The 72,089-nt window shown below is 39.2% G+C and overlaps 1 protein-coding gene across 1 annotated transcript; it reads left to right on the top strand.

The window, feature by feature from the left end:
• Nucleotides 1-14,959: 14,959 nt before the first annotated feature.
• Nucleotides 14,960-70,473, top strand: PIAS4 (protein inhibitor of activated STAT 4). The gene is made up of 11 exons (XM_031947853.1): nucleotides 14,960-15,064; nucleotides 19,750-20,173; nucleotides 35,256-35,340; nucleotides 38,618-38,659; nucleotides 39,000-39,090; nucleotides 39,333-39,461; nucleotides 39,543-39,648; nucleotides 47,627-47,700; nucleotides 48,253-48,413; nucleotides 66,037-66,167; nucleotides 67,268-70,473. The coding sequence occupies exons 1-11, from the start codon at nucleotides 15,038-15,040 to the stop codon at nucleotides 67,480-67,482; spliced, it is 1,485 nt and encodes a 494-aa protein (XP_031803713.1). The 5' UTR covers nucleotides 14,960-15,037; the 3' UTR covers nucleotides 67,483-70,473.
• Nucleotides 70,474-72,089: the final 1,616 nt, after the last annotated feature.

Here is a 72,089-nt window from a genome sequence, read left to right as displayed (position 1 = left end):
TAAACACAAGACTCCAGCTTCTGTAAGAACTCATTATCTGACAAAAATTGTTGGGAAAACTAGAAAATAGCATGGCAGAAACTAGGCATAGACCAACATCTCAAACCTTATACTAAGAGGGTTGAAATGGGTTCGTGATTTGTACAAAAAAGGTGATAATCATGAGATTAGATTCAGGCAACCAAAATGATGAGGTTAGGGTTCCTGGTGGTCACAGAGTTAAATGATGAGGTTAGTGGCAGGTTTGGGTTCAGGGAACCAAATAAAGAGGTTTGGGTCCCCTAAATCCCTTTCAGACTTGACACAGAGTAGGGAGTTGTGGGAACCCCCTTTTGGCGGTGCAGAGGTCCTTCATAAAGGAATCTACAAACCTGGAAAGCTAGACTGGTAAAAAGAAGTTTATTATTGGCATTGGGAAGTCAGCCTTTGCTATGCATGAAGAGAAAGACTGAATTCCTTAGTGGTAAGGTCCTGACAGGGGAGTAAAGTTTCTAGTAGAGAAATCTCAACCGAGAGGCATAAAGTCTTCTTAGGGAAATAAGTGAGAAAGAGATAAAAGAGGGTAAAGCTGAAAGAGAATATCATTTCAGTGGGCAGAGGGTTCCTTGGCATAGCATGGCATGGTGTGTTAGGTCCTCTGCAAGGATGAGCTCCAACTTGGCTCATTTTATAAGCCTTGGCTAAAAGCTGAGGATTGCTCTTGATGGGGGCTGGTCAGTGCAGCTTGAGCTGCAATTCTTGGAACTGAATTATTCTTTGGGCTAATCTTTTAAATCAATAGGGTTGGAATTCTCCAGCTTCGGGCTCAAATAGACCCACCTAGAATAACAGAATTAAGCTGTTTATCTTGTTTCCCTCCATTGGGATCTTTTACAAGGCAGGATTCAAGGAGACTCTCTTCTTGAAGGAGTTTTAGAGAGTTTTGGGGTCCTTCCTAGTCATTACTATAGGCAAATTGGAAGAGCAATTTGCTGTCTTGTCAGATCTTTGGAGAAGGGAGGAATTTGTAATAAAAGAAAAACTAGATATTTTAAGATATTTTAAAAGGCAAAATGGATAATTTTGATTACATTAGATTTAAATGTTTTTGCACAAACAAAACCAACATGGCCAAGATTAGCAGAAAAGCAGGAAGTTGGGAAACATTTACATCCAAGGGTTCTGATAAAGGCCTCATTTCTAAAATTATATATAGAGAATGACTCAAATTTAAAAGAATACAAATTTATATATGGTCAAAGTGTTGAGGGGTGAGATATTCTAACAGTGATAGGGATCTCCAGGGTGGTATCACAGGTTTTGCGAAAGAATTCGAAGTCCCAGTCTGTATACATTTTGGCAAAATGGGTTTATTTTCACTGAGCAGCTCTCTCAATGGGCTGCTTCCTGATTAGGAAGATAGCAAAGTCTGGGATACAAAGTCTTGATTTTTATTTAACTTTCTATGGTTTGGGGCTAAGTAGCAATTAAGGGCTAATTTCCAAATCAATAAAGGTGGTGATTGTTTTCCAGACTAAAGTGATTCCCTGATTCCCTGATCAATTGAAGGTGGGAGGGTGGGGAAGGATTGAGATTCAGGTGGGGATCATTTTTAGGAATTTCTCTAGGCCAGGTGGCCCTCCCTCTACAAAGAGCCCTATTATATCAAAAGGATATGAACAAATAATTTTCAGATAAAAGAATTAAGGCCATTTATAGTCATGAAAAAATGTTCTAAGTAACTATTGATTAAAGAAATGCAAATTAAAACAACTCTGAGGTTCCAATTCATACTTATTACATTGATGATAGGAAAAGATAATGATAAATGCTGAGGGGAAATGTGCGAAAACTGGGACACTACTACATTGTTGGTAGAACTATGAACTGATCCAACTATTCTCAAGAGCAAGTTGGAAGCATGCCCAAAGAGCTATAAAACTGTGCATATTCTCTGATCCAGCAGAACCACTGCTAAGTCTGTATCCCAGAGAGATCATAAGAAGGAAAAGAACCATATATGCAAAAATGTTTGTAGTAGCTTTTTTTTTGTAGTGGCAAGGAATTTGACAAGATTGCTTGCCATCTTGGGGAAGAGGAAAGAAAGGGAGGGAAAAAAATTCTGGAACTCAAAATCTTACAAAATAATGAATGTTGAAAATTATCTTTACATCTAAGTGAAAAATAACAAAGCCACAGAGACTGCACTCCAGAACATCTGAGAACCCAGTGATCTGCTCCTGAGTTACCACCAAACCTCGATTCTCTGTTAAGCTACCTAAGCCTGCTTCTTACTTCTCTCAGGAGGGAGGCCTATTTCTTAGTATTTGTCTCATTTCAGCTGAAAAACGAAAGTGACTAAATTAGACCTTACAGATTCTTCCCACTTGCCTATTTCTATACTTACCCTTCCAGGTCATGGGACTTCTCCACTGAACTCGGCCTATCTCTTTACTGGAGCTGATTTATATAGGACCCCATCTAGAGCCCCACGTTTGGGCACCAAATGTTGTGTCCTGCTTTCTAGAACCCCCAAGCTGGGGTGACAAAACTTACTATTGCTTTCTAGAGCTCCCACACCCGGGTGATTAAAATATACCTTCCTAGTGGTCACATAAACAACTTGTTATTGTATGTACTTCGCCACTTGGTATCACTCTTCCACCTGCTATCACTCTCAACACAGGTAGTCATTGCCCCCTGACTTCTCAGGAAGGCTGAGAGTCCTTAGGGGAGCTGAACCAGACACTGTCAGCAGGTTCCCTCTGGACTGAAGGGTCTTATACCTCACCCAGTTTCCCCACTGACTGTGACCCTCGACACCAAATTATATTAGATATGATTTATCTTTCTTACATTAAGCTCTATAGTTTACTTTTTTAAAAAATCCCTTAGGTTTTCTGTGGGTCTGTATAGAAATTTGAGGCTATAGGTATCATTATTTCTTCCTGAATATTCAATTCAGTTCTCCTTGAGGGCAGGAGTTATTTTTGTTTTTAAGGTTAGTGCAGCAAACACTTCTCTGGTTTTTGGCTCCTAGACTTTTTTCATTTGACGTTATCTGCCCTAGACATACTCTCTGCTCTGGTCCAGTAATTTACCCTAAACCTTTTCATGGAATCTCCTATTCTAGAACTTTCTTAGCTAACCTTGCTACTTAGTGCAGCACAGTCTGGTTGTTGAGATAGAAAAATCAATCAGATACATCTGAGCAAGACCCTAGCCTGAAGCCCTATTTTGTAGGAAAAGAACTTAGCATTATTTGGAGGCCAGCTCTTGTTAGAGTTCCTTCTTCCTCTTATTGCATCCTGAAGATCATGATTCCGGTAGTTTAGGTTCCCACACTTCCCACCCCAGATTACCCTTCTACTTTCAAATATCCTTTCCCTTCTAAAGACAGATTGTTTCTCTGTCTCTCTTGGACTATGAACCAGATATATGCTTTGCCTCTACTCCATGCTCCTGGGTTTAACCACAATCCTTTCTTTATGAATTGAAATGCCACAAATAAAAGTTCTTTTATTTTCTAACCTAGTTTACATCTTCTGTGAGAGACCTCTTGGCTGAAGAGGCAGTTGCAAAACATTGGCATATACCCTATTTCCTAACATCTAGCATGGTGCTTCACATTATAGTGTATGTTTAGTAAAAATCGGTACTAATATGTTCAGAGGTCTGTGATGAGAACTGGAAGAGATACAAAATCTAGATAAAATAAGGTCTTTGCCCTCTAATCAGGGGAAATGACCCACCCACCAAAAACTAGAAATAAATATAAAATAATTAACTCTGGTTACATTAAATTATTACAGAGGGGCAAAAGAGCTTCTCTTTTCCAATGCCACTGTTTTTACTTCTTGAACTCCATTGCTTTATTTTTTTAAAAAATCTTAATATTAATTTTTTTGTATTACTATCATTTCCCACTTATCATCCTACTCCCAACACTCCCTTGTTACAAAGTACAGTTGAGCAAAACAAATCAATATAGTATAACCATGTCTGAAAGCGTGTAACTCAAGTTTGTAATGTCCAATCCTTTATAACTCTTTTTTTTTTTTTTTTAAGATATTAGTGTTTTGTTATTTCCTTCTCCAGTTCATTTTACAGGTGAGAAAACTGAGGCAAACAGGATTAAAGACTTACGGTCACCCAGCTAGTAAGTATCTGAGGCTAGGTTTGAACTCAGTAAGTCTTCTTAATTCCAGCTGCCAGATCTGGTGCTCTGTCCACTGCACCCCCTAGCGATCTACCAATATAACGTCTCTCTATTGAGAGAAGAGAGATTTTTTTTCAATCACTCCTTTGCTAGCAAGATTGGTCATTGCATTTACCTACGTTTGGATATTTTTAGTGGTTTTTATTTTTTCCTTTACTTTACTGAAGTCACTGTCTCCATTTTTTCCTCTTGGCTTTGATGTTGTCTCATTTTATTGGCTCATAAAAATCTCAAATTTCTGTGGGTTTTTTATATTCATTCTTTCTTACAAATAATATTCCAGTACATCATGTACAATGTTAAGCCATTCCCTAATCAATAGTTACCATTTCTGTTTTCATTTTTTTGCTATCACAAAAAATCCACCCATAAACATTTTGTCATATTTTGAATTTTTCCTCTGTCTTTGATCTCATAGGCATATTGGCCCAATATCACTATTGCTGGGTCAAAAAGTATGAACTGTTTAGTCACTGCTCCAAATTGCTTGGAACATTTTTTTTCATATTGTTTTCTGGAACAGTTGGATAAGTTCACAGCTCCATTACCTGAATATTAACATGATTCTCTTTCCACAGCCTCTCTAGCATTGTAGCTAGCACATAATTAACACTAAATAAATGTTTGCTTCCTTCCTTTCACCATGTTTCATGTCTCTCCCACCCTGAATTTTGTCATCCTTTTAAATCTAAATTGTTTGATCTTATTAACTTGTTTTTACAGCACCTTAATTTCCAAATATATTCTTTCTACTTTTTCTACCTAGTGAGCCATCCCTTGTAACAAAGATTTAAATAGAAAGGAAAGGGAAAAAGCAATCCATCAAAAGCCAACAAACAACACATAGGCAGGAGCATGTATATTGTCTATATCCCTAGTCCCTCACATCTTCCAAAAGGAAAGGAAGATTCATGTTTTGTTTTGTTTTTTAAGCCTTCTCAAGAGCCAAAATTCTTAGTCATTATAAGTATGTAGTGTTCAGTTTCCTTTTTTTTGTTAGTTCTTTCTATTTATATTGTTGTAGTCATGCATATTTTTTCACTTTTATCAGTTTATGTAAGCCTTCTCATACTTCTCTGAATCCATTATTTGTTACTACTTTTGATGAAATAATATTGTCACATTTATGTATTACAATTTGCTTAATCATTTCCCAATTAATAAGCATCTACTTTGTTTTCAATTCTTTATTACTATAAAAGTGCTGTTATGAATATTTGGGACTATATAGGATCTGTCTTCCTGTCTTTAGTCACACTGGGTACTATATAACTATTAATGGGACTTTTTTTTTTTTTTTTGCTGAGGCAATTGGGATTAAATGACTTGCCCAGGATCACACAGCTAGGAAATTTTAAGTGTCTGAGGCCAAATTTTCACTCTGGTCCTTTTGACTTCAGGGCCAGTGCTCTATCCACTGCCACACCTAGCTGCCCTGTCACTTCTTTTTAGTATTATTCCAAATTGGTCAAAACAATTTTTTCACAGTATGTTAGAATGCTTTTTTACTCCCACAGCTCTTCCAACATACACATTTTCCATCGTTTGTCATTGTTATTAATTTTGGGAGTGTCATTTTCATTCTCAATACTCTTATTAGTGATTTGAAATAATCTTTCACATTGTTGTTAATCATTATTCTTCTCAGAATTGTTTGTTTTTATTCTTTAACTACTATGCTATTAAATTTTTAAACATTTCTATTATATACCTACTGACCACTGATAGAAAAATAAGGAATCAAATCTATATAAAACTGGCATTTAACAAAGTAGAACTAAACAAATTAACATACAACCATTCATTGTATCCTCCTCCAAATGCATTGGAAGTTCTCTCTTCTTTATTTGTATTTTTAGAACTTAGTTGTAGTCAATGTGTATATATTCAGAATGATAACAAGCTATTTTTTTTACCTAGGGCAAATAGCATTAAAGAGAAAGTCCCCTCAAAGAACAAAAATAACTGACATATATATAGCACTTTAAATTTTATAATGCACTTCATTACTTTTGAATTTCATAACAACCTTTTGAACATTATAGGTATTAACTTTGTTTTACAGATGAAAAAACAGACTAAGAAAAGTTAAGTAATTTATTCATAGCATGCAGGTAGTTGGTGCAGTAGATAAGAGCACTGAACCTAGAGTTAGCAAGACCAGAGCTCAAATCTGAATTCAGACACTATTAACAGTGTAAATCTGGGCAAGTTACTAAATGTTATATGTCTCAGTTTCCCCATCTGTAAAATGGGGTTAATAAGAGCACCTACCTTCCCCAAAGGATTGTTGTGACGATCAAATTTGTAAAGTAAAAAGTCAGGATAAAAATATAGAGCATCCTAACTCCCCTAAAGTATGTTAACATGCTAAAATAAATTCATTTGGAAGGAAGAAGAATGAGACAACTAAAGGCTGCTTGTGGTATGGCTATTGCCTACAGGAGGACCAGATTCTAAATATCCACCTGGAATGTGGCTGTAGTGAGGAAGCAAAGGAAGCTGGTCTCCATTAACCCTACTTTGTCTAATTATTCTTGCTAAGCTTAAATCATTTAGCACAAATGAATGAGAATGAAGCATTAAAAAATCCTTGCTCTCAGAGTTGATGTTCTAATGAGGAGGAGGAGGGAGAGAATACATTCAGGTTTTTGTTTTGGTCAGAAACCTTGAGGGTCTTGCCTCCCATATTTAATTGTTTTGCCTAGGTGAAAGAGGATTTTTGCTTCAATTGCTACCTACCCTAAATCACTCAGTAAAACTGGGACCTCTTGAAGACCTTAGCATAAAAAGGCCAAGATCTCCCATTGCATCCAGGGCCATTTCCAGTTATCCTCATCTATATCTGGTCAATGAACCCAGATGGCTGTGGAGGGGAAATGAGGCAGGTGACCTTGCACAGTCCCCCTACTCCCCACTTAAATCCAATTCACTTCCTTGATGTCATGGTCTTCTTTGAGAATGAATGACAAACATCATAGATTTCAGCCATGTCAGATGATTAAATCCTGTAGTCCTTAGGGTGCAAAGCCAATTGTAATGCTTCTTTTTTTTTTTTTTTTTTTTTTTATAGCTTTTTATTGACAGAACATATGCATGGATAATTTTTACAACACTGTCCCTTGCACTCACTTCTGTTCCAACTTTTCCCTTCCCTCCCTCCACCCCCTCCCCTAGATGGCAGGCAGTCTCATACATGTTAAACATGTTAAAGTATATCTTAGATACAATATATGTGTGCAGATTCATACAGTTCTCTTGTTGCACAGGAAAAATTGGATTCAGAAGGTTAAAATAACCTGAGAAGAAAAACAAAAATGCAAGTAGTCCACATTCATTTCCCAGTGTTCCTTCTCTGGGTGTAGCTGATTCTATCATTGATCAGTTGGAACTGAATTGGATCTTTGTCCAAGATATCCACTTCCATCAGAATACATCCTCATACAGTATTATTGTTGAAGTGTATAATGATCTCCTGGTTCTGCTCATTTCATTTAGCATCAGTTCCTGTAAGTCTTTCCAAGACTCTCTGTATTCATCCTGCTGTTCATTTCTTACAGAACAATAATATTCCATAACATTTATATACCACAATTTACCCAATCATTCTCCAATTGATGGGCATCCATTCAATTTCCAGTTTCTAGCCACTACAAAGAGGGCTGCCACCAACATTTTTGTACACATGGGTCCCTTTCCCTTCTTTAATATCTCTTTGGGATGTAAGCCCAGTAATAACACTGCTGGATCAAAGGGTATGCACAGTTTGATAACTTTTTGAGCATAGTTCAAATTGTACTCCAGAATGGCTGGATCTGTTCACAGCTCCATCAACAATGGTAATGCTTCTTCTTTAGTATCTTTTCCATAGATGAACATCACATGTGTTTCTGATGTTGAACCACAGTACAGTCTAAAGGACTTTGATGAAGAAAATTTTCTTTTCCCAGTCTTCTTTAACTGGAGCTGTAGCTAATATCTACAAGAGTAGTTGCCAGGTTGCATCCCCGTAGGAACTGATTCCAAGGATGGTGGCTGAGGGTACTGAGCTGAAAGCATTGGTATTCCCTAGGGTTGTAATGTTTTTTGCTTTTGTTTTTTTAAGACAAAAGGAATTTATAGTTACCCCAAGCATCAAACAGTTGGAGTAGAGCTGGCCCTATTCCCTAGGTGCTTAGCAGGGCCCTGGGTCTTCTCCACAGGATCCAAGAGAATAATGGTTAAGGTATCTGGAACATGTGGCTGCTTCCTTTTTCTCCCTCAGGTAGCCTTGTCACAGTTGGGTTAATTTGCCTGCCCTTCATGTTGTCTTATTACATCTCCTTTCATAGTCCTGTTTCTACAGACAATTGCTTTGCATTATTTCAAAGAGATGGGTTTTTTTTTTTTTGTATTTTTTTAATGTCATTAAAGTGTTGAACTTATTTATCTCTTTCATCTTGTTTGATTTAATCCATTCTTTTCCTCAATGCTTTCTTCATTCCAATTGTTATCCAATGTCTTACATAATGTATGACATAATACATTATAACAAATTTGTTAAATACATCATAACATTACTATATGTATTATTTAATATAGTAAAAAATATTAACTCTTGTAGACCTACATATTTGAAAAGCAGACTATTTCATCATGCCTATTCTGTTGCTGGTCAACATTCAATTAATAGATAGAATAATGTTTGTCAGCCTCATATGGTACCATTCTGATGACCCATTGGCCTTTCAAGGACAGCAGCAGCCTTTGCATGATGATAGAATGAGAAAAGCCTTGGCCTGGGATTCAGGAGACCTAAGTTTTAGTTAAAAATCTGTTATAATTGTGTGATCTGCAATGCATTATTTTCCCTCTATGTGCTTCAGTTTCTTCAGCTGTAAAACAAGGGAGTTAGATTTGATTTCATATGTTCCTTTTGGCTGCTATACTATATGGTATTTTTTCCAGCATTGTTTATACCTGTGCTAGATGTTGCAGCAGTTTATAGATTGAAAGGAACTGTCCCTATCCTCAACAAACTTATTTAGTTGGGGAAATAAATTTAAAAAACAAAACAAAACAAACAACAAAAACCAGGTAGTGTGGCAACACTGGATAAAGCAATGGACCTCAAGACAAGAATTGCTGAATTCAAATTCTGCTTTCAGATAGCAGCTGCATGCTCTGGAGTCAGGAGGACCAGAGTTCAAATTTGGCCTCTGACACAAAATTTCTTAGCTGAGTGGCAGTCACTTAACCCCAAATACTCAACAAAAACAAAACAAAACAAAAACAGATACCAGCAGCATGACCCTGGGAAAATCATCTAACTTATTTCCCTCAGTTTCCTCATCTATAAAATGAGAGTAATAAAAACACCCACTTTCCAGGGTTATAATGAGGATCGAATGAGTCAATAAAGCAAAACTTCAAGATGACATCTAAATTCTAGCTGTTATTATTGGACATATATGTGTGTTAAATGATAGCATTATAAGGGGATCATTCGAATTCTGATAGTGTGACTTTGGGCTTGCACCTTTCCTTCTCTTGCCTATAATGGGTCAGAACTCTGAAACAAGTTCTTGTTTAAGGTGTTAACTCAGTGGAATTGATAAAACAATGGTTATCTAGTTTAGCCTGGTGACTAATAGTTCTCTAGTTCAGTATGACTGAATTAATCTTACAACAAATAATGGTTCTCTAGTGACATAACGATTGGCTTATATTCAGTAAGATGAATGGATTTAATTGTAATAGAGTATTTAAGAGACCAGAGTCAGACCTGGAGGGGGACTGGAATAGACTCTGGGACGACAGAGGACTGGAGGCTGGAGTATAAGCTCCTGGACTCAGGGAGACTTCAATACTGAGACCATCGTGGTGGTCCTCTTGCCTTCTCCACAGAAACCAAGTCACATTCCGGGGGACCTCCAGAAAGCTAGCCCAGGCCCCAGAGGAAGGAAACAGACTGTGAAGGAGATAATAAAGAATTTGGACTTCATCCCTGGTTATTCTCATGGTGATTATTCTGTTGAAATGAAGGCTGGTCCAAAGACCTCCAGAAAACCAACTAGAATGCTACATTTTGGTACCCAATGTAGGGCTAGGGATTTACACTCAGAAGTCCAGACTGACACGATCCTGAGTCCAATTAAAAAGTTTCAGTGACCCAGAAATTAGGGTGAGTGCAAAAATAGACAAGAAAGAAACTTTGTAAAGGACTAAACTAGTGTTTCAGCTGAAATGGGACAAATGTTTAGAAAACAGCCTTCTCCACTGCAAGGAAAATGTGTAGAAAACATAGTTAGACTAACAAAAAAAAAAAAAAAAAAAAAAAAACAAGGTTTGATTGTAATTTGGGAGCAGATCATTGGACTTTTAGAAAGAAACATTACAGTACTCATCTCCTTGGTTCTCTAAGAAAGAAGAATTAGAGCTACACAAGTGGAAACTAGTAGAAGAGCAATTAATTGAATATTACAATGATCATGGTCCTGATTCAATTCCTAAAGAAACATTCAATACATATAACTTAATACAATTGGTTTTAGGGAATTACATAAATTATAGAATAAGGAAAAACAACAAAGTGCAGCAGGGAGAGGGTACTAATATAGCAGCTGAAAAGCATGAAGAATTAGACAAGGAGTTAAGTACAATGGTGATGAAATTAAGGAATGTGGTGCTTCACAGCAGAAGCATTAGGGCATTACCCATCCCCTGACCTAACCCCCCCCCCCCCTCCAATTAACCCTTCATGGGTGGAGGGAGGAGGAAGAGGAGGGGCAGTGACACCATCAGCACTACTCATGAAGCAGTTTGTTCATCCCCTATGACAAGATTACAAAAGGCACTAGTTAAAGCTAAAAAAGGACAGGATATATCTGATTTAATAGAAGCATACCCTGTTATTCAAGAGTTTGACTCTTCAGATCAACAAAGGAGAAGATACATTCCTTTTGATCTGTAAAAAAATCAAAGATCTAAAAAAGGGTGCACTTTTTAGGGGGCTATATCATCTTATATTAAGATGGTATTAGAGAATTTGGCTTGGAAATTTTAACCCCTAGTGATTGGAAATCTATAGCAAGGACATGTTTAGAACCTAGACAAAACTTGTGGATTTCAGAGTATAGTGAACTCTATAGCCCAACAAAGGTGAACTGGAGTTAATATACAAATCACCTTTGATTAACTAGCAGGTAAAGGTCAGTATGCAAACCTTTAGCACAGATTAATTATCCTTTGATAGCATATGAGCAAATTGCTGCTGCTGCTGCTGCTATCAAAGCATGGGGCACCCTCCCAGGAAAACAAGATAGGTGAAGCCTTCACAAAAATAGATCAAGGTCCAAATAAACCCTTTGCTGATTTTGTGGGACATATGCAGACATCTGTCATATGAACAATTGGTGAAAATGCAGCAACAGCAATAATGATAAAAACAACTTGCTAGAGAAAATGCTAATGAAGTTTGTAGAAGAATAATATTGGGACTACACAAAGATACCTCCTTTAGAGGAGATTATATGATGCTGTGTCACAGTGAACACAAATGCCTTTTATACCCAGACTATGATGCAGAACCAGAAGACAGGGTACTTCTTGGCAAGGGACTTCCAGAGAGACTCGTCAATGCTTTCAGTGTGGTAAAGTAGGGCATCTGAAAGCTCAATGTTGGCATAGAGATAGAGTGAGAAGACAGGGTGAGAGAACAAGACCCAAAACCCCATGTCCAAAATGCAACAAAGACTTTCCACTGGGCCTCAGAATGTAAATTGCCCCAGGGAAATGAGAGACAGGGCCCAGCTCCAGGACCCCAGGCCAAAAACAGGTGGGGCATGATGGCAGTTGAGGTTACACCCAGAGAGACTTTAGAACTTCAATACTCTGATATAATCAGCCCAAAAGTAATCTGATGGGAGAAAAGGGATTATAATTGGGGAGAATACAGGTTTTATAACCCAATAGAAGGGCAGTGTCCATTGCAAGCAACTTCAATATAATCACCAGGTGATGTGGAGAGATCCAGAAAGTGGTGAATGGAAATAACCAGACAGATTAACTGCTTGGGGGACAGGGTTTGCTTGTATCTCTACAGATGGGTGTCGATGAAATGCATTCATTCGCCTTGTCCATTGGAGAGACAGAAAAAGAGAAAAACCTTGAAACAAAGGAGAAGACCTAAGAAACCATTGACATTGAAAGAGCATGGCTGATAATGAGGCTGTTACAGAACTTCAAAATCTGCAGGAATCATTGGATTCCCTGAGACATGATGAAACTATTGCAGGACTTTAAAACTTGCAGGAATCTTTGGATTCCCTGACACATGAAGTAATGGACAATAGATTGATTTTGGACTATTTCTAGGTCTTATGGACATGTATAATTCCTCATGTTGATTCATGTTGTTACATCACTACTAGCCTGTGTTACTATATGCTTGTGTAATACCTTCCATATTGATGGATTTATGTATACCTGACAAGTGAGACCTTTCAGAAACCCACTAATTTGGTTTGATTCCCCATTTCCCTTTGGTGCTTTCATCTCCCTGAGATGGCAGAAAGAGCATGATCACCTCCTTTGTTGGTGTTTTCATCCCCTTTTCTGAGAAGTCAGGGAGGGCATGATCATCTTTTTAGGGTTCTCACCTCCCTGAGAAGTCGGGAAACAGATTTGAAACAAGGATTCTTATAAGGTGTTAACTCAGTGAAATTCATAAGACAATAGTTATCTAGTTTAGCATGGTGATTAATAGTTCTCTAGTTCAGTATATCTGAATTAATCTTAGAACAAATAATGGTTCCCTAGTGACATAATGATTGGCTTATACTCAGTATGATGAATGGTTTTAATTGTAATCAGAGTCAGACCTAGAGGGGGACTGAAACAGACACCAGGAAGACAGAGGACTGGAGGCTGGAGTATAAGCTCCTCGACTCAGGGAGACTTCAAGACAGAGACCATCGTAGTGGTCCTCCTGCCTCCCCCACAGAAACCAAGACACATTCTGGGGGACCTCCAGAAAGCTAGCCCTGGCCCCAGAAGAAGGAAACAAGATTGTCAAGGAGATAATAAAGAATTTGGACTTTATCCCCTGGCTATTCTCGTGGTGATTATTCTGCTCAAACAAAGGCTGGTCCAAAGACCTTTAGAAAACCAATCAGAACACGACACTTGCCCATTGCTAGTCCTCTCATAACACTTCAAAAGTTTTCACTGACTCTCCCTCCATTAAAATTGCCTTCTATTTTGTCCCATATATAGCTTGTTTGTACGTTGTTTCCCGTACAGGCAGTGAGGACTTTTCTATTTGCATCTCACATAGCAGGCACTTAAGACTGAGTCTAGGGCTTAGATTTGCAGTTTTACTAGCTGTCCTTCATCCCTAGAAATCTCCCCATCTTGGTTTCCCTAGTTTCCTTCAACTAAAATCTTACTTTCCATAGGAAGCCTTTCCGGATGCCCCTTAACGTTAGTGCCTTCTGAAATTTCCCTCAATTTATACCGTCTATACTTATTTGTAAATTGTCTGCTCCAATAGAGGGTAAATTCTTTTTTAATAAAAGACAATTTTTTTTCTTTGGTGATCGTTGTATCCCTACCACTCTGCCCATTCGGGGCAGTAGTTCTGAATAAATGCTTATCCCCTAGCGTTAGTTTCCCCATTTGTAAGAGGAGGATAGTTGAGCCGGAAGGGCCAACCCCTTATTAGATCTACTTTTACAACGTCTCTTCTTTCCAACAGCCCTTGGGGGTAGAACGTGGAAAGAGGACTGCCGCCCTCGACTAACGAGGAGAGCAGACAGGCTCGTCCGGACCGGATGCACTCGTCGCTCCGCAGGCTCCGGGCGGGCTGGAAGGGGCCCGGGAAGATGGGACTGCGTGGGAGCGAGATGGAAGGAGAGCAGGCTCGCCCGCCCCGCACTCAGCGTCCCCAGTGAGGCCGGCGGAACAAAAGGCTCCCCCGGCCCGTGGCCCCGCCCCTTCGCCACCGGGTTTCCTCCTCCTCCAGCTCCTCCTCCAGCTTCCTAGGACTTAGTTAAAGGGTGAGTCTCCAAGGAAGCGCTCCCTCCCCCGCGCTGCGCGCTCCCTCCCCTCGGCCTTCTCTCCGATCTTCCCCCGCCCCTTCCTCTGCTCCCTCCCTCCTCCCCCATTCCCTCGTGGGTTTACGCGGAGCCAAACAACCTCCGGGCACTCAGAGGCTTCTCCTACTAAGTGACAACAAAGGCCACAAACGGCCCCGACGGCTCGGGCTGCAGTCTCCGGGACTTCCTTCTCGCGTTCCCCGGCTTCTTGCCTAGCAGTATTAACCACCACCAGGGTCTACAAGTTGGGGCGCTGCTCGCGTTAGGTTACCGCGGCGCCCCGCCTCGGGAGTCGCTCTCCTCGCCGAGCAACACGCCCCCGCCCATTCCCAGTGATTGCCCAGGGTTCGGCTGCAGTTCGATAGCGCGTGCCCTGAGCCAAGTCCTGGTACCTTCTCGGCCTCGCTGGCTCAGGACAGCCCGAACTACATTGTTTCTTTGCGGTGCCCCAGCCACCCGTCCCCTCCCTCAGCAGGCTCAAGCTCGACTCCCCACCTCGCAGGCTCTGGTGCTCCTTTAAGAAAAACCTCCGAGAATCGGAGGAGGGCGAGTGGGCGGAGCACAGAGATAGCTCCGGTTGAGGTGATTGGCTGGGGGGAGGGGCGGAGTTCCGGACGCCAGCGCGGCCCAAGGAAGAAAGAGCTAAGGCTGGCGTAGGGGGGCCGGGGCGGCGGGTACTGATTGGTTACCGCGACCGCGAGCGGCGGGCAGTCACGTGACGCGACGGCTGGGGCTCCCGGCGCGGGGGACGCTGGTGGCCAAGATGGCGGCGGAGCTGGTGGAGGCCAAAGTAAGTGAGCGAGCGGCTCGGGGGGGGGGGGCGGGGGCGGGACGCGGGGCTGCTCAGAGGCAGGCTCGAAAGAGAGGCTGGTCGGGGGGAAGTGGGGGCGGACGGACCTCGTCTCTATACTCTTCCTGAGCCTCCTTCGCTCTCCGGCTCTGGGCGCCGGGGCGGTGGCCTGCCTAGGCCGTCCTGCCGTCCTGGGGCCCGGGACGCCGCGACCGCTGCCGCCCCCTCCCTCCCTGCGGCCAGTTCCTTGCTTTCCCGAGCTAGCTTTTTCTTCTCCTAGGGATTGGGGCCATCTCCTATCCCCGCAGTCGCCGGCCCCTACCCCCGCCCTGACCCCAGGTCGCCCCTCCCCCGTTTTCAACAGGAACCCCTCCCCCTCCAGGACTGGTAGCTCCGCCCCTCCCCCACTCACCCCCCCTCAACTGTTGCCCCCCACCCCCATCCCAGGCAGGCCAGGCCGGTTCAACCTCGGACACGACACCTGCTCCTTCTCCCCCAATCACCCTGACACCCCTAACAGCCCTCTTGGGACAGGTGTTTCCCCTTTTCCTGGATTTGATACCCCTCACTGTTTTCCGACACCCTGCCTCCCTTTTTCTTGGGAGATTGCCTTCCATTTGGTGGGTGGGGAGGTCATACAACTCTTATTCTCTGCCCCCTACTCTCCTGGGACTGGTAGCATCCCATCTTCTAGTCTTCTCCCTCCAATTCCTGGAACAGGTTGCATTTCATTTAGACGGCTTGCTTTTCTCTCCTGAACAGGTTCCCCTGTTTCATGGGCTGACTTATTAGTCAGATTAGTTTTTGTTTTGTTTTTTTTTTTTCTTGGACGGGATGCTTACTATATCTTAGATTATTTCTTGGGAGCAATTCCTAAGGAGGGGATCGAGGGGAGAGGTTACTTCCTTCTGTCTCTAGGACATCATTACTCCTGATGTCCTTCTTGACTGCCATCAGTTTTTATGGGAGAGAGTTGGATGGGGAAGATCTGGACTCTAAATGCCCAGGAATTATTTGATTTTTAATGTTCATTGTGAAGTTTGGGAAGCTTTATTATGCTTCTGACTTCTTCCACTCCCTCCCCCATCCCATTTCGTTTCATTCTATATACAAGGCTTCCCTCACTTTCTACTAAATTATAAACTCTTTTGGAGGGTGGGATGAGGCAGGAACTTTCTTATGTTTATAATTCCCTTAATTTTGAGTGATGGTCGACTACCCAGCTATCATTGTATTTCTTTCTTTTGAATCCTGGGGACCTTAAGTATAAATTTGTGAAACAAAGCAAAAATGCTGTGTCTGTAATTTAGCAGGTGTCAAACAAGTGCAAAACTAAAAAGTGAGTTTCTTACCAGATTAAAATGTAGTTGTAAAATTAATAACAAATATTGTAAAACATAGATAATCCCTCCTGGGATACATTCTATTTGAATTTAATTCTGCTGATTTAAATCCTTAGAAATGCCTGAGGCACTTAGTTGGATCCAGTTCTTCCTATTTCAAAGTTCCCCATCCACTAAACTGTTACTTTCCTATCTCATAGTTATTTAATATTTATTGAATTGAATATTTTTTACAGATCAAGATAAGACTGCTAAATATTTTCTATATGAAGCAGAAAGAAATGGTCATCATCTCAAAAGACAATTTTTAGGGGTACATTAAACTCCTGCCTTCCTTAAAGAAAAAAAGTATAGTAAAGCCTAGGTGGGAATGATTTTAAAATTCTGTTGGCCAGTGTGAGATTTGACTTGTCAGACCAATCAAAGCTGAAATTCAGACTGGGGAGAGTACAGTATAACAAGAAAGATAAATTTCTGACAACATAAGGATTGAATTTTAAGATTAGACTACTTACCTGTAGTGCAGTGACACTGTGCAGTTTTCTGATACTTTTGATGTGGACTAGCCCGACCCAGTAGTGATTTATAATGGGGGTGAGCATGAGTCCTGCCTTTAAAGGTATTTTTTTGATAATTTTTCTTTCCTTACTTTCTTCCTCCATTTCCCTTTAGTTGTGAGAAGACTGAGTTGCAGTATTAGCTGTTGAGCAAAAAGCATGTAATAAGTCGACAATTCATTCCAAGAAATATTCATTTAGTACTTTCTATGATTTTCCTGCACCTGTCTCCATGTCTGGAATATACTCCTTCCTCAGCAACTGCTTTCTTTAAGACAGCTCAAACATTAGAATATTTTCTTTCTCTTCCCAGATACCTTGTAGGCACTTCTATGTGTCCATGTTGTTTTCCCAGTAGAATTTAAGCTCCCTGAGAGCAGGAACTCTTTTGTATCCCCAGTGTCTAGTTCATTGCCTAGCACATTGTTAGGCAATGGGGATTCAAAAATTTACAGTTTGTGAAAAATAAGCACAGTAATAAGTAAATAGATACCAAATTATTTGGAGAAATCAGAAAATTCCTTCCATGGGCTTTTAGCAGAACTAGAAATTTTAGGAGAAAAGATGAGGAAGAAGATATTCTAGGCATGGAGGATGGGCATTAATGGGAGAGACAATGCTGTTTAGAAAACAGCAAAAAGGCCAGTTTGTCTGGAGTGTGTGGTGCATAAAGGGGAGTAATTTGAAATGTCTAGAAAGGTAAATTGGAGTGAGGTGGTGCAGGCCTTTAAATGTCAAACAGTTGATATTTTATCCTGGAGATAATGGAGAGCCACTGAAGCTTCTTGAAAAAAGGAGATTTAAGGTGTTCCAAGTTCTTTATTGGGAGCTCTTTTACCTTGGTCTAGATTGATAAACAAGCCTTTTTGAGAGTACCCTGGATGATATCTCTAATAAGTTATATTTATATTATTCTTTAAGGCTTGCAGTTCATATAATTTCATTTGGAATCCTTTTTCATACTCAGAAAAGCAAAGGCCCACTCCACATTTGTTACTACTCTATCTTAAACATGACATAGCCCTTTTCCTTTAAAATCTTGGGTCTGTTGTAGGAGGCCTGTTCTTGTCTGCAAGAGTTTGAGGAGGGCAAACCCTTCTGTTACTTTATCCCTCTACCTAGTATTATCAGTGTAGGGTTCTTCATACTCGGATATAAGTTAGCCACATACTTGAGTGGGCCTTTTCTGTGTAGCAACCTCCACAGATAACTGTGGTCAGTACTACTTCGTAAGTGATTACCTATTTAAGGGTTACAGAATTTCAAGTAATTGAACCAGAGTTGAAGTTTTAGAGTAGAGTATGTATGCACAAAATGTATGCACGATGTATGCACATGTATGCACAAATTTTTTTTTGTGTGTGTGTGTGTGTGTGTGTGTTAGATCACTGGTTAATCCCCCTCCCCCTTAGAGAGAACAAGAATACAAAACATTTTAAATTGCTCCTTTTTAATTTCACACACCAAGAAACTTCATTTACCTAATGCTTTCAAGATTTACAAAATATTTTTCTCTTTATAACTCTTGGAAACTGAAGAACTCTAGACAATATCTTGAGCAAATGTTTTTGCATTGATATTGATAGAATAGCACCATCTAGGCCTTGGATGTCCATCCATATATAGGGACTTCTAACCTAATCCTGCATTTCATAAATGAAGAAACCAAAGTTCATGGACTGATTTTACCTGGAGTCTCAATAGCTAGTTGTGGCAGAGCCTAGACTGTGATTCTAGTCTCTGACTGCTGGTACAGTTTTCTATTACTCTACCATACTATTTATTAAACTAGAAATGTATTAATGCAGGCTTGTACTTGTTTATTTAAGTAATAGACATTGGAAATCAATATTCTGGTAAAGTTGATTTTATATAAGCATCATTGCCTCATTCCCAGCAAACCAAAATTGAGTCAGAATAGCAAAATACTAGTAAAATGACATTTCTCTTGAGTTTTTGTGCTCATCTAGCTGAATCTAGCTGCCATTTTTTGGTTTTTAATTCTCCAAATTACTATAACATTTCATTTCCCTTAGCTAACTCTGAACAATATAGAATTTGATTGTCAGTGTTTTAACACATCTACTTGACCATTTTACCAAAAACTGGAAGATACTTCTATGACAACATAAATTGTTAAAATCTACTGATCTGATTTTGTATCCTTTTTTTCTTTGATGATGCCACATAAGTACATTGTGCATGCATTGTTCATAGCTGTAGTTTTCTTTACAAGGAAACTACTGTGATCTAATGAACAATATACATTTATTATCTGCTATACTTTTTGTATGATGGAGACTACAAAAATGTAAGATGTATCTGGGATATAAGACAGTTAAGCATAAAAACAACGAATATTCACAAGCATAGAGAATAAGTCCTATATATTCAGAGTTGGGGGAGATCACTGGGTGAGGAGAGAGTCGGGGACAATTTAGTGGAAGATAAGGTTCTTAAGCTAGAACATGAAAGATAGAAGTGGGGAATATACTCAGGATAGAGAGGATGTCCTGGGCAAAGATATGGATGTGAGTTAGTGACTGGGAATAATAGGACAAAAATTGAAAAGATGCTTGCCTGCTAAGTAACCTGTCACAAGTGGAGGGTGAAGATAGGGCTAGATGAGGGTGTCTGATAAATTCAGAAGAGTAGGTGTTGCACCGAGAATGTTTTTCACTTCAACACTTTGAATCCTAGCCTACCTAGATTACAGGAATGCTTTTAGATTTCACTGGTTGTTCCTAATTTTAAGACTTTTTCCCCCCCATGATTGCTCCTTTAGAACATGGTGATGAGTTTTAGAGTCTCTGATCTCCAGATGCTTCTTGGTTTTGTTGGCCGAAGTAAGAGTGGACTTAAACATGAACTTGTCACCAGGGCGCTACAGCTTGTCCAGTTTGACTGCAGCCCTGAAGTCTTCAAGAAAATTAAGGAACTCTATGAGACTCGATATGCCAAGAAGAGCTCTGACCCTGTACAACCCCACCGGCCTTTGGACCCACTCTCCATACATTCTTCCTATGACCGGGGAAGTACTGTCCCCAGGACTTCTATTTCTACTCCTAACATTGACTATCCTGTGCTATATGGGAAATATCTAAATGGACTTGGACGATTACCCTCTAAAGTTGTCAAGCCAGAAGTCCGCCTGGTGAAACTGCCCTTCTTTAACATCTTGGATGAATTGCTGAAGCCAACAGAGTTAGGTGAGTCTTTTGAGTGAGACAGGCTTTGAACCTCTGATATACATTGAATATGTGTCTGTGTGTGTTTCAAAACAAACATTTTAAGAACTAAACTTCAAAGTCCTTTGTGTTCAAGTTACCTGTGGGCTTACCTTGACCATGTCCTTTCTGCACACAGTAAGGGTCTTTGCCCTACAATGAGGTGAGATAAGAATAATGGCCTTTGTTTATATGTAGGCCTCAGACCTTCTTTTTCCAACTTTGGTCCAGGGATTGACAACTTTTGGCCTCACAGAATCATTTTCAGTAGTATGTGGGTTGGTACATTTGAACTACCATCTTCTTCCAGAGTGGGCACAGGCAATTCTGCCATTTCCTTGAGGAAAAAAAGGGGTGGGGATGGGGGAATTAAGTGCCAGAATTTTGCCACATTACTTTTTAAAGAATTTGAAACTGATCACCTAATAATATAGTCTCTTCAAAGTTAAATCTTCCTTTTTGTTCATTTCTTCAGTCTTGTCTGACTTCTTTTTGATATTATTTATTTATCTTGTTATCTTTACCACGTATATGATATCCTATTAAGCAACCAGAAATCTAAAGGTAAAGAAATAGCTTCTAACAATTTTCTTTGCATGTAGGCTTCCAAGTCTTAGTTATCCAGCTACCTAGTAGCTACCTGGTATTTAGAGGCTAGTTAGTATGTTAGAAATAAAAGGATAAATCATGACTTTTTCTCACAAGCTTTTAAGTGAAGAATGAAGACTATTAAACAGTCTAAGATATGAGATCATTGGTCATTAAGGGAGGGGGGTTGTATGTGTATTTTGTCTGTCCTTCCATCTGTATCCCTTAATTCTCTAAACTGAGTATTTTGCCATCATAATAATTTTTAAGATATGGTATTGGTATGGAGTGATCATGGAAGAAGTAAATAATTGGATTGACAATGGGAGAAAAGTAGAATCAGTATGTGAACATAGTGTTTGCTCTCATATTTTTTTTGTTTTGGTATGGTATGACCCAGCTGGCATAAAGCAGATTGGTTCAAAATGCTAGTTTGTTACTATAATTTAAACTTGAAAGAACTCTCTGAACCTTTTTTTTTAAAGCCTTTTACTCTGCTTTCCATAATTTCTCTCATACCTAATTTTCAAACACTGTTGTTGTATTGTAGAAACCTTTTTTTTTTTTTTTTTTTTTTTTTTTTTTTTTTTTTTTATAAGACCTTCCTAGTCTCCACACTTTATGCAAGGGACAACATTTTGTTTAGTTCACTTCTTTAAGGATGATTTGATTCAGAATTTGAGCTTTTTCAAATTATAGGGGAAGAGGGATTTGGTGAAAAACCAAGATAACATTGAAGGTGGTCTTACATTAAAGAGAAACTTGTAGATTGAATTAAACATATTGGTGATAAATTTGAATATAGCACAGGCAAGGCTATATAGTACTTGGAAAAATGTTTGTTCATCTCCCTACTACCACAATTTACAAACTTGTGGCATTATCTTAACTACAAGTGCATTCCTTCTTACCTCACCCCCACTTTATAATATTTTTTTTTCCAATTACATATATAGTTTTCAATATTCATTTTTTTTCTTATTCTTTTTTTATTGAGGCAATTGGGGTTAAGTGATTTGCCCAGGGTCACACTGGTAGGAAGTGTTGTGTCTGAGGCCAGATTTGAACTTGGGTCCTCCTGACTTCAGGGCTGGTGCTTTATCCACTTGTGCCACCTAGCTGCCCCCAGCATTCATTTTTGTAAGATTTTGAGTTCCAGATTTTTTTTTTCCCTTCCCAGTACAGCAAACAATCTGATATAGGTTATGCTTGTATAATCATTTTGAACATATTTTCATATTAGTCATGTTATGGGAGAAAAGTAAGAACAAAAGGGAAAGACACACGCAAAAAAAGTGAAATTAATATTCTTTGATCTGCATTCAGCACCATAGATCTTTCTCTGGATGTGAACAGTATTTTCCATCACAAGTGTATTGAAATTGCCTTAGATCACTGTATTGCTGAGAATAGCTAGGTCTAGGTCTATCATAATTGATCATCCATCTTGTTTCTCTATAGTACTCTTCTGGTTCTGCTCACTTCAGCATTAGTTCATGTAATTCTTCCCAGGTTTTTCTAAAATCTGCCTGGTCATCAAATTTTTTTTTTTTCATTTAATAGTATTTTGTTTTTTTCAATTACACATAAAATATTTACTTTTTGTAAGACTTAGAGTTTCAAATTTCTTTTTCTCCTCTCTTCCTTTCCTCTCCCCTCCTCAAGACGGCAAGCATTCTGATATATATATATATTTATACATACACACACATACATACACACACACACACACACACACACACACAGTCATTTTAAACCTATTTCCATATTAGTCATGTTATAAAAAAAATTTAAAGAAACATGAAAAAGAAAAAAAACAAAAAAGGTGAAAATGGTATGCTTCGCTCTGCATTCAGTCTTCATAGTCCTTCTTTATTTGGATATGGATGGCATTTTCCATCCCAAGTCTATTGGAATTGGTGGTTCTCTTTCTCTCAGCATCAGTTCATTAAGTCTACAGACTTTTCTGAAATCAGCCTGCTCATTGTAGAAATTACTCAACCATTCCCCATTTGAAGGACATTCCCTCAATTTTCAAATTCTTGCCACCACAAAAAAGATGTTTTTGCACATGTATGTTCTTTTCCCTTCTTTAAGATTTTTAAATCTTAAATCTTTTAAAGATTTCCTTGGGATACAGACCCAGTAGTGGCATTGTTGGGTCAAAGGGTATGCACAGTCTTGATAGCCTATGGAGCATAGTTCCAAATTAATGTCTCCTTTTTGCTACCTCTCAGGGGATCCCTATCCCATTCCTAGGCATTCTCTTCTCATTTCTGGGAAGATATATTCTCAAGTCTACTAAGAGCTATATTTCTTGTTACCAAAAAAAAAGAAATTATTCTCTTCCTAAAACTCACATAATTTTGTAACAGCAGTCAACAGCAAGCATTAAGTGCCTCATATGTGCCAGGCATAGTGCTGTGCGCTGAGGATATAAGTATGAAAAAAATGAAACTTAAATTATAATGGAGGGGGAAAACATTTCATTTATTTTTTTTAATTATAGCTTTTTATTGACAGAACATATTTTTGGATAATTTTTCAACATTGACCCTTGCAAACACTTCTGTTCCAACCGGGGGAAAACATTTTAAATGGAGGAGACAAGTATATAGAGAAGTATATGGAGCACATATGAAAAATAAATGAAAACATAAATAAAAGAATTAATTACAAGGTAGTTGGAGTGAGCAGTTGGGAGGATCAGGGAAGGCTTCATGCAGAAAACAATATTTGAGCTGTGTGTTAAGGGAAGAGGACTTTGAGTCACAGGTAAGGAAGGAGTGAATTCCAGACATGGTCATGGATCATCAGTGCAGTGGAGATAGTGACAGGTCATGAGAGCACACCAAGAAGACTAGATGACAACATGCAGGAGGGAGAATCATAGTGCAGTGAGACATAGATTATTATAGGATATTAAAGTAGCAGGGAACTAGGTTAAAAAGGCTTTGAATGGCAAACAGTATTTTGTGTTTGATATTGAAGTCAATAAAGAGCCAATGGAATTTATTGAGTAGTGGAGTATCATAATCAGATCTGAACTTTAGAGGATGGATTGCAGGGGGCGCAGGAGTTGAGACAGGAAGACCCCACCTCGGACTATTTATTGCAGTAATCCATGAATGAGGTGATGAACGCATTCAGTGTCAGGAGAGAAGAGGATTTGTTTGAAAGTTATTTCAAAGGTGAAATAGAAGCCATGGTAATAGATTGGATATATGAGGGGGTGAGTGATAGTAAGGATTCCAGAACGACTCTTGGGTTAGAAACTTGAGGGATTGGGAGGATGGGGTAATACTCTACAAAAATAGGGGAAAAGTGGGATTTAGGAGAAAAGATAATGAATTCCATTTTGGACATAATTGAGTTTGTTGTCCACTGTATGCCCAGTTTAAGATATTTAAAAGGCAGTTGAGAGATTCAGGATTAGAATTTGGGGCAGAATAGATAAAGATTTGAGAATCATCATCATAGAGATGGGAGGTGATAAGATCACTATATAGGTGAAGTAGGATAGAGAAGAGATATAGGATAGGACCCTCTGGTATGTCCCAGGGTATACTTGCTAGCAAAAGAGACAAAGAAGGAGCACTCAGATAGGGAGGAGAAAAATCAAGAAAAAGTGGTGTCCTGAAAACTCAGGGAGGGGAGTGTGATCAAAAGTGTCAAAGGCTGCCAGATAAGTCAAGGAGAATGAGAAAAGGCCATTGGGGTTAGCAATTCAGAGATCCTCTGTAATTTTGGAGAGAGCAGCTTTGGTAGAATAAGGTTGAAAGCCAGATTGTAAGAAGTTAAGCAAGAGGAAAGACTTGAGTTGAGGCATCTACTGAAAAGATAGAGTTAGCAGAGTGGAAGGATCAAGTAAGGGTTGAAGATTGAATAGGGTAGGGGATAATTATTGAGGTTCTCTTTTGCCTGTGAAGATGGGAGGAGTGATGACATCAAATATAGAGGTAGAGGGATTGACAGAGAAAGACTGCATCTTGATTAATAACTGAAGGATAGGAAAGAAGGACAGCTATTAGGTGTTCTCTTCAAAGATTAAATGAAGTGAACCTGCCCTTCCAGCTGAGGCATTAGAGAAGGAAATGAGCTGAGGATTTTACTTCATAGAATTGGGCTTGAGATGGGTCTTGAGTAGATAAAACCAATGGAAATTTCCCAGGGAAATTAAAATGAGTGAGGAATTCAGCATGGTATAGTAAGGGGAGCGAGGTCCATTTGGAGTCAGTGTTTGAATCATGTTCCTTCCATGTTGCTCTCTGTATAGTTTTAATTTGTAGAATAAGGAAGTTGGACTAAAATGAAATTGAATCCTGTGCATTGTTGTGTTCTTAAAGTTACTGCTATCTTTTATTTTTGTTATCTCAATGTCATATATATCCTTCATTTCATTCTCTACAGAAATGTATCAAAAAATAAAATCTTAAACTGGACATACAGTGGATAACAAACTAAAAAAATTAGTGTGCCATAATTTAAATAAAAAACAAAGTACACCAACTGAATGACATTATGCATGGTCCTTTACCCTCAGTTCTGTTCTCCCCCCCCCAAAAAAAAAAAAAAAAAGATGCATATATCTCATTTCTCCTACGAGGTTAAGCTTGGTCATTATACCTGCTCAAAAAAGCTAAATGTTATGATTATCCATGGAGAAGGGAAGAAAGGTTCCTTTCCTCTTTTCCTGATGAGGACTATCACTGTGGAATGTTACATGTGCTTTCAGCAATGGTTACTGAGGTTGATTTTGCTTAATAATTTTTCTTTGTTACAAGGAAAGGCTCACTAAGTCGTACCTGGGGGATTATATGTGAAAAGGACTGAGATTTTTATAGAGACATCAAAACTTTTAAAAAGGTAGGAGGAAATTCAACTTGATCTCTAAGACCTCTTCCAGCTTTAAACCATAGGGTCATGTTGACACTTAGGATACCTGTTTTTCTAAAACTTTTAAAAAGCCATTTTTATCAGAGATCTGAATAAGAAGTAGTGTTCCTGAGTGTCTCCCAACATCATCCTTGCCATTAGGTGTTGGAACCACCATCCTGCATTGTTGGCACCTTCTTTTGGAATAATGGATGAAAGAAGAGGCTTTGCCTTCCATTTGTCTCCTCTACACTTGCCTACTGCTAGCAATCTGGTGAAACATCCAGTATTCCTGAGTGGTCGTGTTCTTCTGAAGGGCAGGCCGCCATAGATAGATCCCCGATGGAGAATGTCCTGGCAGAGAGGAAACATAAATCAAATAGAATGCAGTGCTTGCTGCTGGGGGATGGGGAGAGGCCACAAGAGAGAATGATTTCACTAAACATCTGAGCTGAAAGGGAACTTTGCTCCTCTAGTTCAACATCCTCCTGTAAATCATTAGAATACTAAGTCTTAAAGATATAAAGGGACTTAACCAAGGTGATCCAACCTGTCAGTAACAAGAGCTTTGACTACAACCTGAATTACACAGTTCAGTGTGTTTTCAGCAATATCATACTGCCTGTCATACTTAGTGGCTCATTCTCTCCCACGCTCTTCCTCCCCTTCCAATTGCTAATCAGACTGGACATTTTACTTTTCAATATGTGATGAGTATCACTATTGAAGAGAATAAATTTAATTTATGGATTAATTACTACCACCGTATAGCATTTGACCTGCTGGTTGATCCCTTTAAATTAGTGCTCCTGTCTTCAGCCCTCATCAGATACCCCGGAAAAGCTTGTGCATTTCTCATTCCCACCTAAAATAGGTTCAGCCAGCTGGGTGGGGCTACCGAGCAAAGGGTATTTTCTTCTTGAGCTTAGCATGTACTTGGGGAGCATGGAATATGATACGGTATCATCATTCTCACTTTATAGCTCCATCTTCTGGAGGCTTCAATCTCTTGCTTTAAAATTTAAATATATCCAGTCATTCTCTCTTTTTCTTAGTGCACCAGTCCCACATCAGAGTTTATGTTCGAGTGTTCAGTACCCCTAGGGGCCCTGACATGAAAAAGAGATGCTAAGGGAATGGAAAATCTGCAAGTGAGGTTAAGCCTTCCCTAAAAGACATTTAGTTTTGATTGGAGTGGGAACTCCCTCTCCCAACACACATTATGTAATTAAACAATCTTTGAGTAGCCTAAGACAGCATTCACCTAGCGCTTTTACCCACCCCGTATTTTCCTAACTTCTAGTCTTCTGTGCCCCATTAGCTCTTAGAGTAATAGGAAGTATATTAACAGACATTTAGTAAAAATCTGTTAAAAGTTATTATTAGGTGGGATCTTAAGTCTGTGAAGATAAAGAAATCTAAGATAAGTTGACTGTTTTCAGGAAGCGCCCTAGTTTAAAGAGAAGATATTTAAGGTATGTATGTGTTCATTTGTTTTTTAGTCATATATGACCCTCTGTGACCCCATTTGGGGTTTTGTCAGCCGAGATCCTAGAGCCATTTGCCATTTTCTTCACCAACTCATTTTACAGATGAGGAAACCGAATCAAATAGGCTTAAGTGACTTGCCCAGGGTCATACAACTAGTACATTTCTGTACTTTGAATTTGAATTCAGGAAGACTCATCTTTCTAACTTCAGTCCCAGTACTCTATCCACTGTGCCACCTAGCTGCCCATATGTTAAAATAGCAATTTAAAGCTGAAATGTACCATAAGGACTTTCTCATTTTATAAAAGGAACAAGCTCAATGAGGCTGTGTAAACTTAGCCAGGGTCACTGAGTTGATTAGGAACAGAACTAGAATTTGAGCCCTCTATTCCTCTCTCTAAATGAAGTGTCTATTCTACTTTACCATACATGCTGCCTTCATAGGCTGTCCCCAAAGAGCAATGGCAACAGCTGGACAGGAGTGTGTTCAGAGAAAACTTCTGCAAGTCCGTGGAACTTGATGGGCTTCATAAGGTTTAGAGAAGTGAAGAAGATTGGGAAGACCTTTTAGCAGGAAAGGGGATGGGATTAAAGCCCTTTTCTTTAAGGTCGTCCACTTTGCAGTTTCATGAAGGCTTCCCCATTGTGTTCTGTCACAACTTTAATACCTCTTCCCTTCAGGTTGCCAGTATCTTCTCACTTTTTTGACATCCAAGAGCTCTTTATTTTTGTCTTTCTAACACATTTTGAAATTCTACTTCTGCAATATAGTTATTATATTTTTTTATAAGTTCTTGAACCCAAGAACCATATATTATCATAAAATCGTTCAAACAGTTGGTTTCATTTAGAAATGTGATTTTGTACATTCTTTCCAAAATAGTGTAGTTTGTTTAAAAAAAAATAATAATCCTGGATTTTTAAACCATTTTATTAAAGGATCAGAATCTGAATATGAGTTCCAAGATGGGAAATTAGACTTTGATATTTGCAGACAAGTAAAAGTTTTATTTCATCTCATTAGTGAGTTTGGGTTTGGGGGAAAAAGAGGAGCAGGTCAAATAAAACCTTGATTTCAGGTGTCAAGGGAATTTGTCCAACAGTAGGGAAATCATAAGTAGTTTGAGAAGGCAATTGAAAAGACTGAAAGAAATATCCCAGCAGAAATCTGATTAAATCATATGAAAATAATTTATAGGGAGAGAAGCTGGTGGAGAAATTGGGAAGAAAATTACTACATAAGCAAGAGGTGAGCAGGGCTTAGCCAAGGATCTTAGCAGTGGCAAAGCAGACAGAATTTAAAAGACAATACCAAAAGAAAACAAAAAATCATAAGTAGCAGTCCAGCATAGTAGAAAGGGAAATTATTAGGGCTCAGATCAAATGTGCTAGTGGCTGGAAAATTGAGTTGGCAAAGATTCTAGAGGGCATCTAGCTTGACTTGTACCTGAGCAGGAATCCCTCTACAATATGCTCAACAAAGCATCAGCCAGCTTCCATAAAAGACTTTCAAGTTTGGATAATTTAATACTTCTGAAGAAGCCTGTTCCATTTTTAGATAGTTCTGGTTGTCAAGAATTGTTATTTAATTGTTACTCCCCCTAAGAACAGAGACTGTTTGCTGTTTTCATTTTTGTCGCCCTGATACCTAATTCTGTGTTTTGCCCATAGATAAATGCGTTAATAAATGTGTTTTTTAAGAAGGTAATGCCCAAATCTTTTTCTCTATGACTTCAACTTATTGCTCCTATTTCTAAGTAGCTTATCCTAGAATGTAAATGAAAGGAAACTGAATAATTCTGGCTTTTTTATTTTGAATTTTAAGGTGATAATGAGGTCCAGTTAAAAATATTACCCAATGTTGTCAATGTTGGAGGGATTGTAGAAAGATAGTCACACTAAATATTTTGTTGGTGAAGCTATGAATTATCATTTTGGAAAAATTTGGGATTATGCAAAGCGAATGATTAAAGTGTCTGTGCTCTTTGACTCAGAGTTTTCACTACATATTTCCCAGAGAAATTAATGACAAAAAGAAACACTACATGTACCAAAATATTGATAATGCTCTTTTTGTAACAACAAAAAGCAAAAATAACCCCCCCAAACCCTAGAAAAATAGGGAGTAGCTTTTTTTTTTTCCAATTATGGTATCTGACTAATGTATTAGTATGCTATCAACAACCATATGAAAAAATACTTCAAATATGCAAACTAAAATATCTCTGAGATTCTATCTCATATTCAGAATCTGATTGGCAAATATAGAGGAGCTCTGGAATGGTGAGCATGTTAGTAACTTGTTAAAGAAGCTGAAAATTGATTGTTTTGTAAAGCCCATTGGAACTATTTCCCAAAAAGTCATTTAAGTGTGCATATCCTTTGACCCAGAGGTACTACTATAAAAGCCCATACTGCTTCTCTTCCTCTCCAAGAGATAAAAAAGAAAAAATACTTGTATCAAAAATCTTTCAATCTTTTTTTATTATAGCAAAAATGGGAAGTTGAGGAATAGCTGAACAAATTATGGCATGTTGAGGTACTGCAATATTATTATTGTAGTGTAAGAAATGATCAGAAAATTTAAAGAAACCTAGCAGAACTTAAATTTATGCAATGACTGCAAGAATGTAAATCAAAGAACAACAATAGAGTAAGAGAAATTTAATGCTTTGAAATATTAACAACCAAGATTGGCGTCAGAGCCATCTCTCTCATGCAGTATGGAATACTGTATATAATGCCAAAAGTTTTCAATACATTAGTTAAATTTGTTGGACTTTTTTTCTCCTGAAAAGGGATGCCCTCTGGGAAAGGATTAGGGGAAGGAAAGAGTAAAATTTGTATGCTATGCAAAAACTTGGATGAATTAAAATAGTTCCAGTTTACATTTCTTGTAATCCACTTGATTCTTGTACTGATTTCTGACTCTTAAGACCCTCAGTCCTACCTACCATTTCTCCTGACCTGGTATGTGCCACCTCCTTTCCTTTTTTCCTCCATGCGATGCCTTCCTGAAACAAATACTTTTCCTTTTAGCACTATGGACTGACAAAGCCTGCTAAACAGTGTAATCTAGCTCATCAGGATTTGACTTTCATAGTTTGGCTTTCAGTTACTTCTCAATTGGAAATAACAGAAGTTTAATACATTCATCTTTTAAAAGAATTTATTCTGTTAAGATCTAAAACAAGTTGATTTTATAACAGCTGATTTGAGAGGTATGAGCAGTCACTCAGAAAATCTGTCTAAGAAAAAGCTAGAAGTTGGGTCTTGTACTAACCATTCTACAATATGATATTGGGGAGAAATTCCAGAAAACCAAATTATTTGTTTTTATCTGCTGTCAGCCCCTCTTCCCCCAATCTCACATAGATATTCTTCTAGATTGGAGTCCCAAACATCTTTGAGGAAAGAAGCTACTTGTATGTCCCTGAAGCCTTAAAATCTAAAAGGAGTATTGATAAATCAAGTGTTGGGCTTGTACATAGCTGTAGTTGCCTTTAATTCCTGTTCAAGATCATGTATTCATTTAACAAATATTGAGCACCTGCTATAGACAGATGAGATATTGTAGAGGAGATGGCTTGTTGGCTGTTGGCCTCAACAATTTATAATAGGAGAGATGCCAGGTAATACAAGGTATGATGTATAAAAGTATAATCGGAGAAGTACAGAACTGTAATGGTTTAAACCTAAACACTTCAGCCTGATTTTAAGGCCTTTTGTAGTATCCACCCCACTTTTCCCAGGCTTATCTTACACTATTCTGTCACACAACTTTTTTCCCTCTCTGTCTTTGTTCAACTTATTCTCCCTGCTAGAAATGCATTCAGGGTTAGGCTAGATTTTGGGGGATGGAGGAGGATGGGGAAGGGCAAAGTCCCAGATCCAGTCTGAGCCTGAACCATCTTTTTAGGTCTGATGTCCCATCATTCAGCTTTCCCTGACTATTCCATTCTGGAGTAATGTCTTCTTACTGCTTGTGCCACATCTTTTGACAATTATATGATAAGTCAAGCTATTCTTCCTTTGTGTCTTTGCTTTCATCTCCAATTACAATAGGTTCCCAAAAGCATATATTTTTTAAAAAATAATAGCTTTTTATTTTCAAAATATATGCAAAGATAGTTTTCAACATTCACCAGACTTTTCTCCCTTTCTTCCTTCCATCCCATCCCTAGACAGCAAGTAATTCAATATGTTAAACATGTGTACTTCTTCTATGATATACAAAAAATCACATCGAAAAGAAAAAAAAATTAGAAAGGACAAAAAAGCAAGCCAACAACAACAAAGATGAAAATGCCATATTGTGTTCCACACTCAGTCCCCATGGTTGTCTGTCTCTGGATGTGGATAGCTTTCTCCATCACAGGTTTATGGAATTGGCCTGAATCACCTCATTGTTGAAAAGAGCCACATCCATCAGAATTGATTATCACATAATCTTGTTGCCGTGTACAAAGTTCTCTTGGTTCTATTCACTTCAGTTAGCATCGGTGCATGTAAATCTCTCCAGGCCTTTCTGAAATCATCCTGCTGATCATTTCTTATAGGACAATAATATTCCATAACATTCATATACCATAACTTATTCAGCCATTCTTCATCTGATGGGTATCCACTCAAAGTTTTTCATTTCCTTTCCACTACAAGAAGGGCTGCTACAAACATTTTGCCCATGTGGATCGTTTTCCCTTTTTTATGATTTTCTTGGGATACAGACCACATAGAGACACACTACTTGATCAAAGGGCATGCACAGTTTTATAGCCCTTTGGGGCATAGCTCCAAAGGAAGCCGAACTTTTTTAAAAAAAAAAATTACTGATATACTTTGTTTTTATGTCATCCATATTCTCTTCTTGCTATCCTATATAACAAATAAAATCGAGGGGCGAGGTACATTTTAGGAAACAGACATTTTAAAAAGTTAATGTATTTGCAACATTGAGAATTCTAGACTTCTTGTCTTTTGCATACCTTGTATATATATATTGGGCACTCTGGTAATGCATTTTATCAGAATACAAGTCTCCATTGATTTGATCACTAGATGGCAGCGGCATGACCTGTACACTTAATGGATATTGGTAAAGGAAATTATAACTACCTGTAAGCCCCATATTTGATTTCTTTATCAGTATCCCTTGAAGATCTTACAGCTTAGATTAGAAGGGAAAGCAGAAAGCTTGAGGGGAAAACTTACAGCCAGTGTTTCTGACAAAGGCTTCTTTTCTAAAATATATAGAGAACCGAATCAAATTTATACGAATGCAAGTCATTTCCCAATTAATATATGGTCAAAGGATATGAACAGATAATTTTCAGATGAAAAAATTAAAGACATTTATAGTCATATACAAAGATGCTCCAAATCTCTTTTGATTAGAGAAATATAAATGAACACAACTCTGAGAAATCATTTCACACCTCTCAGATTGGCTAAGATCAAAGGAAAAGATAATGATAAAAGTTGGAGGGGATGTGGGAAAACTGGAACACTAATGCATTGTTGATGGAGTTGTGAAATGATCCAGCCATTCTGGAAAGCAGTTTTAAACTGTGCCCAAAACTGTTATAAAACCTTTTCTTTTCTTATTTCCCTTTTTCATGATTATTTCCCATTTGGTCTGATTTTTATTACACAGCATGACAAATATGGAAATATGTTTAAAAGATTTGCACATATTTAACTTATATCTATTACTTGCTCTCTTGGGGAGGGGAAAGATAAGGAACAGAGAAAATTTTGGAATACAAAGTCTTATAAAAATGAATGCTGAAAACTACATGTATTTGGAAAAATGCAATACTATTGAAATTTTTTTTTAAAAAAAGACCTTAAAGCTTTAGAGACATACAGATAACTTTTCTCAAAGACGTTTGGGACTCCATTGTGGAACAGTATTTATATGAAATTGAGGGAGAAAAGGAGCTGTTGGGAAAAAAAGACAAACTGTCCTGGCTTCTGAAACTCCTCACCAACATTATATTGTAGAAGTGTTACTAGTTTAGGTACAAGACCTGACTTATAATTCTTTTTAGATTCAGACATCGCCCCCAGACTTGCTGTATGACTGTTCATAATATCTTCTCTTCTATTGATCATAATGTCACTGCCATAATAATGTCAATAATATCAATAATAAAATCAAATTGCTTTAGATCTTATCATGGGATCCATAAATCAAAATTTAAAAAACATTTGATAACCATTTATGTATATAGTTTCCTTTGTAATTCTTTATGTTTTGTTTTATGCATTTAAAAATACCGTTTTAAAAATGTATTGGTAGACTTTACTGGACTGCCAGAAAGGTCATAATAAAAAGGTTAAGAACCTCTTGTTCTGCATACTGTCTGAGAAGTCTTCTGGCTCTCATATTTCTTTGATCCTAAGATATCTTGTGAATAGATTTTATGTCATCATATTTTATAGGAAATTCAAGCCAGTAAATTGTTGGTCAGTTGATAATGCCTTGTTTTAAGGAAGAGTTAGAGACTTTAGGACCAAGCTTAGACTCCTTAGATATGCTCTAGAGGAGTAAACTTCCAGGGATTCTTAGTAATTCTGATTTTTGAGTGGGAATAGCCAGCCATCTTGTTGCTTCCTTGCATTCATAGCCTTGTAGAAATTAAAAATGTGAAATTCATAAATAGTTGCTAACTGATGGATGAATGTCAACCGTCTCCCCTTCTATTCTCAGCTGTTAGCAAGAAATAGGAAACTTTCAGAGGAGGAAATGAAGGTCCTTACCATTCACAATTTTCAGTACCTGATTTTGGCTTCTACCTTACTATTTGTCCTAACCCCATGTGTACCACCTTCTTTCTTCCTTCCTCCATGTCTTCCTGACACCAACATCTGCAGGAGAAACTGAACTAGTTTTGGCCACAGAAAAATTGCTTTTATCTTATAATGCTAAAAGAAGACCATTGTCATTGTATAGATGATTACCTAATATCCTACTGCATACAGATTGCCTCTGAGGATCCCTCTTACTCCTTTCCAACTCCAGGCCACTGTTTTTTATTGCCTGGGGCATGGAATAATGAAAAAAAGCTTAAAGTCAAAGGTCCTGAGTTCCCCATCTCCTTACTAGTTGTGTGACCATGAACAAGTCACATCTCTTGATTTCAGTTTCCTCATTGATAAAATGAGGGGATTGGACTAAATGGTCCTTAAAATACCTTCAAGCTTTAAATCCTGGGTATTTAAGGAGAACATTTGAGTTGCTACAGGACAAGACTTTTTTTTCCCCCCTTCTCCCTCCTGGCTCAACAGTTCAGAAGTTTGCAGTTAAATGAAGGCCAAACTTCAGTTTGGAGGGCGTAAAACCTCTTAGTCATGTGTGTGGGTCCATTGGCAAAATGAGGAGGTTGAGACAATGTCAGTAGTCACACTGTCTAACCTCTGAAGTAAGCAGCTCCTATGTCACAGTCTGTAGAGTTTAGTCATCTAGCCTCTGCTTGACCTCCTCTACCTCCAGAGGCAGCCCATTCCGTTGTTGGCGCTCGTTGTCAGGAAGGTTCTTGCTTTAAGTTGATGTGAAATCTGAGTTTTCCATTTTGGGGTTCTGCTTTGGTAGGCAGGCAGAGCAGCAGCCAGCTGAGGTGGGCCGTACAGGGGCAGGCAGGGGCAGAATCTGTCTTCTCTGAGGGCAGAATCTCTGTCTTCTTTCACTGATCCTAATGTAGAACGTCCCAAGGCTGCCTCCTGATCTCCTTTCTCTGCGTGCGCTGCAATTTGTCAGGGTCCTTAAAATGGGACTTGTAGAACTGAAGATGACATTGAAGCTTCAGTCTGACCAGAGTGGAAAATCAGTTGGCAAGCAGTTCCTTTTTGCTCACACCAGGTTTCTGCTTTGGAATGAGTACCCATTGGTTAATAACTGTATTCATCACGTATCTGATTTGCCACAAGATAAGTGTTGGGGTTTCTCCTCCCCTTGATCTTTCCTATTAGTCCTGAGATTCTTCATCTAATTCTCTAGGGCACTGCCTAGTCTGTTTCTTCTTGCAGGATCTCTAAAATTTTAGTACACAGAAACTTGCTTATCAACCTGCTTGGTGTTGAAAAGTAAAACCTCTTCCTCTGTCTTCAGTCCCACAGAATAGTGAGAAGCTGCAGGAGAGCCCATGCATTTTTGCGTTGACGCCGAGACAAGTGGAACTGATCAGAAACTCCAGGTACCTTTACCTTACTCATCGCTTTCCTGGTAACCTCTTTAGAGTTCTCTTCCTGACTTCTTTTAACTCCATTTGACTCCATAGCACCAAGAGAAATAAGCTAGAGAAAACCAGACTGTTCTACGTTGTCTTCTGTCCTGCATATAAGATAGTGATCTTCAGATGTTGTTAAATATGACCCAGAGTACCTCTGTCCCATTCCATAATTGTAAAGCTCTCTGAAGTTAATCTTGGAAAAGGGAAAAGTCACAGATTTATGAAAGTGGAAAGGATCTCAGAATTAACATAGTCTAATCTATCCCCCTACTCCTAAGTGAAGGAAACTGAGGCCCAGAAAAGGTGAGCAGTTTCTGACAAGATGGTAAGTAGCAGAGCCAAGGATTCAAATGAAGTCTAATGCTCTTTGCTATGTATTGCTGACCTGCAGGTCACTTTTTAAAAAACATTGTTAAGAATAACAATTGACATTTTTATGACTTTAACTTTATAAAGCATCTTACACCTATGAGGTCAGTAATACAAATACTATATCCTCATTGGGGAAGAAAAAAAAACTCACAGTAGTAAAACTACTTGCCCAGTCACAAAACTAATAAGCATCAGAGCCACAATCCAGCACCCTTTCCTTTAGACTACAAATGCTTATTGCAGGATGGTCTTCATATGAGAACTAATTATTATTAGTAGAATCATAGGGTTTAAGCTTGAAAGCTATTTTAGGCATACCTAGTTCAATCCCTTTATCCTGTAAAAGAGTAAACTCAGGTCCACAGAGGAGGAATGGATGTTGTTAAAATCCTATTGGTGCCATAGCAGAGCTGGGATTTTAATATAGGTTTTCTGATTAAAAATCCCACAGTCTTTACACTATAACTTGATTCCTCTTGTGATCTAATGACTAAAGGACTTGGGTCTATCTAAGGGCCAAGAGAGCTTTACGTTTACATATGGCTGTAAAGCCCAGAATGATTAACTCTTAAGGCCCCTTTCCAGGAAAATTTGGTATCAGAAAGCCTCAATACTTTTGAACTGAATTTTAAGCTTAAACCTCAGTGCTTTTTCTTTTTTCTTTTTTCTTTTTCTTTTTTTTTTTTTTTAAGTAAAGGTATATTTACTGAGAAAATATACCAAAAATAGAAGTGTACAAACCATTTTCCCTAACACCCAGAGGAACACTCTCTTCACAGTACATTCTAATAACTATCACCCTTTTGCATGCTTTGTCTTCACTAAAACATGGCCTGGACTCTAGACTCTGATTTTTAGAGCAGTGATACTAGAAGAAAAACTAAAATAGTTGCTTTTGTATACTTTTTATTTCTTTGATACCAACGCCTACATTGTTGGTATGTAGGTTTTTCTCCTGGACTTCTACAAATGGTCTGGCTGCCTTCCCTGAGAGACATTATCTCTATCAGATCAGTGCCCTGGCCACTATGTCCTATGTGATAGAAACTGGAGCCAGATTTAGATCATCCTGCTTGCAGTGTTTGCCTTATGTTGGCCAGAATATCTTTTGGGGACAGATTTATCTGGTTTCTTTACTGAATCCAAATTTTTTCCTCATCAAGCCATTCTAAAAGCTACTTATTTTACAATGAGCCTGGCTTAATTTTTTTCTCTGTTCCTACCTCTGATATACTAAGTTAAAAAAAGACCAAAAACCAGCAAAGATTGAAATGGCCAAAAAGTGACTGCAGGAAGACCCAGATTAGAATATTAGAACTAAAAAAGATTTTAAAAGCACTCTAATCAAATACCATTTTAAAGAAGGGGAGAGGACATTATGTAACAGATAAAACTATTTGTCTTAGTTGTCTAGTTGTTTGCCCTACCATGTAGCTTTCCCCGGTCATATGCTTAACTGTTTAGGGGAGGCTTATAGCATTTTAGAGTTGGAAGGCCCCCTCAGAGACTGAGCTGTACCTGACCAGATAGCCCATGTCTTCTCAGAATGCTGTACCTTGAGTGTTTTTGAGAATTTTTCTCATAAAGTTGGAAATACTGCCAGGAAGAAAGCAGAAAAACAAATTGGCCAGATACATAGTGCATTTTAAATTAAGGCACACCCAGTGATCAGGGGCTACAAAATCAAGGAAAGGAAAATATGGAATTTAGATTTCTCTAGACCTAGGTTCCCCAGCTCCTAATCTTTGAGGCTGACTGGTCTTGCCTTTTTACTTCTTTCCAGGGATTGATAATCAAATCCAAGTTTCTGTTGTTGCTATGTATGGCATGACAATTGCCCTTTGACTGTACTCAGAATCCCTGTGATTCAAAGCCCTGGGCACTCTAAGCCGAAGCTTGTTTCTGTGACTATTAGTGTGTCTTCTCTCACACCCATCTATGTCAGATCTGTCTTTTCAGTGTCCCTGCCTTACTCTTCTCTATCCTTTCATTGGGCTCCCTTAGAACTCTTGTGTAAATAAACTGTCCTCCTTTTTAGACCTGTTCTTCCCCACCCCACTCTCAAAAAATCCTTTGTACAGGTTTTCCCTTTATGTGTGTTTGTTTCTCTCCATTAGATTGTAAACTCCTTGAAGGCAGAGACTGTTTTATTTTGTATTTGTAGCCCAAGAACTGGCATTCATCAGATGTTACTTAAATACTTGGGGATTGGGTAGGATAGATCTGGTTATAATACATAGGAAGGTCTGTGTGAAAGCCACTCACTAAAAGAGTTCTGCACATTTGACCATTAAATGAAAGATGGGATGTTGACCCTGAGTTTCCTTCGTGTAGGCAGTTCCCTATCTCATTTGGGGAACGGAAAAGTAGATGCTGTTACTTTTTGGAGCCCTTGCCCTAGAGGAAGAATTAGGCAGAAGAGAGCTTCAAGTATAGAACTACTGTTGTGCCATTGTCTGCTGGCACACTGCTTTACAAGTTTGTGCTTCAGTTTCTTTATTTTTAAAATGGCCACGACAGGTTAATTGGAAAAGGCACCATGCTGTTCTTCTGTGGTTCCACTGGTGTTTTCAGACCCAGCGAGGCCAGAGAAAATGTTCCTCCATAACAACTCCATATGTGGGTTTATTTATAACTGTTTACATCTGCTTCATGGATGGATTCTGGCATTATGATATTATTGTAAGAGTTTTTTAGTTTGGCTAAAGATTTTGCATCCCTTTGGAAGAAAGCTACTACCTAGATTACAGAATAAAAGAAAAAGAATTTTGTCATTGTTGGATATAGTATTGACATTGTGGAATATTCTTTACCTTATTAGTTTTTTTTTTTTTTTTTTTTTTTTCTTTCATTGAATTTACTTTGGCAGGGAGTTGCAGCCTGGAGTGAAATCAGTTCAAGTGGTACTAAGGTAAGTGAGTTAAATGGATCTGTTGAAGTCCAAAAGGCATACAAGAAGAGACTTTTGGGGAAATCCAGAAAGAACTTTGCAGTGACCCCAGCTTTTGTGCTAAAACAGTGTAGAAGAAAAATCTGTCTGCATCTCACCTCATAACAATACAGTACTGACTCAGCTCAGAATAGCTGGGTTTGCCTAAGCCTGTATTTCAGGGGTAGATGAAGGCCTTGGGAAGTGGGGAGGGGGTAGTATGTTTTGGATTCTGATCTCAAAACGGAACTGGAGTCTCAGTAAGAGTGGGAGGGTATCTGTGGGGGAGTAAAGCATCACACAGTCCTTCCTTCTGTTGCAGAATCTGTTACACAGACACTAGCTGTCCCCAGGAGGATCAGTACCCTCCTAACATTGCCGTGAAAGTCAACCACAGCTATTGCTCAGTCCCGGTAAGTCATACTAGCCTCTTGGTATCACTCTATTAGTTGGGCATTTGCTAAGGAGTCGGGCTTCCTGCTGGAAAAGAGTGTTAATAGAGATGGGCTTGAAGGGAGAGGGAGGATTGCAGTAGATCTAATATTTAGAATTCATAAAATATTCCCAACTGGGTGATAGTTTGAATTAAAAAAAAAAAAAAATTGACATTCCCTTTCTTCTCCTGGGGAAAATAAAGAAAAAATTGTTATTTCAGGGCTACTATCCATCAAATAAACCTGGAGTGGAGCCAAAACGGCCCTGTCGTCCCATTAATCTCACACACCTCATGTACCTATCTTCAGCAACAAACCGAATCACTGTCACCTGGGGGAATTATGGAAAGGTGAGTAATATGACCAGGGACAAGGTTGGCTTGCCTAAGACTCCCTTGTTCTATTTGTCAACTTCTTGTCTCTCTTTCCAGAGCTACTCAGTGGGTTTATACTTAGTACGGCAACTGACCTCATCAGAACTGCTGCAGAGGTTGAAAACTATTGGAATTAAACATCCAGAGCTCTGCAAAGCACTTGGTGAGTAGTTGGGACTTATTCCTAACAGGGAACTGGGAAATGAGTGAGAAGTCTGATGGTACATGTATCATTACATGGCTCCCTGCACTGGCATTTGGTCTCCTGCCTTGGGAGCTTTGGGATACCTTCAGAGTCAGTGGTGGTGTTGGTAGGATTGTGCCTGTGACACAGGGCAGAAGCAGCTGCACTTGAAAGTCAGGAAACTTCAATTCTGGGCCTGGCTTTGGAGGTGTTGGGTGGATCTTTCCCCTCTTTGGGTGCCAGTTTTCTGATTTGTAGAAGGGGGTTGGACTGTTTAATCTCTAAGGTCCTTACTTCCTCCTTTACAGTCCCTTTTCCCATTAATCAGAAACAAACATTTCTTCTTGTGAATCTTTTATTGATGGAATGAACCAAGTAGTAACATGGATCACTTGCTAACCTCTGATTAAAATTCCTTTTTGAGTATGTGAACAAAATGAAGGACCCTGCAAATAAGGTTCCTGATTTGAAGATTTTAAAATTAAAGGAATAATTCTCACCTTCAGTTCTCATAGGGATTTCTTTGGAAATCCCTTTAATTGTCCAAGAAGAAGAACTGTTATCAGGAAACTGAAAATTTGTTACTTTGGAATTCTGAATTCTGGGAGCCTTAGATGACTTCTGAGCTTTTTTTTTTTTTTTTTTTCTTTTAATCATATTGAGACTATGAGGTTGTGATCATTTGAACAAGATGAAATTGAAATTTTATTTTGTGCAATAAGAGAGATAAGACACAAATTCTTTTGAGGACATTGTAAATAAAATTTCATAAGGACTATCTTTCCTAAGCGCAGCTAGGAGGGAACAATGGGTGAAGTGCTAGGCTTGAAGTCAAGAAGAGTCATCTTTCTGAATTCACATCTGGCCTTAGATACTAATTGAATGACTCTGAGCAAATCACTTCATCCTGTTTGCCTCAGTTTCCTCTTCTATGAAATGAGCTAGAGAAGGAGATGGCACATCCCCCAAGTATCTTTGCCAGGACAATCCCAAATGTGGTCATGAAGGGTCAGACATGACTGAAAAACGACTGAACAACAAATCTTTTTTAAAGAGGAAAATCTGTTAAAGAAACATTAACAGCATCCATTTGTAAAGCATATGCAAGTTACACATCATTTTTCATTAAAGCAAACCCTAAGGGTTTCTCCTGGCATCCGTGTAATTTAATATATGTACCACAAAGTAATAAAACCTATAACTCTTTGCTAACATTTTACATAACTCTCCGTTCCTTCCACATTATTTCCCAATTATGGAAGATTGACTCAATTTGTGAAAAAGTTCAAGCTCCTTAGAAAGAAGGTACCCCACAAGTAGAAATCTTAGTCACTATGATACTAAACAGCTGGGTGACTTTGGACAAGTTCTTCTACTACAACTCAATTTCTTCATTGAAATAAAGAGTTTGGACTAAATTAGTCATAACATTTAAAATTTGGCAATAATGTTCCTAAAATTATGTCTACAAAGTAGTATGGCCTACGGTAAACAAACATGTCAGAATGTGTATATCCAAATGAGAGTTGCTTCCAAGGAAGCTGCCATTTTTCAGAACTTGCTGGAAACTTACCACAAAAGTAAAATTAGAACTTGAAATAGAAACTTAGAACTGGCCTCAGCAATTTAGTTCACCCAATTGAAACAAAATCATGCATCAGAGGATTTTAAAGCTTGAAGGGATGTTAGAAATTACTTAATCAACTCCATTCTTTTATAACTGAAGAAATTGAGGTGAAGTAAATTGCCAGAGGTCATACAAGTAGCAAGTGTGTGAGCCAGATTTAAAGTGAAGGCCTCCTGATGGCAAGGCCAGCATTCCTCCTCTAGGACCCCTAGTGGCTTTTTTTTTCTTTACATATACAGAAACTGAGACCTTCCTGAGTGCAGGGTCTGTATCTCCTATCTTTGTATAACAAGTACCTGGCCCAGGACTTTATATATTGGTGCTTAATGTTTTTTTTTTTGTTGTTGTTGTTGTTTTGTTTTGTTTTTTTTAAATAAAGAAAGAGGCATTAAATCATCTAGGCACACAAAAGTTGTGTGGACCAAGACTAAGAGAACTAGGTCTCTTTACTCCTGGTAGAAAATCCTTTCCATTTCCAAATAAATCTGAACTACTGCAGCACAAATTCAAGTTAGCAGGCCTTTGTCCATGGGATCATATTGGAAGGTAGGCCACTGCCAAAGCCATCAAAACTCAGTAATATCCTTGTATACTTCCTAGAATGGAAATTTCATAACCTCCACTAAAAAGTTTCCTCCTGACCTAAACTAAATTAATTTAGAACACCATACCTAAAAGTAAGTTGTCAGCCCAGCCTCCTAATGATCCAGATTTCAGGTGCTCACATTTGTCTCTTTCCTTTCCCCTTCCCTGAGTATTGACCATTTCTTTCTCCTGCTACAATCTCAAGACCTGCTCCCACAAGTCATTGTTGTGGTGACTCAGGCCCTGCTGTGAGTTTTTCATCCTGAGGGAGATTAATCTGCATACTAGCTAGCCACAGGTTTGGTGGGGCCTTTGCAATTAATGTCACATTAAAAAAAGGTCTGGGGGTGGGGGTAAGACATATCTTCATTTTCCTGGCCCCAAGCAACAGTCAGATGGCCTGAGCAGATGTAGAGCTTGGGAGATGAAAGCCATGGCTCCTTTAACAACAGGCGGCAGCATGATATGTAGGGGGAGGATTGCTGACTTAAGAGCTGCTTAATAATAATAGCCTTGGAGTTTCCACGCTCTACCACTAACTAACTGAGGGACCTTGCACAAGTCTCTCCATCTATTTCTCTGAGCTTCTCTGCCTTCATCTTCAGCATGAAGAGTTGGGACGAGATACTCTTCAAAATCCTCCCCAGCATTAACATGTTCTTTCCATGAGCTCTTGCATGGGACAAATCCCACCTCTCTTCATTCCACCTTGTTAGCATCAAAGAAAGGAAACTGGCTACCACCCAAATTAAGCTGGTTCTGACCTATAAGCTTTGGCCAAGAGATTCAAGAGATAACTCTTAGGCTGTTCTGGGGATAGAAGGTGGGATGAGCAGTATCTGTCAACTGGAGTAACAAGTGAACCGAGGACTTCGGGTTCTATACTTTGGAATAAGGGCTCTGAATCCTGTCTCTCCTGTTACTACCTCTGTGACCGGGGGGGATTTTATCTCATCTCTTAGGGCCTCCATTTCCTTAACCATGTAAAGTGAGAGAGTTCCAGCTCTAAATCTTGGGAGTGTCTGAATTAGGAAGGTCCTCCTTGGGAACCTGGCACTGCATCTTAAGTTGTAATATGCTGTTATCTAGTAGGTTAAGACTTAGAAAGTTGTAATAGTTCACAGCACCTGCTATGTTCCTTAATAGACTGAAGAAGTTTAGGGCTCTGGACCAGTATAGTTTTTCCTAAACCTGTAGCTTGACAGTCTTAACTTCCTTCCACAGACCTAATTAGATTCCTATGCCTAAATTCCAATGTTGTTCCATACTAGCAATCAGGGTTTTGGGTTTTTTTTCTTTGATATAACAGGAATTCTCTGGATAGTTAGAGTGACCACATTTTTCTTATCTCTACAAATGAGGAGATTAGACTAGATGGTCCCTAGATTTATTTCTAACTCTAAAGCCCATGACACATCCTTCTTTGTCTGTATATTATCTTCAGCCACAGTCTTACATTGGGTGGGTTTAGGGTTACTTAGAAAAGGATACTCCTTCCAAATTACGCATCTGTATCCTCATTATTTACCATTCTTTTATTTCCAGAGAACCTTTCATCCCACAGAAATATCCTGAAAATGCAAATATTCGAGGGTACATAACAAGACTTGAGTTAATTCTCAGTGTAAGTTTATATCAAAGTCCTTCTTAAGAACAAGTTTTGCCAGGGCAATAGAGACACTATTATAATAGATAAGGACACTTAAGTATCCAAGGAAAGCGGAGGGAGAAAAGCAGAAAGAATAGTTTTCTCAGAGACCCAGCCTGGGTCTGGCTATAGTAAAGTGGGCTCCTGGCTGAAGTTTATTAAGTATTTAGAGAAAAATCTGAACTAGGAAGAACTTTATAGAGCTCATTTTACCCAGTAGAGGAATCCCTTCTATAGTATCCTTAGCAGGTAAACAATTACAAAGACAGGTAGCTCATTACCCATCAAACACAGTCTTTGTTAGACAGCTTTGATTATTAAAAAATTCTTTGTACAGAGACACTTTTTAAGTGAAAAAAATTTTTTTTTCATAAAGATTTATTTTCTCTCCCTTTCCCTTATTTCCTCCTCTCCCCTCTGGTTCCATATATAGCTTAGAAATTAGAGCTTTATCAGAGAAACTTGGTACAAAAGATTTCTCCACCCTCATTCACCTCTTTCTTTTCTAATTTTAGCTACATTGGTTTTGTTTTTGCAAAAACTTATAGGTTTTATGTAAATTATCATTTTACCTTCTGTAATCCTTTCTGTCTCTTATTTTGTTAACTCTTCCTCTAAATAGAGATCTGACAGATAAATTCTTCCTTATTTTCTTACTCTTCTAATTGATTTATGATATTTCTATGCCTAAGGTATATATTCATTTTGATCATGTCTTGGTAAATCTCATAAGATGTTGAGTCTATACCTATTTCCTACCAGACTGCTTTTCAGCTTTTCTAAAAGTTTTTGTCACATAGTCAACACTTGCCCTGCTAGCTAACATCTCTGGATTTATTTAAAGCTACAATGCTTGTTTGCTTCTCTGTGTGATATACCTAATGTGTTCCACTCATAATTAGAGAGGCACATGTAGACTCATTTCTTTCCTACTGATCCTCATTCCACCCTCTCAGATGTTCCTTCTTATTGTAACCCTTTAAACAGCTTTCATTTCTTGACTAAGTCTTCTCTACTTTAGATTCATCTTTTTTTGTCAGCCTTTTTTATAAGGAATGTTCTCTCAGGAGTCTCAGAATTTAGCTTTCCCTCTATAATTATGTTTATGTAATTAATTTCCTAGTCATGGGGACAGCATAAAATGGTATGGCATTCCCCTTCTCTACCAGGATGGTATGATGCAAAGAACATTGACCTTGGAGTCAGAAGACCTTGATTCTGTGAAACAACAAGAAGAAAGATAACTTGCAAGCACTTATATAACACCCTTACAGATGTTCCCTATGAGGTAGGGTCTTTTATTATCTCCATTTTACACATGATCCTAAGAAGATCAGTGATTTGCTTCAGTAGCAAATGCTTCAGGATTTGCACGCAGGTATTTCTGCCTGTAGGCTCGGCACTCATCCATATCTCTAAATTGGGAATAATAATATTTGTACCTCTTACCTCTCCCTGGTGGTAATAAAGATCCAGTAAGATGATGTAGGGAGAAGCCTACATAATGGAGGCTCTGAGGTACATTCCAGCCCGGTAGCTTACAAGGTCTCTTTGACCTTGCTATGGTTTCTGCAAATTATGCAAAAAGAGGCCCCCATTGAGCACTGGAATGTTGGAATTGGAAAGGGTCATGATCTCAAGCTGTCCTCCAATGGAAGACTCTCAGGGTACCTTTTGTAGGTTTTGCTTGTGAGAAAACCAGGTTTGAACTCGGGATTCTAACTCTTGCTGCATGATACTGAAGCGCCAGGCTGTAGAAATTGTGGTGTATTTATTATTAAAATTATAAAATAAAGGTAATTGGTTCTTAGTGTTTGTATCTTATGCAAATAATACTCATGATAATTTTTTTTTTAATTAATGCTTTTATCTGGTTGGCCTTTTGATAGTCACAAGGATTTAATTAGTAGTTTGCTCTGACAGAAACTTTGGCTCTCTTTTATCATTTACCATTGACTCCTGTAGTCAAACACTTTTGAGACCTCAGTCTTTTCTCCTTAATCAAACCTTTTACCAGAATTTCTCCCAAGTCATCTCTTTATCATCCTCTTCCTTAAGAGATGTCAGAAAACAGTGACAAAGCTAGTAGTCATTCAGTTCTTAGAGAATACTGAGTAATTAGTTCCCAAAGCTCAGCGAAGAGACTTTTCTGAGGTAAAAGTATAAGAAACATAATTGGATCCCTTCCTTATTGTTCCTGCCTTTAAGAAACTTAGTGTCTTGCTTATGTATCTCCTTAACATGAAAACATGAAATAATATGAAATTGCACATAGTAGAAACTTAATAAGGAATGAATCGTAATCCAGTTTTTAAATTGTCTTCAGAAATATAAAGAATTTATTTAAAGAATTGTTGAGTTCCTAAGCAGGAATTGGCTTATTCCCCAACAAATACAGTTTTTGATAGAAAAAAACAAAAATTACAAGTAATCAATTGAAAAGTTACACTCGGATGAAATAACAAAATAAAATAATTTTGAAGTATTGCATACCAATTTGTAATTACCCAATGAGTTGCAAAATTAATCATAACCTCCCACCCAACAATCTTGCTATTATATCCTAAAGAGGTTATTGAAAAGTAGGTGGGGAGAACTATCCACAAAAATATTCATAACTACTCTCCTATGTAATGGCAAAATACTATAAACCTTCTATCTGTCCAGTAGTTGAATGTCTGAACAAATTGTTATCAGTGTAACAGCATGTTACTGCATTGTTAAAAGTGACAGATAAGAAAAATGAAATGTGAAAAGACTTACAGTGTGTTATAAAGTGAAGAGATCAGAATTAGAAGAAGTTTCTTTTCACTTATTAAAAGCAACATTAGGAGAGAATCCAGAGTAAAGACTGTTGAGTTTATTTCCTATTGAAGTCTTATTCAGGAAAATTTTTAATGTGTGTGGTTTCTGTTTAGGTATATAATTCAGACCACTTACCTGAACTATTTGGATACTTCATGATTTTAAATCTTTTTTGTTGCTTAACTTCAGTCTGCTTTAATTTTCTTCACATATATGTTGAAGGTCTTGTTGCCACACAAATAAGAAAAGTATTTTAAGAGTGCTTCTAATAATAAGATGGCAAGAAATACAAAATTAGTTATTTTAATTGTGAATGTGAATGGAATGAATTCTCCCATAAAAGAGAAGCAGATAGCAGACTGGATTAAAAAGCCCAAATCCTACTATGTTGTTTATAAGAGTGCTTCTGAAAAATGATTTTCTTTTCATCCTAAGTTTCCAGGTGGTAGAGTATTAGATTTTGACAGTTCCGTAGTTTCTAAATGACTGAGGTGTTTTCCTTTCCATATATCCTATCTTCTCTTCCTACCTTCCATAAAAATAGGATATCAAAGCTATGGGAAACACACCTTTGCTTTCTTTCCTAGGTGATGTCATTTACTCTGGGCTTGGTGTCTTGTGTGTTCTTTTGGTAATAGAGTTTTAAAAATTCTTGTTTTTGCTTAATTCTGCCTGGAGGTCACCGCTTGTGCTAGATCTTAAGCTATCTGCTGGTCAAGCTCTTTCTTGAGTATCTTGTAAAAGTTGAGTACAATATGAGAGATTAATAGAAGCCATCCTGAGACTTGCCTGAGTCTCACCTGACCTGCCAGGTAGTCTGGAGCCCAGGCTGCTTAGCATTTGATGGCAGCACAGATTTCGTGCAGTTCTGTTTATCAACAGCCCTTCTCTTCCCTCCTTCCTTTCTCTTTCCCTCTCTATCCTCCTCATTTACAGTTTATGGTCAGGCTCATGTATACAGCTGGTTAATTGCCTAGTCCTGAATTTCGAGATATGATTTGACACGATTCTTTCTTGGGACTTGTATTTTATCTGTAAATGGTAGGCAGGAGTTAGGGCTCTCTGTTGGAGTGCAAACAAGTGGGAAGAGAGTAAGAAATTCTCCTTTCTCCTTCGCCCACATTTCCCCAGACTAGAGAAACTGGCTGCCCACAGTTCTCCTTAACTTGCATCTTCCATATACACATGAAGGTAGCAGGACATGGCATTCTGCTCCGCTGGTTTCAGAAGCGGGGTAAAGGGTATCAGTTCCTACCCTTTCAACCTTTGTGGGTTTCCTTTTGTCTCTTCAGTCAAAGAGAAGTTGCGTCTTGATCCTGACAGTGAAATCGCTACCACAGGTGTCCGAGTGTCTCTCATCTGTCCGGTAAGTCAGAGCAAACCCTTGTGTTGCTGTTAGCTTGGGGGGGAGGGGGGAAGGTCCAAACTTCCTACTCCAGATGAAACAAGGAAAGGATAGTCTCTCAGCCCTTGTCCTTTCCTTAGATTATAGCTTGTCTTCTTTTGGGAAAGGCGGGTTAATCCCTAGCACCATTTATGGACTTGTCTCATAGGCTCAGGGCCCACTCTCCTTATCCTCAGTCATTGGACTCACCCATTGGAATGGATCAAATGTGAGACTTCTAGGGACTCCAGAGGAAGATCTGGACCCTGTCCTCAGAGAGCTAATAGTGTTAGCTGTGTATGCAATATATAAGAGAGACAACATAGGAGACAACTAAGAATAAATTCAGACAGTTGAGTGTAAGTCTGGTTCAGAGGATTGGAATAATTGGGGAAGAGAGAGCGCTCCTCAAATGGTGCACTGGAACTCTGCAGGCTCCCTACCTTCTCTGTGCTGGAAAAGGGGAACTGCTGGCCCAGTTAGCTCTATCCTAACAGCTCTCTCCTTTGGGGCATCTCCTGGTCTGCTCTCTAGCTAGTAAAAATGCGACTCTCCATGCCTTGCCGGGCTGAGACATGTGCCCACCTGCAGTGCTTCGATGCAGTATTCTACCTCCAGATGAATGAGAAGAAACCTACTTGGATGTGTCCTGTGTGTGACAAGCCAGCCCCCTACGACCAGCTGATCATAGATGGGTGAGTCTGCAGCTTATACCCTTACATCGTAACCTCCCTTGTTGATCCTAAATGTGAAAGGATGTGCCAGCACCACTCTGCTGTTCTTCTACTAGAACTACCTCCCCTCAGAATTATGGGGGGGAGGGCCAGAGAAAGAAGCACATGATTGAAGAGTAACTACATAGGTTGGACACGATCAACATTGCTGGCCTTCATAAGCTTAGGCCTCAGATTCCTCCTCCATTATATAAAACTTAAATTTATGTTTGATCCCCAAGCTTTCTTCTAGCTCTAAAATTTTCTATCTAGCCATCTCTGTGATATTACAAGGGAAGACATGATCTATGGTCTAGAAACATAAACTATGGTTCCATTAAGTTTTAGGAACATTCATTAAGCACCTAATTTAAGCACGAGATACAAAGACAAAAATGAACGGGTCCCAATCCTGAAAGAACTGAAGCTGTATTTGTGGGACATGATATGTACACAGACAAATGAACCCTAAACCAGAAAGGGAGAGAGAATGTGAGTGAGAGAGAGGGAGAAAGAGAATTTCAAGAGGGAATCAACAAGGGATGGGGTAGTATTAGAGCCAGACTTTTACAAAAGCAAGAGGCTGCTTAGATTGTGAAGAGTAAAGAACACAGTGCACTCCAGACATAGACGATCTTGCATGTTCAAAAGCCAAGTGATGAAAGATAGAAAATCGTATATGGGAAATCTTCAACCAAACCATCTTCACTTGCAGTTCTTTGTAAAGGAGACCACTAAGAAATAACTAGCTTTGAATATCATACTGAAGATTTTGTATTTTACCCTTTTAAAGCAACAAATAGGAAGCTCCTGTAGCTTCTTGAGCAGGGAATAACATGGTCAGATGTGTACTTTAGGAAGATTCTTTTGATAGCTCTGTGAAGGATTAATCAGAGAAGCGAGAGACAGGAAGCAGATAAATTGGGGAGAGTATTATACTAATTTAGGCAAGGAGGGAAGTTTTGAACTTCAGAGCCTTGTAGGAGTTGAAAGAAGGGTATAGATGCAGATGATGTGGAGATAGAATCATAAAGATTTAGCAGCTGATTAAGTGTCTGGTGGGGGTGGGGAGAGAGAAATGGATGGTGGTACTTTCAATAAAAATAGGGAAATTAGGAAAACGAAGAAGCTTGACAAGGAAATGACTTTTTTTTGACTTGTTGAATTTGAAACTGCCTGGAGGGCATCTATTCAGGTAGAGTTTTCCAATGGTCACTTTTTAACTTGGGAGTAGAATTTGGGAAAGTAATGAGGACTTGATAAAAGATTTGGGGGTCCCTTGTACTACCAATGATGACTAAGTCCATGAGTTCTGATGATATTATCAGTAGACAGAGTGGAAAGGAAGGAACAAGTCTCAGAGGAATGCTTTTATTCAGATGGATAAATACTGACCTATCACAGGAGAGATAGGAGGAAGAGGTCAGGCAGATGGGAGGAAAAGCAAAGGAGAGTGTATTCTTCAAGAAGAGAAGAATTGGGTGGTAAGGCACCACTGGAGTTAGGGTGAAGAGGGAGTGAAGGCAAGAAAACATCCAGAAAGACATGTTGATCTGACGTTGTCAGGAACAACCACAAGATCAGGTCGGAATGGGGCCTAAAGGAAAGCCCATCAGATTTAACAGTGTAAAAAAGCTTGAGAATAGAAAAGGATAATTGTTGACACAAATTGTCGCCAGAAACCAGATTGCATGGGTTTGAGAAATGAATGGGAGGAAAGGAACTGAAGACAGTCGGTATAGTTAATTTTTTTAGGACTTTCAGTGAAAAGAGGGAGAAGAGCTAGAGACTGATAAGAGGGGGGGACAGGGTTGGGAAAATATATTTTCCTTTAGTTTATTTTTTATTTTCAGATCTGCATTCTCTTCCTCCTACCACATCTACCCTTCCCACTCCTTTTGAAAAAAACAAGTAAAATGAACATGTTATAAGACATTTATAGTTGAGCAAAACACATTCCTACATTGGCCATGTTCTGACCCTAGATAGGTCTCAATCTTCATTCTGAGTCCATCTCCTCTAACAAGGAGTGGGTAGCACATTTCATCACGAGTCCTCTGGAATTGGGCTTAGTTATATTCAAAGTTCCTAAGTCTTTCCAAGTCATTTGTCTTTACAATATTGTTGCTGTTGTGTACATTGCTGTCCTGGCTCTACTCAACTCACCTTGTATCAGTTCATACAAGTAGGCAAAGATATTTTTAAGACTGAGATAAACTCAGTCATGCTTTTAGTCACTAGGGCAAGAGCTGATGGTGAAGGAGAAGTTGAAGATGGAAAAGAGGAGGTGGACCTAAGAGCACAAATAAGAGGGTTGGTCTTAGGAGACATGTTTTGGAGAAACATGATAAGTATTACATACCATTATGAATATAAAACTAACCACGGGCCAGATTTTGTGCAGTCATAATTAGGGATAAACAAAACTGGCAGCTGCTTGAGGTTTGACATCTTTTTAATGATAGGGAAGCATAATGAAGGGCATCTTTCTTTTTTTTTTTTTTTATTGGTAAGTATTTATTTATTTATTTATTTATTTATTTTGTTTTTTTTGTTTTTTTTTGTTTTTTTTTTTATTTAATAGCCTTTAATTTACAGGATATATACATGGGTAACTTTACAGCATTAACAATTGCCATACCTCTTGTTCCAATTTTTCACCTCTTACCCCCCCCCCACCCCCTCCCCTAAATGGCAGGATGACCAGTAGATGTTAAATATATCAAAATATAACCTAGATACACAATAAGTATACATGACCAAAACATCATTTTGCTGTACAAAAAGAATCAGACTCTGAATTATTGTACAAGTAGCTTGTGAAGGAAATCAAAGATGCAGGTGTGCACAAATATAGGGACTGGGAATTCAATGTAATGGTTTCTAGTCATCTCCCAGAGTTCTTTTTCTGGGTATAGTTAGTTCAGTTCATTACTGCTCCATTAGAAATGATTTGGTTGATCTTGTTGCTGAGGATGGCCTGATCCATCAGGACTAGTCATCATCTAGTATTGTTGTTGAAGTATATAATGATCTCCTGGTCCTGCTCATTTCACTCAGCATCAGTTCGTGTAAGTCTCTCCAGGCCTTTCTGAAATCATCCTGTTGGTCATTTCTTACAGAACAGTAATATTCCATAATTTTCATATACCACAATTTATTCAGCCATTCTCCAACTGATGGACATCCATTCAGTTTCCAGTTTCTAGCCACTACAAAAAGGGCTGCCACAAACATTCGTGCACATACAGGTCCCTTTCCCTTCTTTATAATCTCTTTGGGATATAATCCCAGTAGTAACACTGCTGGATCAAAGGGTATGCACAGTTTGATAACTTTTTGAGCATAGTTCCAAACTACTCTCCAAAATGGTTGGATTCGTTCACAACTCCACCAACAATGAATCAATGTCCCAGTTTTCCCACATCCCCTCCAACAATCATCATTATTTTTTCCTGTCATCTTAGCCAATCTGACAGGTGTGTAGTGGTATCTTAGAGTTGTCTTAATTTGCATTTCTCTGATTAATAATGACTTGGAGCATCTTTTCATATGACTAGAAATAGTTTCAATTTCTTCATCTGAGAATTGTCTGTTCATATCCTTTGACCATTTTTCAATTGGAGAATGGCTTGATTTTTTATAAATTAGAGTTAATTCTCTATATATTTTGGAAATGAGGCCTTTATCAGAACCTTTGACTGTAAAAATATTTTCCCAGTTTATTGCTTCCCTTCTAATCTTGTCTGCATTAGTTTTGTTTGTACAAAAACTTTTCAGTTTGGTATAATCGAAATTTTCTATTTTGTGATCAGTAATGATCTCTAGTTCTGCTTTGGTCATAAAAACCTTCCCATGAAGGGCATCTTTCATATGACTTTAAAAAATTCTTTATTGCCTGAAAATGTTGTTCTTCATGGCTTGATGTGTTGATGTTTCATTTGGTGAATTGTAAGACAGTAAACACAAAGCCTCCAGATAGAAACAACAATCTGCAAATCCGTTTTACTTTCAGGTCTTTAAAGTATCTTATAACCATTCTGTGAGTTATGTGTCAGAGATATTCCTTTTGCAGGGAGTTGAAGGAGATGAAGTGACATTGTTGTGGTTACATAATTACTGAGATAATAAACAAGGTGCATGATTTTCATTCCTTGTCCCTAGGGTACATATCTCCTTTTTTTGCCGTTTATAAAATGGAATATGCAATAAGTGTGAATATAAGCTTCAAGGAAAGGGGGAGACTTCTTAGTTTAGTTTTCTGGAGGTCTTTGGGGCAGCCTTCTTTTTAGTTAAGTAATCACCACAAGAGTAGCCAGGAGTTAGTCTTTTTCAAAGTCTTGTCTCCTTTCCTGGGGCCCAGTTAGCTTTCTTAAAGGCCTGCCAGAGTCTTGATTTCAGTGAAGAAATGCAGGAGGAGAGCCTACCATCAAGGTGCTGTGAGATGGGATGAATGAATCTTGAGTCTAAGGGCTTGTGTTTCAGCCTCCAATCCACTTGTCTTCCCTAGCACTCTCTCTGGGCCTCTTAGTCCCCGAGGAAAGCCACCAGGAGCCTGACTGAAGGTGGAAAAAAATCTTGTCCAGTCCTTACTGGCTGTTATATACTCCATTATCATAGGTGTGAATCTTGGGGAACTATATTAAGTTCTAAGTACATGTACTGAACCAGAGAACTATTAAGCACCATGCTAAACTAGATAACCATTGTCTCATCAATTCCACTGAATTAGCACCTCATAAGAATGCTTGTTTCAAGTTCAGAGTTCTGGCCCATAACAGGAGACTTCTTAGATTGAGAAGTGGAGGGCATTCAGGGCCACAACTCAGCAGTAGTAAAAGCAGAAAAATAGGAGAACTAAGTATAATGTAGTAAATGATGGCATTTTTGTCTTTGACCCTAGGGGAAGAATGTAGTTTATGGGCCTGGCTCATGACAGTGTTGAAGCCTAGAATATCAAAATAGATCTCCCATGTGCGAGAGACATTAGGAAAAAAAGTTGGCAATGTAGGCTGGGGTCATACTTAAGAATTTCCTTGAAATGATTTTTAAGATTTGCCAAACTTTTTTGCATAGTAACTCTGCTAACTTTATTACCCTCATTTTACAGAGGAGGAAACTAAGGCTAGGAGAAAACAAGCAGCTTAAAGTAACTTAAAATTATAAGCTGGAAGGGTCTTTAGAAATCCTAGAGTTCAACCTCTTTACTTAGAAATGAGGAAGTTGAGGGCTGAAGAGAGAAGATGACTAGCCTCAATTATCTCAGGTAGTCAGAACAGAGGTAGAACTTTAACACGTCTTGTGACTTTTTCTACTGTTCCATGTGTCAGATGCACTTACCATAAGAAGTGATAAGAGATCCAGGCATCCTCCAGCTGAGCTCAGGAGTTCTGAACTGCCTTGGGGGAAGAAACTAGAGTAGGCCAGAATTTCTGAGGCACTCAATGTTAAGAGAAGGAGACGTGATCAAAAAGCATTGTTCATTTCTGAGTGCCGTATTCTTTTCTTCTTTTTTTCATTCTTTCTTTTTCTTTTTTCTGAGGCAATTGGGGTTAAGTAACTTGCCCAGGTTCACACAGTCAGGAAATGTTAAGGCCAGATTTGAACTCAGGTCCTCCTGATTTCAGGGCTGGTTATCCACTATACCAATTAACTGTCCCTCTGAGTGCTGTATTTTAAAAGATATTTTGACCAGCTAGACTGCATCCATGGGAAGGTGGACTTGAAGTTAGGCAAAGAACTGGAATGCTTAGTCTATAAATGAAAAGCTGTTTTTCTTCAAGTGTTTTCGCATTCAGATATTTGAGGGGCTATTAAATACAAGGATGAATAAATTTACTCTGCTTGGTTTCATGAGTAGAATCACAGCTGCTGAAAAGTAGAATTAACCAATCAGAAATTATGTATTAAGCCCCTGCTATGTGCCAGGCATTATATGGAGATGCAAAGAATGAAATGGTCCCTTTTTTATGTCGAAATAAGCATATAAAAATATAGTACAAAAATATGTAAAAATACATATTGTACAAATAAAGTCTTCATGTAGAAAGATAGTGTTTGAGATTCATCTTAATGGAAAAGGACTGTGAGGCAGTGATTTCCCATTGAGTGGGAATTTTTCCAGTAGAAATTAGATAATGCCTCTCAGGATTATTATTGAGATGATTGGGGGGTGGGGGGGTGTACATAATATTTTCACCTTTTTTGTTGTTTAGTTGCTTTTTCTTTTCCCCTCTTTTTTTTATTCTGATTTTTCTTCTGCAATATGAAAACTGAAAATATGTATAGAAGAATTGCACTTGTTTAACATATATTGGGTTACTTGCTGTCTAGGGGAGAGAAAAAAATTGAAACACAGGGTTTTGCAAGGATGAATGTTGAAAGCTATATGCACATATTTTGAAAACTTTTATTTAGTTATTTATTTTTAAGAAAAATAGGTTGTATTGCTCAGCAAAGAACTAGAAGGGGAAAGTAGGTAATCATCATCAATTGGCAAATAGTTTAAACAAATTCTGGTACATAAAAGTATACTACACTATAAGAATTAAAGAAGAACATGGAAATTTTTAATTCAACTGATTGAAAGTAAAGTAAGCAGAACCAGAAAAACAGTGTATACAGGATCATAATAAAGTAAACACAAAGAACAATAAAACAAAATTCAGCATTATATAATTATAATCAAGAAAAAATGCAATCTTCTTCCTTTGTTGCTATGGCATGGAAACTGTAGATGTGAAATAATACAGATATTGTCAGATGTGGATCATTGTGTTTGTTTCACTGAATGAAGTCATTGTCACTATAAGAGGGTAAGGTAGAGGAGAGAAGAATGTATTAAATGAATGGGATGTAAAAAACAAAAGGCATCAGTTGAAGAAATTATTCCTCAGGATTAAATAGTGCAAGAGGCTAAAGATCTGTAGATAATTCAAGCCTTTTGACTATATGTCATGATTATAGACTATAGAATATATAGAATTCAAGAACAATTACAAGATACTGGACATCATAAATATTCAATCTAAATACCAAAAGTGAAATTGACTCTATTTTGACAAGGAAATATTGGATACTATGTGGAAATTCTTTCCAAATTAGGTATCTGTGCAGTCAAATTTTTGCAGAACAGAGATCAAAATCAACACCAAATTAGAAGGAATAAAGATAAGAAAATATTGCATGAAATTAAGTTTCACCCTACTCTACTTAAATAAACTCTTAATGCCCCCAAATGGGAAATGTTTAAAAGATTAGATGTTATTGTGGAGTTATGACCATTTTCTTTTGTTAATATAACTGATATAATGCACCTGTCACAAGAAAGAGGCCATAAAAGCCCAGAAACCACCTTGGCCAGGCTTAAAAAACATGGGGGTCACAGTCTATGCACACTTAGAACATAAACTCATTTTCAAAGTCTTTACAGAGGAATGTGTTAGATTTTTTTTTTTTTTTTTTTTTTTTTTTTTACTATAATGTCATAAACAGGAAGAAGTTTATAGAAAGCTATCTACAGAGCCCTTAAAGTTGAAATTAGAAAATATATTTCTAACCATTTTCTTTGTCAACAACATTGGATACAACATTTGGACTCTTAAAAACCCCAGCTCAATATGACACTTGAGAAAATAAAAATTGCCTCAAAGAGAACTAAGTTGAGAAAGAGCTAGGTCAGGACAAAGCTATACTTAGTAGGTCTAATTCTGAAGAGGCATTGAAGGACTGATTTTTGCAAATGTTTAAAAGAAAGATATTGAAAGGTGGGTTTTTTTGTTAGTTTTTTAATCTTAGGATATTAATGGCAAAAGTAGTTATTGAGAGAACATGAGTAACTACCAGTGAATATGCTTACATTTATTTTGTGGGGAGGAAGAAGAGGGTACAGATTTATGTTCTGTTGATATAGAGAGTTACTATCTGTCAGTGCCTCAACTTCTACTCTGCAGCTTATATTTTTAGAGAATTGCCTGTAGTGAGTTGCAGTGACTTGCCTAGTTACATACCAATATTTATCAGATAGGAAGACTGGCTCAGATCTTACTGTTTTTCATTTGCTTTCTTACCTTCACAAAAACCTTTATATAATAGTCAGTACACATACCAAAGGAACAAGTAGGCTTGCACTAATGATATTGTATAGTAGATGTCTTCAGTTATCCAACACAGGATTTAAAAGTGCAGAGAGTACAGATAACATTGTTTATTTTTTTAATCATCTGTTTACCAATATCAAGGGAGGCAAAGAAGAGAAAAACATATTTGCCATCATGATATGGAGGCTTTCTTCTAGTACTGAGCCATAGTCCTATTCATAAATTACATTCTGTTAGTTGTATTATGTCCTAGAATGCTCCAGATCCTCCTAAGTAAAATTAATAACCACTCAAGTTCATTCTGATAAGCCATATAAGGAAAAATCAACTAGGTGAAGAATGTCTTTTGTTCAGATTGAGATGTCCATTAGTACATACATGTTGTACAGAATCTATGTATGGACAAAATTTTTTTTTTTTTTTAAATTTAATAGCCTTTTATTTACAGGATATATACATGGGTAACTTTACAGCATTGACAATTCACAAACCTTTTTTTTCAATTTCCCCCCCCCTCCCCCCCCCCCCCCCCCCCAGATGGCAGGATGACCAATAGATGTTAAATATATTAAAATATAAATTAGATACACAATAAGTATACCTGACCAAAACGTTATTTTGCTGTAGAAAAAGAATCAGACTCTGAAATATTGTACAATTAGCTTGTGAAGGAAATAAAAAATGCAGGTGTGCATAAATATAGGGATTGGGAATTCAATGTAATGGTTTTTAGTCATCTCCCAGAGTTCTTTTTCTGGGCATAGCTAGTTCAGTTCATTACTGCTCCATTAGAAATGATTTGGTTGATCTCGTTGCTGAGGATGGCCTGGTCCATCAGAACTGGTCATCATATAGTATTGTTGTTGAAGTATATAAAGATCTCCTGGTCCTGCTCATTTCACTCAGCATCAGTTCGTGTAAGTCCCTCCAGGCCTTTCTGAAATTATCCTGTTGGTCATTTCTTACAGAACAGTAATATTCCATAATTTTCATATATATGGACAAAAATTGAATGAGTGTATTGAATCATATTTCAATATTTCTGGAGTGTATCCCATGACCCCAAATTTTTTCCTGAATCAATTCATCATTAACAGTTATACTTCCCATGATGCAGTATGCCTTTAAATCATGTAGTATCACAGTTTCTGCAGATTCACAATTGTGTATGTGTATAGGGTAGTGGAGAGATAAAATAGAGGGAATAAAATAGCCTATGACATATTGCAGAATCACAGATTCAATGGGGAAGGGGAAACCTATATGTCTGTCTAATCGGTCCCTTTTGTAATATAACCTGAAAGGGTCATCTATCCTTTTCTTAAAAGACTCTAGTAAGAGGAAACCCACAACTTTGGGAACCAGACCACTTCACTATTAGATAATCAAGTGTTGGGAAATGTTTTTTGTTTGTTATGTTATGTTCAGCTCTTCATAACCCAGTGGACTATATAGCACGCCAAAGGAATTGCTGTTTCCTTCTTCAGTGAATTAAGGCAAACTAAGGTTAAGTGACTTGCCCAGGATCACACAACCAATAAATGTCTGAGGCCAGATTTGATCTCAGAAGTTCCTGATTCCAAGCCTCTAAGTCTAATGTATTTTTTGCCTATTTTTACACATTGCTCCTCACACTTGTACAATCAAGCAAAACAAGTCTATTATTCTCTCTTTACGTGACAGCCCTTTAAATATTTGAAGGTAGTTCATCTCAAACCCCCATCCTCCTTCCCAACAAATTTCCAACAATATCAGTAGCTTTTGTTTTTTGTTGTTGTTTGTTTGTTTTTTTATATATTTATTTTTGCTGAGGCAATTGGGATTAAGTGACTTGCCCAGGGTCACACAGCCAGGAAGTATTAAATGTCTGAGGTCCAATTTGAACTCAGGGCCTCCTGACTTCAGAGCTGGTGCTCTATCCACTGTGCCACCTAGCTGCCCCATAAGTAATTCTTGTAGAGGATCATCATAAAGCAAGAACTTAGAGGTGCTTCACCATCCTATTCCCCTGGATGACTTTCAGATTTAAGTCTTTTCTAAAATTTCCCTGAAGACAGCATATTATTCCCAAATGTATTATTGTTAGGTATAACAGAATGCGATGGAATTATTGCTTCCTTATTCCTAGACATTCTTCTTAATGAAGCCAAAGTGACACAAGAACTCTCAGAGATAGAGGACTAGAAACGGATTCTCTTTCACCTCATTTCAGGATCAACCATGCAGCCCTCATAGTGAATGTCTCCTCTCCTTGAGACCCAAAGAGAGCCTTTTGGATAGAGCTCTTAGAGTGAATGTAGTGACAGGACATAGGTGAGAGTTGTTCAGAATGAAGAATGGATGAATTGCAGTTCATGTCATGAGACAGGAGGACTTAGGTCACAAATCTGTTGTGATATACTGACAATATGTTTCAGCTACTACAGTTTAAAATGAGCTTAAGAAGCTCAGGGTTAGCCTGAGCTTCCTCAGCTAGCAAATGTTTGCCAAAAACAAAGGAACTTGACAGTCAAAATACACTTGAGTTTGTCTAGATCAGAAACTTTAGTCAATTGGTAGACTGTTTATTAAGCATTGGAGTTAGAGATTGAAAATGAAATAGTCCCTCCCCTGAAAGCTCACGTTTCTGTTAAGGAGATGTGTATTTGGTTCTGGGGAGTTTATTAGGAAAGGCCCCAGAGAACAACTTGCCAATTCAAGGGAAAGAGAATCTTTCTCGTCTTAACACTAAATATATTACGTTAGACCAGACAGATCCCCTATGCGATCCTTTGCCATTTTGAAATTCTTATTTATTAAATCACTTCCCCTATCTGGGCCTCAGTTTTCTCATGTGAAATGATATGGTTCACAAAAAGTGATCTTTTATGGTCCCTTTCAGTTCTAAAACAATATAATTTTGTGGTTCATTTAATTACCTAGCACTAAGTTCAGTGATTTGTGCACATCATCTCACCCAATACCATTTGTAAAAGACCAATTAAGAAAGCATCATTTTCAAAGTCACCCAAAAAGAAAAGGGGGGAATTTGTTTAGAATAAAGATCTCCTGATTCCCAGAAGTGTAGTCTAGGCAGAAGACTTGATTGCTTCATCCTGAAGCAGACACTCTCAAGTAATAACATTTTCTAACAACCAGAGTTTTCTAATAATAAATATCTTCATGAGGTAGTCAGCTCCCTATCATTGAAATTGTTCAGGCAGAAACTGGTTGGTAACTTGGCAGGTTTGCCATAGAAAATTCCTGCACAGATCGGGAGTTGGACTGAGATATTTCTAACTGTAAAAGGACCAAGACCCAAGTCACTTAATGTTTGTTTGGGGAATTAGAAGTATTTAACCTGGAGAGGTTAGAAGACTTTGGGAAATGTGAGTATAATTCTGAAGTAGTACCATGTTGAGAAGAAATTAAACTGATTCTGCTGGGCCCCAGAGGACAGAAGGGGCTAAGAATGAATAGAAACTCTAAGAAGGCAGATGATGTCTCAGCATAAGGAAAATAAGGGGGATGAAGCTATTCAGGAGGCAGTGAGATCCTTTGTTGGGGAGCAGTGGGAGCTTGGATGGCTGGGTTGGGGAGCAGTGACCATACACAGCAGTTAGGGCTTATCCCTTTAAAAAAGGACTCCTTGTTTTAGGCTCAAAGGCTGTGCTGAACCTTGTAGGCAAAAATCATTGAATAAATAGAGCCATGGGTCAGTAGCTAGCTACTTGTTTGTTTTGTCTGACTGAAATGACAAAATCCCGGGCCCAAATAGGACTCTTAGGCTAGGCCTTAGGTATCCCAATAAAAACTCCCATTTCTTTAGCACTTTAACAGTGATCTTCTAAGGGAAGAGATGCCAAGGTTATTTTCTCTTTTCCACAAATAAGGAGGTGTGGGCAAACTGAGGTCAAGTGGGACTTGCCCAGAGCCATTCAGCCAGTGGGCCTCTCCTCATTCTTCCAGGCCTCTCACCCCAGAAACTGTTGCTCTAGGAGCACTCTGCTGAAACCCCCAGTCAAGCTTCTGGGATCTTGCCCCTGTCACTAGTTCAGACAGTACTGTGGGCCTGCCCCTTTAGAGCTGGAACCCAATCTCTGTGAAGGAGGCCTCTGAGTTCTGGGGGCTAGCACTGCCGGGCACATGACATGCCCTGAATACCAGCACTGTGAGGGATGCCTGAGCTGTAGCCCTGGGATAAGGAGTCTGGAAAGCCCAGCCAGGGAGTCTATGTCTGGCCAGAAAGCACTGAGGACAGTCCAGAGGAAATGATAGATTTTGTTCCCATTATTCTTTAACTTTTATAAAGTGGTTTTTGTCTCAATAGCCCAGGGGTGGGGTGGAGGGGGGAGAAGGCAAGAAGGATGTAATTGAAATCCAGAAAGTAACATTTTTTTAAATTAAAATTTTTATTTTATATTATTTATTTATATATATATATATATATATGTATATGTATATGTATATTATTATAGCTTTTTATTTACAAGACATATGCATGGGTAATTTTTCAACATTGACTCTTGTAAAATCTTCTATTCCAACTTTTCCCCTTCTACCCCCCACTCCCTCCCCTAGATGGCAGGTAGTCCAATACATGTTAAATGTGTTAAAGTATTTGTTAAATACAATATATCTATACGTATTTATACAGTTATCTTGCTGCACAAGAAAAATCAGATCTAAGAAAGTAAAAAAACTGAGAAGGAAAACAAAAATGCAAGCAAACAATAACAGAAAGAGTGGAAATCCTATGTTATGGTCCACACTCATTTCCCATAGTTCTTTCTCTGGGTGTAGCTGATTCTCTTCATTACTGAACAATCAGAACTAGTTTGAATCATCTCATTGTTTAAGATGGCCAAGTCCATCAGAATTGATCACCATGTAGTATTGTTGTTGAAGTATATAATGATTTCTTGGTTCTGTTCATTCCACTTAGTATCACTTCATGTAAGTCTCTCCAGGTGTTTCTGAAATCATCCTGCTGGTCATTTCTTCCTTCCTTCCTTTCTTTCTTTTTTTTAATTATAGCTTTTTATTTACAAGATATATGCATGGGTAATTTTTTTTAGCATTGACGATTGCAAAACCTTTTGTTCCAGTTTTTCTCCTCCTTCCCTCCACCCCCTCCCCCAGATGGCAGATAGACCAATACATGTTAAATATGTTAAAGTATATGTTAAATACAATATATGTGTACATATCTATACAGTTATTTTGCTGCACAAGAAGAATCAGACTTTGAAATTGTTGGAATCTTTACAAACTGTTAAGCCATTGGAGTTGATTTGATCTTAGAAAGAGATATTTTGGGCCAGAACTTGAAACAAGGTTACTAAGTAGAACTGATAGAAACAATGCTTGTGTTCACACCTTTAGAGAGCTCATAAGTATCTAAGTACTCAACGGAGTTCACACATTTGAGAGAGTTCAGGGTTTAGAAAGAAACACCGAATTCACACCTCCCTTAGGGTCAGAGAGCACTCTGGGAGATAACCCAGAATCCCTCTCCCTCCAGAAGGCGGAGTTAACCTTTGGGAGATCACATATATAGGGAGCTCTTGGAGCTTGAGTTAGTTTTTTCTTGTGGGACTTACTTGAGTTAGTTACTTGAGGAATTACTTGGAGAGTTTTCTTGTGAACATCGACTGGGATCGGAGACAGAGCACTCTGGAAGAAAGCCTACAAGCGCTATCTTTGAGGCAAGAGAGATTCATCGCAACTTCTACCTTGTTGCTGGCTGGAGGCTGAAGAAAGCAGAGGCAGAAGCCAAGGACAAAGCTGCAAGAGCTCAAGCAGAGAGATAGGCCTCAACTAACTGGGCTAATTTGGAAGGAGAAATAAACGTTTGCATTTTTACCACCTGCTGCATTTTGGAGTAATTATTTATTTCAACTGAGATTAAGGCTGCCTCCAGAAAACCTTCACAGAAATAATGTACACTTAACCTGTGAAGGAAATCAAAAATGCAAGCGGACAAAAATAAAGGGATTGGAAATACCATGTAGTGGTTCACATTCATTTCCCAGAGTTCTTTTGCTGGGTGTAGCTGGTTCTATTCATTATTGAACAAATGGAACTGATTTGGTTCATCTCATTGTTGAAGAGAGCCACGTCCATCAGTATTGGTCATCATACGGTATTATTGTTGAAGTGTATAATGATCTCCTGGTCCTGCTCATTTCATTCCTGCTGGTCATTTCTTACAGAACAATAATATTCCATAACCATATGGAATATGTCATAATTTATTCAGTCATTCTTCAATTGATGGACATCCATTCAATTTCCAGTTTCTAGCCACTACAAAAAGGGCTGCCACAAACATTTTTGCACGTGAGTCCCTCCCCCAGAAAGTAATTTGTTAACAAAGATTTGTTCAGCAATACCAAGACAGAGAGAAGGAAATCCTTTTGAAACTTTTGCAAGGAAAGTTTTACTACTAGCTTGTTTTTCTGTTGCTTTAAGATTTACTAAATACTCTTTCCCCACTCCCCAAAGGCATCATGCACAAAAGTGTTGGGGAAACATTTGTTTGACTTGTTAAGTCTCAGAACTTTATTGCTGTAAGGATGCAAAGAAGAGAGGGGAAATTGCTTCTGCCCTAAAGGAGCTTGCTTTTTTAATAATGATAATAAGACAAGTTCAGAAATAAGCATTGTACAAAATAGACTTGGTAAAGAAAGTTGGAGAGTGCAGAATTTGATCAAAGTACTGTGTTTAAAAAAAAAAAAGGAAGAGGGAGAGTTGGCTTTGAGCTGGGCACCAGAGAAAGCTTCCTGATTCGAGCCAGATGATGGAAGGCTTTGTATCTTGACTAAGGAGTTTGTATTTTATCCTCTAGAAAGTTCAAGAGCCACAAAAGTTTTTTGAGCTAGGAAATGGTGTGGACTGTATTTTTGGAAGAATATTTTGGCAAATTGAGGAGAATAAGTTGAAAAAGAGAGATCCTGGATATGGGGAAACCAGAATCTCAAAGGCCTATGAGCCCAAACAAAAGTTGCTAAGTGCCTGAACCCAAATGGTGGCAAAAAGAGCTGATATAAGAGATGCGGTCAAGGTAGAATCAACAGAGCTGTACCTTTGTTATTCCCTTCTTGACATGGCCAATATATGTGGTAAGCTTGCATAGCTGTTTTCTGTAGGAACCTGATCTTTAAGGGGTAGAACTATCCTCTGCGAAAGTAAAATCTCTAGCTGGTTTCACTTGGTAATTATTAAACATTTCCTGATGAAGATGGGATTTTTTTTGTAGTTGTTCTGGAAGAGGACCATGGCATCAGGAAGGTGATGCCATGACATGCAAATAAATTGGATTTAAGTGAGGCTTGAAAACGACATTCATGGCCATAGAAGAGCAATAGAGTTACTGGTTAATGATGAGGCAGTTGTGATCTAGGGAAAGAATGCAGAAAACCTAAAATGCAGTCGAGCTCATATAACGCACAAATCATTTATCATCTCTAGACCTCAGTTTATCCATGTGTAAACCAGGAATTTTATTACCTGGGTGACAGGTTATTGCTTTTGGCTAAAAGTCATTGCTACACTTAAGAAGAATACAGAAGGCACATAACAAATAATCTAACATGAGGGGCAGAGGATACAGATAGAAAGTCAAAATTGAAAATACTTCCTGCCCTAGAGATATACAAATTCTACTAATGGGTTACAAGATGAATTGAGAGAGCATTAACTTAGGGCAGGAGGGGCTCCCCAACCCCTTTCTTTCACCTGTGGCCTTTGGAGGACATAATGGTATTAAGAGTTTCTGAGCATTACAATGTGATACTTTCAAAGTAATTTCCTAAAAGTAATCTCCCTGTTGATTTAATTATAATGTCTAAAATAACTTGATGCACACAGTGCCAAAAATGAGAACTAAATAGATTCTCAAAATCATATTCCCTATCTGTTTCAATAACTAACTTCTCCAGAATTTATTTTGAAAGACTTTTCTTTGATTCTTTGCTATGAAATAGATAATATATTTATTCTCATTTTATTGGTTAAGGAAGCTAGAGTGTCCAAAATAACAATGATTAAACGGAAGACTGAAATTTGACAATACGACCACTACCAAATTTAAGGGCAATTCTCTTCTGTGCTAAGCTTTATTAAGTTAAAATTATTCTCCAAGAAACTTCTGGTAAAACTACTCAAGGTGATATGGCCCATTGTTTTAGTCTTTAACAACAGCTGTAGGACTTAAAGGGGATTTCACAAAATAATCACGCCAATTGTGTGTAAAGAAATAGGACTCTTATTTAGGGAAGGTCTGCAGGTGAAGCAGAATTTCAGAGGGCAGGGTGATGTAGGGGACAATGAGGATAGAGAGATTTTGTGCAAGAGCTGTGCACATAAGCTTCCATTGAGCTTAAGAACCTTAAATGTAATGGTGGTTAGGCCATGACAGGAGAGGAAAGGGATTGTTTTGTGATGGCCATTTGGAAAGGCTGCCCTTGGACTTGCCATACTCATCTAGCATTCTCCGTCACTCCTGATGTGTGTATGCAGCATCTGACTCCAGACATCTCAGAAACTTGGAGACCTGATGTAATGGTTGGTTTTCCATCCCAGTCATAGGCAGGGAGATGTTAGAAATTGACTTAGGAAGCCTGGCTCAATCAGGGAAAGCATCAAAGGCAATAGAAGCTTCCAAGGAGGAAGAGAGGAGGCAGGCGGCTGCCTGTAGGTAAGCCCCAGAGCTCTATCCTGCCCTCCCTTCCTAGGCTGCTAGAAGGCATAGTGAAAAGAGCACTGGACCTGGAGGGCAGAAAAACCTGAATTCAAATCCAGCCTCAAGACATTTAATAGCAGTGTCATCCTGGGCAAGCCATTAACATCTGTTTTTGCCTTATTTTGCTCATCTAATATAATTAGCCTCCAAGCTTGTTGTGAGAATAAAATGAAGTAGTTAATAATTGTAAAACACTACATAAATGCTGACGTTTATTATTACCTCCCAAATTAAAAATAATTTTTTAGGTAATGTTGAAGAATTCAAATCTGTGAGAAAAATGTAGATCAGCTCCTGATTTGCAAATGACTGAATTGTTGCCTGGGGCACTGGGACCCTGGTTAATTTAGCAGTGCCTTGTAGTTTACCAAATACTTTACACTTTCTCATCTAAGTCTCCTTTTATCTTATTGGATTCTCATAATCACCCTGGGAGATAGATTGTATAGATGAGATCACCATTTGACTAGATGAGGAAGTTGAGGACAAGAGAGAGGGGAAGTGACTTTGTTACAGCTTTCTAAGTGCCAGAGCTAGAGTTTGAGCACAAATTGCCTGTGTCCAAACCCATCTTTTTTTCTGATACATGACAGAATTTGAAATATGGATGTAAAAACACTTTTCAAAAGGATCAGTAGCTAGACAGGTATTCTTTATAAAGCATTCTTTATCCAGAAAGTCCAGGGCTTAAGATCCCATGTTTAGGCATCAGTGCAGATAGGCTTGTGCCTTAAGCCTTTATGTGAGTCTCACTCCCCTTCCCTCCTTTTCTGATCCGCAGCCTCCTATCCAAGATCCTAAGTGAGTGTGAGGATGCAGACGAGATCGAATATCTGGTGGATGGTTCCTGGTGTCCTATCCGAGCTGAGAAGGAGAGGAGCTGCAGCCCTCAGTGCCCAATCCTTGTCCTTGGTGGGTGAAGTGGGCAACAGGGTCTGGGAGAAGTTAGTGGGAGGGAAAAAGTGCTGAGAGTCACTTGACAAAAAAGAACCAGATCAATCCACCTGTCCCTTTCCATTCCCAGATGTGGAAGATTTTGGCTTCCTACCCCAGCAAAGGCTCTCTAGCCTCATGTTATTGAGGGAAAACAGTTTGTCCATTCACACAGTATTTTTCTAGGGCACCTGTTGTAATAGAAGCTCTCTCTCCCCAGAGAGCAATGACCAAAGGCCCTTGTAGCTCCAGAGGAGCCTCTCCTTTCACAGAAACTGCCTCCTCGGTGGTCAGAGGCAGAGTTGGGGACGGGCCACCCATATGATCTTGTTTTCCAGTACTAGGTTGAATGAGTTGAGGAGGCATTAGAATTTACCTTGAAGTGGTTGAGAGTTTGGGAAGAAGATTAAGAAGTAAGATGGGAGAGAAGAGACAATCCAGGAGCTAGGCTAGTTACTGCTGGGAAAGGAGGTTGGAGAGAGCTTTAACCCAAGTCAGGTCAGATCTTTGTAGCATATTTCGGGAGTTATTTTTCTTGCTATCCAAATCGGTATATTTATGGATTCCTTGGTAACTGGAATGTTTTTTACAGAAAGGGCAGGTCTTAGTTAATAATAGAATAATAATAATTAGAAAACTTTTGTTTCATCATTTTGTAGGGTTATGTTTCCAGAGAATGTCCTTGATTGTTTCCTTTAAGGGATTGTCATTCTGAACATCTGCAATCCCTTTCCATCCCTGGATTAGATTAAATCTGAAGACTCTTTCCAACTTTGAATTTCTCATTTGGGTTTGGAGCATACATCAGGATTTTTAAAAATATTAATAAATCCTTCCTATTGGCACATTTTCTTTTTTTTTTCTTCCAATACTTTTATTACAGAAAAAAAATTTTTTTTCATGTAGTTAAAGATTCTGTTTAAGATTTTACAGTAATCATAAGCTTTTAATGAGTGTTTGAAGACATTTGAAGGTTAGCTGGAAGGTGAAGCAAAGGAAAAAATCAAGAAACTCGACTCTTTTGTGCAACCCTGTGGTGCATCTTTGACATTTAAAACACCCTGACCCTTTCCTTTCAGGGTCTTCTGATGTGAACGGGCTGTTACCCACCCCCAATGGGAACAGTGAAAATGGAAAGCCAACCGCTGATGTGGTGGACCTCACACTGGACAGCTCATCCTCAGAAGAGGAAGAAGAGGAGGAGGAGGAGGAAGAAGAAGATGACGATGAAGAAGATGGCCCCCAACCCAAACGCCGCTGCACGTATGAAAAAGGTCTAGTCTCCGCCTGCTGACTGGGGCCTGGAGCGAGCATTGTCCTCTGGGGACAGACTTGAATACTCTGGTGCTTACAAAACTGGGAGGGAGGCAGGTTGGTTGGGGCGAGGGGTGTGGAGGGAGGAGGGATTTTTTCCCCACCCCCTTACCACATTCTTCCTCTTCAGTTTCTTTGGACTTTACTATACAAAGCTAACGATTTAAAAGCAAGCAAACAAAATACACACACACACACACACACACCACACAAAGCAACAAAATTGAGCTGCTTCCCAGTTGGAAAAAAAAAAAAAAAAAGACAAATTTGAGCCTGGAGGAAGGAGTGGGGCACCCAGGCTGGTTTAGCGGATCCCATTGAGTCCACCTTGCATGGGAGGCAGTTGCCCAGGAAGAGACTCCCAGCCCTGGTCAGCCATCCCTCTCTGCCTCTATTCCCCCCTCCCCCCCATCCCAACTGACCATGTCTCCATTCCAGGCCATCTCCAAAGTTCCATGCATTTCTCTCTTGTTGAATAACCATTCCTGACTGTCTACATGCCTTGCTGGGTCTTTGGATGATTGGGGAGGGATGGGGGCGGGGATGGGACTATGGCGGCTGATGGAACCTAGCAAGGTTTGGGGAGGGGCACTTTGTTGGGGAGTTTGGGGAGGGATTGGGGGGGAATGGAACGGGATGGGGGCAGGGAAGATATAGAATTCCTGAGACAAGCTGTTCCTACTGGGAACACCCACGGCTCTGCACCTCATGGAAACCAACACCCATTTTTGAAACCTTTTAATCAAATCTGAAGATGATGTAGAATTTCTTCGTAGTGAATCATTTTAGTTGAGAAGAAGCCATGGTGAGGGGTCGGGGAGGGAGGTTGTGAAGGGTGGGGGAGGGGGAAGGGTTTAAGCCACAGAGCTGTTGTATTTCTGAAAGTGCAATAACTTGGCATTTTGAAGATAGAAGCACGTAGACGAGTTTCCCTTTGGAAGGAAGCTTCCATGGTCAGTGGGAGGCTCCGAGGTGACCAGCCCACTGGGATGGAGGAGAGCAGAGGGGGAGGGGTCAGGTGGGGGGCAAGGTGGGAAATGAGGCCCTTCAAGAATGCCAGGTGTGGAAATTCTCAGTTTCTAGCCAGCTACCTCGGTAACTCCAATTCAGGTTTATTTCAGTACGAAACAGTGCAGACACCCACCACCGGCTCTGTCCCCGTGTTGGTGACAAGATGAAGGGTGGGGATGTCGGGGAGGGAAGCAGCCACAAGTTCCTGGACTTCTCTGTGCATCTCTCTCTTTCTCTCTCTCTCTCTTTCTCTCTCTCTTTCTCTCTCCTGCTCAGTACTCTGCCCTAAAACAGGAGCCCATGCCCTAAAACAGGAGCCCACGGCTTGCTGTGGAGGGGGGGAGGGAGGAGAAAGGGAGGCAGAAGAGGGTTGTTTTTTGTGTTTGTTTTGTTTTGTTTTGTTTTGTTTTAGGCTTTTGGTGTTTGGGGGGGTGGGGAGGGAGGGGTTTTGAGTCTACAAGCAGTTACAGGTTTCCCTCACAGTAGGAATATTGTTGGAAACTTCTTGCTGAAATCTGGCTGACTTTGCTTTCCAGAGCCTGTCCCAGAGGTGGGACTTTGAGGGTGGGGGGGTCAGAGAGGAGGGAGATGTGGGGCTGCCCCATTTTTCCCTGCTTCTTACCACTCAGGTTGCCTGGAAACCAAATGCAATCAGGTGTGGAAGGTTCTTGTCCCAGGCTGGCTTTCTCTGGGCGCCCAGCAGCTGAACTCTTCTGTTCCAAGGCAGACGTTCTGCTCTCCAACCCCTGGCATGTTTCCTGAGCTGGAGTAACCAAGTCAGACACTGGTCTAGGGTCTTCCTCTTGTCTTCCTCCTCTCCCCTCTTTCCCACTGGGAGGTGAGGAGCAGGCCTCCCCGTGCCACTTTCTACTCCTCTGAAAGCCCACCCCAAAAGGAGCACCTTCCAGATGCCCGTTAGGAAGTCTGGGGGACGGGCAGGAGTAGAGGAGAGGAAGTGATACATCTAAAATAATTCCAGCAACCTAAAGCCATCCGTCTACCTCCCCTTTCTCCTCTTTCTCTACCGGAATCCTCATAGAATGGATAGAATGGGGCTGGGGAGGAGACACGCAGGTCCAGGAGATGGAGACAAAGGTTCCTGGTGGAGACCCAGGGCTACCAGGGCCATCCCTCGGTCCTGATCTCACCCCGTGTGATTGGCGGTGAGGGGAGTAGGACTGAGTGTGATCCACCCCCACCCCCAGGCTGGGTGCTGCCAGGAGGAGGAGGGGCCTTTCCTCCCAATCCTCTGATGACTCACCCCGGAAACACAGATGGGGAGGGGAGAGGGGATGTGCTGGTTCCTGTTGGGATTTCACTCCCCCACCCCCAAAGCTGGGCAGAGATCCCCACCCAGCTGCTGAACTGTCACAAAGGGCACTCTGGGGATCTCGGGAGCGGCACTGAAATGGCCAGGGTTTCTCCAAGGTGGGAAAGGAGAGCCTTGGACTTGATTTCCACCTGTTTTTCACGGTTTTCTTCGTTTCCTTTTCCTCCAGTCCTCCCTGCCTTTTTCCAAACTCAGAATAATTTTCCTTTATATAAACAACTCTCCTAGCAAGGAAGCAATATCATTTCAGGTAACAATGGGAAATGTGGTAGAGCTCCAATTAAGTTTTACTGTATAAAATCAGTTGCTCAGCTTGACTCCTCAGGAGCACTGGCAGCTCACGTCCAATTTTTTCTAATATTTGTATCCTAATTTAATTGTTTTTTAAAAATGAAAATAAAAAAGGTCTAGGCCAAGCCACTTAGAAACATCATGATTCAGTTCCTGGTTTGGGTTGATTTTTTTGGCCAGCTGTTCTGTACATATGTTTTCTTATATCCTCGTTTTGTTTTTGTAAAGAGAAAAAAAAAAAAGGAAAAAAAAACCCAAAATATTTTTCTTTCCCTTCCGTACACATTCTTCAGAATTCAAAAGTATAGTGTTTTGTTAAATAAAAGATTTACATTTCGAGGCCTGTGCCCACTGTTTCCGGCTGGGAGGTGTGGGGTGTGTCTCTTCCATAGCAGGGCAGGGAGGGGACTGCTGGACCTTGCCCAGAAGGGGCTGGGCCACTCAGGCGCAGGCCGGGTCCGGGGGCTGCCACGAACTGGAAGCTAGGAGGTCAGGAGGCTGTTGGAGCAGACCAGGCTCTGTTACACAAACACACACACTTTTATGGGCCATATTTGCCATCAGAGACCAGCTCCTGGCGCTCCCCGTTCGCTTCCTTGGCCCTTTTTCTCAGGGAGGACAGTGGAATAGCTGAAAGGTAACCAGGCCCGTCTTAACTAATGGCCTCCAGGGCCTTTGCATCGTCTTCCCCACTTGGGTTGGAGGGATTCTGCATCCCCATATTCTGGAGGCCTGGCTTCTGGCCCTAACTAGCTCTGTGTTCCCGAACAAGTCTCATTCCTAGTTTCCCCGAAGACTTGGTTGAGCTAAGATGTACTTTTAGTTCTGCCGTTTCATTTTTTAAAGCCCTTTCTATAGGTCATAGACTATAGACTAGACTAGAGGAAATGGTACCACTCTCAGGGGAGATTGGGAAGAGCCAGATCCTTCAGAGAGCACCTTGCAGGTACCTTCTTTGCCCCCAATCTCCTGTCCTTTGCATTTTCTCTCTGGATGCAGCATAGCGCCTTGATTGAAATCCTGAACCTTGAACTGATTTTATCATTTTATATATTACGCTTAAGGTCAGAGCTCCAGTCTAAACCCTGATAAACACTACTTGGCAAAGATAGCTGGTTCATGAGAACACAGCAAGCCCTGTAATTGTGCACTCATCATTGTGGGATTTCCCCCCTGAACCTGCCTCCAGAAGAGCCGGAGCCTTTGCTTTACTCTGACCTAGTAGGTCTAGCTCCGGGCATCATCTGGCATTGCCATCCAGCTCATGGACATGGAGCTCAATGGGATCGGGAGGCAACTGGGCCTTTTCTGTCATGGACAGCTTGCTGGTGACCAAGAGAAACCATCACAGCCTGGTGACAGGAGCCCTTCAGTCAGTAGTGGGGCACCTCTGCACAAGTTTAACATGTCAAGGACGATGGCCTTTCCTCAGAAAAGCAGGCAAGGTGTGCACGTCGCCAACCTTGCTCAGCTTGGGGAAAAGGAGACTGCCTTAGAGGAGGGAGGAAAGCCTATCTCCTGGGCTTTCACACTCGGCGAAGCCATCTGAGGGGGCAGAACCATAAAGGGCTGCTTAGACGGACCCTGTAGCCCAGCCTTCCTCCACTATCCTGACGGGTCATCTTTAGATGAAAAGGAGTGTCTCAAAGCAGCTTGGACTTGTTTCCGTCCAGGTCCAGTGTGGCAGAGTAGAAAGAACAGGATTCTGAGTGGTGATCTGTGTTCAAACCCTGGTTTTAAGCTTACTGGCTGTGACTCCTGACACTTCTCATCTCTGGGCTTCAGTTTCCCCATTTGCAAAATGGAGATGATTACTTATTTCCTGGGTAAACTATCTTGAGGGTAGGACCTTTTTTCTTCTTTGTGCCACCAAGTGTCTAGTGAAGTGCTGGGCACATAGTAAATGCTTAATAAATGCTTGTTAATTCATTGATAGCTACACTGCCTACCTCATG

Source organism: Sarcophilus harrisii, chromosome 1 (genome assembly GCF_902635505.1).
Source record: "Sarcophilus harrisii chromosome 1, mSarHar1.11, whole genome shotgun sequence".
Classification (NCBI taxonomy): Eukaryota; Metazoa; Chordata; class Mammalia; order Dasyuromorphia; family Dasyuridae; genus Sarcophilus; species Sarcophilus harrisii.
Note: the sequence above shows the minus strand (reverse complement) of the source record. Positions and strands in the feature narration are given on the sequence as shown.

Bases quoted from the DNA above. Each gene is read 5' to 3' on its own strand.
- PIAS4 (XM_031947853.1), top strand. From the start codon at position 15,038: ATGGCGGCGGAGCTGGTGGAGGCCAAA. The intron at 38,660-38,999 runs GTAAGTGAGTTA...CTTCTGTTGCAG, and splicing joins TCAGTTCAAGTGGTACTAAG to AATCTGTTACACAGACACTA. The intron at 39,091-39,332 runs GTAAGTCATACT...TTGTTATTTCAG, and splicing joins ACAGCTATTGCTCAGTCCCG to GGCTACTATCCATCAAATAA.